The 72,089-nt window shown below is 39.3% G+C and overlaps 1 protein-coding gene across 1 annotated transcript; it reads right to left on the reverse strand.

The window, feature by feature from the left end:
- Positions 1-25,130: 25,130 nt before the first annotated feature.
- Positions 25,131-43,448, reverse strand: MXRA5 (matrix remodeling associated 5; the record flags this gene model as incomplete). Its single annotated transcript, XM_082278461.1, has 7 exons — positions 25,131-27,042; positions 28,591-29,491; positions 30,130-35,100; positions 37,693-38,083; positions 38,404-38,533; positions 40,826-41,041; positions 43,264-43,448. The coding sequence occupies 7 exons, from the start codon at positions 43,446-43,448 to the stop codon at positions 25,131-25,133; spliced, it is 8,706 nt and encodes a 2,901-aa protein (XP_082134587.1).
- Between the last annotated feature and the right edge of the window lie 28,641 nt (positions 43,449-72,089).

The raw sequence follows: 72,089 nt of genomic DNA on the forward strand, positions 1-72,089 counted from the left end.
CCTTACTCAAAGGATGTCTATAGGTATATGATGAAGTTTTAAGTTTAAACAGACCAGTAAACAGAACAATTCTTCATTAATTTTGATTACCTAATCTTTTTATAATAAAAAAATGCAGGTTATTAATTAATAAATGTTAAATTCAGAAGACGTTGTTATTTAGGGACCTTAAAGATAATCTAATTCCAACCCCCATGCCATGGGCAGGGACACCTTTCACTACACCAGGTTACCCAGAGCCTTTTCCAACCTGGCCTTCCAGGGACAGAGTGTCTACAATTTCTTTGGGCAACCTGTTCCAGTGCCTCACCACCCTCACAGTAAAGTTTATTTTTCTAATATCAAATCTAAACCTACTCTCTTTCAGTTTGAATCCATTCCCCCTGTCACTACATGCTCTTTTAAACTAGGGTCTCTGCATCTCTCTTGTAGGCTAAATACAATTTTCCTTACATGTCTGAAAAATCTGTATTTCTATGGAAAAAATCACAAATGCTTCAATATTTGCATCAGATATTTATTCTCTATAAATTCTGAGATGCCGGAAATATATCCTTGTAATTTATTTATTCACTCAATGAGATTTCTTTTGAACAGACACAGGTATCTTCCTGAATTTTATGGGAATATAAGACCAGTGTTTGAAGATAAGTGTAAGAGATTATATTAAAAAAAATAATAATAACTATAAAACTCTAATCCCGGAGTTTTATGAAACATTAATTGGGTTGTGAAATGCACTTTTTTTCCCCAGACAGCAGTGCAAGGGGCAAGGGGCAATAGAGACATGACCACGATACACATGGAATGCTGCAACATAGACAGTTTGATGATAATTATGTCAACAAAACAAAGTTTAGAGAAGGAGAGAAATGTATATATAAATCCAAATCTACATGCAGTAATATGTGTTTTAGTGTCGTATTGCTATTGTTGCAAGTGACTAACCCTAACAGAATTGAACTTCAGAATAGAAGAAAATTCTTTGTTCAGATAGCAGTGTACATAATGCATTCCGTAACAAATAAAAGGAAGTTACCGCACTACATGAGAAGAGCTCGTATTTTTTACGTCTCTACCACTGGTCGTTTTGTAAAAGTAAAGCTCACATTTTAAAATTCTGACTTGCTTCTTTAGGAAAGTAGAAACAATAAATACTTCATCCAAATAATGGAAAATAAACATGATGATAATTTAAAGTTCATGTTGCAGTGTTTACTTGTGTTGAGACTTTATTTGCTAAAACTTATCCCTTGAAGACTTTTTTTTGAGACAGATTTATTAAGCCCTGAAAGTATGGGTGGAACTGCAGAACAGCTGGAAACAGAGGGATCACAGCTTTTATAATGGCAGGGCATGCAGCAGTGGAATATCTTGTAGGTAAAACCCATTGGGAACCACACGGTGCTTTCCTGCTACACAAGTAAGACAACAATTGCACTGTGGCAACTGTCCAGCAGGTAGCTTGGTAGGTGGTGGGATGCATACTCTTCAGCTTGTCTAAGGTGCAAGAGTTGTTTTTTCATTTGAAAATAGGAATAGGACTGTGTCCTTGGGGTCTTGGGACAAGAAAATTTCCCAGGATTCTAAAGTTTGCTTTGAATGTTTATCTGTAGTATCCATGTACATTTTCTTTTCTTTCCTGATGAATCTTGCAAACAGTAAGCTATCTTTGAAAGACACTGGGATTCCTGACAGACTTGATTGCTGCTGGAACAGCCTCTCCTATAATGTTTAGTTTCCTGCCTCTTCTTTTTGTGGTTTATTCCATCTGTCCAAGCACTACCCCACCTCAGACGTTGTTGTATTGACTCTGGCTGTTGTTGATGTTATCTCTTACACATGGCAATACTTGCTATGACCCCAGATAATTTTAGAATGACAGAATGGGATTTTTACAGAATGGGATTATCTACAGAATTTCAAAAGTTTTTTTCTGATTGCACAAAAATGTGCAAAAAGCCAAAGAAAAGTTTAACAGGTAATTTACCTTAAACATAAACAAAAGTGCTCCTACATAGTACAGCTTCAAGGAGAGAGCCTAGGTTGATATGCTTAACACACATCTCAGCAGGAGAATGTTTCATACAAGATTAACTGATCTTTTTTGATTAATAAATAGGTCTTTTTGCAAAGAGAAAGCTTTTAATATATAACTATGAAAGCTTTATGGTTTGCCTAGATTAGCTGAGATTTCTGAGTTTCCTCTCTGATGGGAATAGGGAGGTACAGCTGGAGTCTTACCTTGGTTTGAATCCAACCTAATTCTCACAGGAAGCTGGGATAAAGGTTTTTGATCTACTGCCTCAGACCCTAGCTTCATTTTGGAATTCACTGTAGCACACAAAAGGCCAAGGTCAGTTGAGCTTGTGTGATTGCCATGCCACAGGCTCAAGCTTTGCACCATGTCAGTTCAATTAACTATTCAGTTCTAGATAAAACAAAAACTTCTCTCTTACATGTTTTAGAACCATATTGTTTAATTTTTTTTTCCACCCAGCTTTCAGAATTAATCAATAGGTTTTAAAATATTAGTACCTGACTTACAGAAGGAAAATGAGGTCGTATTTCTGAGTATCAGGATTGCATGTGCACAGCTGAGATCAGAATTTGACTAACACCACATCAAAATACTTTTGGGATTACCCCTGGAAGGTATCTCTGTCTCTTTTGTCTAACCCCAAACTGACAAAGCATATTTTTAAACTATTGGCTAAAGGTGGGCAAGAGGGAAGATGCCTGTTTTATATTTGGGTAAAATCACAGAATCACACAGAATCACCAGGTTAGAAGAGACCTTCAAGATCACTGAGTCCAACCCATGCCCTAACACCACCTCAACTAAACCATGGCACTGAGTGCCATATCCAATCTTTTTTTAAACACATCCAGGGATGGTGACTCCACCACCTCCCCAGGCAGATGATTCCAGAACTTTATCACTCTTCCAGTAAAAAACTTTTTCCTAATATCCAACCTAAATTTCCGTTGGTGCAGCTTAAGACTGTGTCCTCTTGTACTGTCTGTTGCTGCCTGGAAAAAGAGACCAACCCCCACCTGACAACAACCACCTTTCAGGAAGTTGTAGAGAGTGATAAGGTCACCTCTGAGTCTTCTTTTCTCCAGGCTAAGCAACCCCAGCTCTCTCAGCCGTTCCTCATAGGGCCTGTGTTCCAAGCCCTTCACCAGCCTTGTTGCCCTCCTTTGGACACGTTCAAGTGTCGCCACGTCCTTCCTGAACTGAGGGGCCCAGAACCGGACACAGTACTCGAGGTGAGGCCTCACCAGTGCCAAGTACAGGGGAAGAATGACTGCCCTGATTCTGCTGGCCACACTATTTCTGATGCAGGCCAGGCTACCATTGGCCTTCTTGGCCACCAGGGCACACTGCTGGCTCATGTTCAGCTGGCTGTCGACCAGTACCCCCAGGTCCCTTTCTGCCCGGACACGGTCCAGCCACACTGTCCCCAGCCTATAATATTGCAGGGGGCTGTTGTGGCCAAAATACAGGACTTGGCACTTGGACTTGTTAGACTTCATCTTATTGGACTCTGCCCATCTCTCCAGTCATTCCAGGTCTCTTTGCAGAGCCTTCCTACCTTCCAACAGATCGACACACGTTCCTAGCTTAGTGTCATCTGCAAATTTACTCAGAGTAGACTCAAATACCCTCATCCATGTCATCAAAAAAAATATTACACAAAACTAGCCCCAACACAGATCCCTGAGGGACACCACTGGTGACTGGCCACTGACTGGATGCAGCACCGTTCACCACCACTCTCTGGGCCCAGCCATCCAGCCAGTTCTTAATCCAGCAAGGAGTGCACCTGTCCAAGATGTGGGCTGCCAGCTTTTCCAGGAGTTTACTGTGGGAGACAATGTCAAAGTCCTCGCTGAAGTCCAAACAGACAACATCCACAGCCTTTCCCACATCCACCAGGTGGGTCACCTGGTCATAAAAGGAGATCAGGTTGGTCAAACACGACCTACCCCAACCCATGATGGCTGGGCCTGATCCCCTGGCCATCCTGCAGGTGCTGTGTGATGGCACTCATAATAAACTGTTCCATTCCCTCACGTGGTACCGAGGTTAGACTGACTGGCCTATAATTTCCAGGATCATCCTTCCTACCCTAGTTGTGAATGGGCATCATATTGGCCAGCTTCCAGTCATCTGGAACCTCACCAGTGAGCCAGGACTGTTGGTAAACGATGGAGAGTAGCTTTGCAAGCTCATCTGCCAGCTCCCTCATCACCCTGGGAGGGATCCCATCTGGTCCCAAAGATTTATGAACATCCAAGGAGCTCAGCAGTTCTCTGACTGCTTCCTCCGGGATAACAGGGGGACCATCCTGCTCCCTGACACCAACTACCAGCCCAGGAGGAACAGTTGTACTGAGGACAAACCATCTTTCTGATAAAGACCAAGGCAAAGAAGGCATTAAACACCTCTGCCTTCTCCCCGTCTGGGGTCACTAAATTCCCTCCCACATCCAGTAGAGAACCGAGGTTGTTCTTACCCTTCCTTTTGCCATTAATATATTTATAAAAGCATTTTTTATTATCCTTCACCAAAGTTGACAAATTAAGTTCTAACTGAGCTTTGGCCTCTCTAATTATTTTCCTACATGCCCTAACAACCCTCTTGCATATTTCCTGATACCTGACTATCCTTCCAAAGATGATACATCCTCTTTTTATTCCTTAGTCCTTCATAAGCTCCTTGCCTATCCAGGCTGGACATTTGCCTCGTCATCTCATCTTTCAGCACACAGGGACAGTCTGTTCCTGTGCCCTCAAGATCTCTGTTTTGAAGCACACTCACCCTTCCTGGACTCCTTTGTTTTTAAGGGCTGCTTCCCTTAAAAGGGACTCTCTCAATAAGTCTCCTGAATAGGCCAAAGTCTGCCCTCCAGAAGTCTAGTGTGAAAGTTTTATTGATGGCCCCCCTATTTCACCAAATATTGAAAACTCTGTAATTTCATGATCACTTCTGCCCCAGATATCTAACCCATCCCTTAAACATTGCCAGCTGCAATCCACCAACTGATGACCCTATAAAAGTGGTGCCAAGCACACTGGTGTTGGGGTCCCTTCCCCCCTGCCATGGAGCCTGGCAGAGGGGCCCTGAGGGCACAGGCACGGGGTTTCCCTGCCCCTGCTCAGCCTCGTTCCCATGGGTTGGTTTGTGTTCCCTGCGCGGGCAGAAGGACCCTCGGGTCCCGTGACTGGAACAGTTCCTGGGCAGAGCCCCGGCCATGCGGCTGGGGAAATAAACATCTCTGAAACAGCTATCAAGAATCGGTCTGTCCATATATATTTCCTTTCCACGGGACTCCTGGTTTGATATATGCATGTTGCAGTATCCCAACTGCAACACACTGCCTCATTATATGGCAGCCAGTCCATTGGTGAAGGCCAGAATGTTGGGTGACTTCATTAGCCCTTTTGAGGAAAGTAGGGAATTGCCCAATTTATTGTACATACCAAGCTTGTTACTCGCTTCAAAGGAAATTCTATAATCTCCACATAATTTTTAAGGTAATCTATGAAATTCAAATATGTGAGGTGTTAATTAAATTCACCTAATAGAAAAGACACACATGCCGTAAGAAATTGGTCTTGTATATGATGGACACTGAGATACGTAAAACATTTTGTCCAAAAGGTTCAAATTACAAAAACAGAGAAATTTCTTTTCCTGTTTCCCAGGGCAAAAATAGGCTTCCATGGCCAGAAAAACCTGCAAAGAAATGCTGACAGAAAAGTATTTTATTTTATCCTAATCTATTTATGTTTTCTGATAATTGTTGACTAGTCAGACCAGTCAAATACTTCTGAGATGCATAAAAAAGTGAAGTCAAGTTCACTTTTATTTATTTTATTATTATTACTATTTCAGGCAAGCAGGCCTCCATGCACAAATGAACTTTTCCTGAACAGCAGAATTAAAGCCCTGTATGAGATAACTAGAAACTCTCTATAAATTTAGAGAACTGCCAAAGCCAGGAATACAATTTTCCTAAAGCAACCATCAGATCCTGATGAAGACAGCTGTACTGAGTCTCACTCCGAATATGAAATTTGATTCTTTCCCTCTATCATTTCTTCCCCTGGGATTTGTCTTGACCCATCATCTGCAGTTAGAAACTTTAGCACTAGAGAGGCATAACCTATCCCTCCTTACAAAGCACATGGAGACAGGTATGAAATACTTGGTCCAGTTCTCCTTCAGTGCAACTCTACCCATATATGCTTTGTTCTCAGAAAAAGCATTAACTCTGAAATAGAGCAGGGTCATCAACAAAGGCACTGGGACCAAAGACAGAGTAGTTCTGAATGATATTCAGCAGAGCCAGCGGCCGGTATATTACTGAGAGACAGACACTTGTGAGAGCCATCTGTTTCCAGCTGCTGACTGCTGCTGTCTTGCTTTTTGGGAGCATTTTCTGTTTCCCACAAACACTGAGAGAGAAAAATGTTGTGTGCCAAACCACTTCAGGGAGACTGTTGAATTGAGCCAATACGCTTTAGGACTAGGGAGAATACTGTCCTTCCCTCTCACTGAAGCTGTTCCTCCTTGAATGAATAGACTGGAGATTCCCAGTCTGTGCTCCCCTCACTCTGCACAACCCATAAGCACAAATGTGATCCAGGTCAAGATGTAAGCACATGCCAACCTTTATGCACTGTCAAATTATCTACAGTGCCTTGATAAGAAGCTTAGGCTACTTGTGTGCCTTTGTCCCAGCTTGGATCTGGATGTGCATGACCAGATGGTCCCTGACACAGTTTAAAATATTTGCTTAAACAAATCCAAATCTCCTGGACACACTTGCCTTGGATCAGTGATCTGTGCCCTGTGACCATGACGTGTGACACAAATTATTCATCTAATCTCTAGGTCCCAAAGAAAGTATGCTCCTAATGATGTTAGGAATAGAAGTTAGGATGTTGACTTCAGGGGACCGGGAAGGCAAGGCAAGATGGAAGTATTGTTGTCCAGATCACGTATCAACATGTAAAATATTTTCATAAGCAATATTCATAGATATTTCTCTCCTACACACAAAGAAAATAGTAAAAGTGTGTGCAAAATCTGCTTTTGAAGGGTAAAGACAATGTTTGTTGTTATCTTGGCAATAAATTAATTGTCCACCCAAAGACATAATTGTCCACTCGAAGATATGCAAAACTGCATTTTGTTTGATGCAGTTTACAAGGGATGCAGTTTGTGAGCAGTTTATTAGTTTGTTGTCTGCTTGGGAGTTTTGTGTTTTGTAACAGAGATCTTGAAATTCAGCACTTGAATAAAGCCCTCTGGCATCACTACTGCTTTGTCATTAATTTCAAAGCTCTTCAGACAGCAGGACTACCCAATGGGAAAGGCTCAAACAAGCAAAGCACTGGCATCCTGAGAGCAGGAAACATAGTCAGTTCCCACTTTTTCAAAGGAGATAGTCATGAGTAGCAGTGAGAGATTCTGAAGAATAAAGAGACAGCAAAAGGGACTAGATTCTGGTGTCAAGCATGTCTGAAAATCTTGTGAGCAACGTTTGCATGTTTTGCTGCATTATCAGAGCATATGGAATAGAGGTCTGAAAAATGAAACAGGATTGAAAGAATTCTGATGAATGAGATGGCCAGAAGGATTTTCAGACATCTCTTGAATGAGATGAGCAGAAGGTTATGTTATCTGAACAATCACACTGACATATGTAGGCATAGGATCATCAGAGCACAAAAGTCACAGTAAGGAATTGAGTGGCAGAAAGTATTTGGTAATATTAATGGATATAGAAAGGAAATGGAAGATGTAGAAGTGAAGCAGAGGAGGGCATCTACTGCCATAAGAAAGAAGGCAGAGCTGTGATAAGAAGATAGTAGAGACAGGACCCCAAGGGGAGAGAAGCTGATGTTTAGGATATCTGGAACAAGAACAAGAGAAAGCATAATCTACATCTAGAAGGAAGAAGCAGAAGAGAGAAAGGGCGTGAAATTTATGCCAAAGCCAGGAAGTTTGCTCACTTTATGGGAGATATCACCTTTTAAAGAAAAATTGTCAAAATTGCTTTTGATTAAGGGATATTTATAAAGATATCAAAGAGTAGATAATGTCCTAGATACATTAGGATTTAAAACTAAACGACACAAAATTGACAGTCAGTGTAGGTTCAGTCTTCATGGAATGTAAGTCACAAGATATTCTTAAAAAATACAAAAAATGTAAAAAATTACATTTATATTATGAGTCTCATCTGGGGATATTAATAGATAACATGGAAAACTAAACTAATTGGCTCAAAGCTGAGTAAAAACAAAGCTTGACATGGGGATTTGCTTTACTTCCCCTGGGCTGGAAGTCAGTGAGCTTCTCAACTATTGCTGGAGAAATACTATTGAGAATTATGCAATTACAGATAACACTAATTTCTCAGAAGCAAATGATAATAGTAATGTTTATTAAGGAAATAAGAAATATCTTCATCAGTTACACATCTGGGAAGAAATGAAGCTATTTGAGATTTGTTGGAAAGTAGTGAAGACACTGTACAGAAACAGTATGTACAAAGTAATTTTGGGTGGGACCCTAGAAAGACAACTGAGTTGAAATGGAACAAAAACCCCAGAAGTAATTAAAAAACAACAACAACAAAAAAACCCCAAAACCAAAATCCCTCCCAATTACAAAAGTACCTAACTTCAATAATAAATATTTAAATATTTGACATTCAGTATTTAAAATAATTTAGTATAAATAATTTAACATTCAGTGGGGGTTTTTTGTGTGGTTTTTTTTTTGTTGCTGTTGTTTTGTTTTGTTTTGTTTTGCTAAGCCTTGGTAAACTGTCAAAATAATTAAAGAAATTGTCTAGAATATAAAAGTCGGGGAGCTGTGTAGGATACCTCACAGGTTGTGCACCAGTGACTTGAATAAAAAAGAGAAACCCACCACATTCTTCTATTTAAAGTTGTATTCAAACCACAGGAAAACTTTTCTAGGGAAGAGCTTTTGACAAAACTGGCTTAAAAGCTAATGAAGGAAGAATATAGGTATAGGAGAGAATTCTATCAAATGAGACAACAGGGTGCAAACTACTCATGAAAGAAATCTTTCTAGGGAAATAAAAATTTTAAGGAAAGGAAATTGTGAAAAATCAAATTTAATAGGGCCTTTGAAAGCCTAAAAACTTTCAGAGGAAACATTTGGAGATGAACAAATTTGCATTTATTAATAATCTCCAACATGAGTTTTATAAAGAATAATCTCGAAAAGAGAAAACTATGCATAAACTGACAAAGAACATATAATGTCATAGATATTAGCAGCCTTCTAACCATCAAAGTATTGAGATGCTGAAACATCCTCCCCCTAATACAACAGGAATAAAATCCAATCGAGAAGTGAGTAGAACACATTATGGGATATTGCACTTGAACCTGCTTTAATTGTGATTTCTAAATATCTAACTTTCTTGATAAGAATTAGAGTAGATCTAAGAGGGGAAAAAAAGACAACTAGCAGACCTGAATCAGAGAACTTCTGTAAGATATGGCTGTAACCCTATTTTGGAAGAAAGAAAAACTGAACCAAGCGTCATATTTGTGAAAGAGAGAATTGCCTCCATTAAAGTATTAGTTACAGATACTTTCACTGAAGAGTAAAATAAGGAGAGGGAGAGAAGGGTAGGCAGATGTAAGAATACCATGTGTACCTATCTCATTCTTCTCCTTAGGCTTAGTGTAGACTTCAATGAGTATTTGTCCTTAGAACAAGCATGTTGGGCTTTGATTTGGGACTAGAATTGAGGCAGACTGTAACTGCACAGCGTTCCTCATGTTGAGTTTTCTCTGGACAGAATTTCCAGCTAGGGAAAAGCTGGTTTCTCAAACATAGATCAGATACGGATCTTGATACGGATCAAATTTTCATCCTCTCAGCTGCAGGCAAGCCAGGAAGTAATGCAAAATATGAATCAGGACTATATACTAAATCCTTCAATAGATCTAGTTTGCAGTTTGAGAAAGTTTGCCTTAATAGGTAAAGATGTATAAGTTCATTAAGCATTAAGCTGGCTCAGATTTTGCTTGCAGTTAGATGTTTTTTCTCTTTAAAATAAAAAATGTCTGATTTCCTTCACCAAATCTGCTTTTTATTCTGGAGAGATAGGAAAGAAATTCAAAGGAGGACTGCAAGCTTGTTAAAATTATTGGCCCAATTGATTTGTGAAATGATAACACAACTTGACACAAACAAGTAGACAAATTCTGGGGAGTGCATTAATTTTCCAGTGAGAGATTCATGGAGGTAAGAACTGAAAGGTTGATTCTGCCAAGAAAAGCTGGAAAAAAAGGGATTTCTTCCAAGTCAGGGAAGGATAGCTCAGACTAGGAAGGCTATTGCATTGCATTGTACTAAATACAGTCCTGGCAGATGATTTGAAAAAAGCTTAGGGTCCCAATCCAGAAAAGCACTTAAACGTGTGGATACCTTTTTTGCAATGGTTGAGTAGACACCTACTTAAAGTTATGAGTTAATAACACAATTGTTTTTCCCAAGGACAATTATCTGAAATTTTTTCTCAGAACAAGGCTAAAGACAAAAGCCTGAAAACTGAAGAAAGAATCTTTCCTTATTGCTGTGACTGAACAACACACATTCTTACCTTTATTTGTGGTAGCATTTTAAACCTTAAAATGTTTTTATATAATTTATTCTTGTTCATAGCAGATGAGAGCATATCAATGACTATACTCATTATTAAAACCCTTATACTGTGAAGGAAGACAAAAAATTTTGTAAAAAAAAAATACATCAATCCCCTTGACATATAATGTCAGGGACATTTTTATGGCAGTAAACAAAACCACTGGCTACCAAATATGACACCACTTTCACCAGATACGGTAGGAGAAATGAAAACAAATTTAAATGAAAGCTCCAAGGATTGTTTCAATGGAAAATAAATGGAGGAAAAACCCACAGGAGTCCACAGTGTATAAAATAACAAATACTTTGAAAGTGCTGACAGCAGGGCTGAACTGCTAAGGTGACGAATGCTCAGGAAGCTATACAACATAAACAAATGCATGTTTTAAGTGTACAAGTGAGACCATACTTTGAGAACAACATCAAGTCATTTCAACCTCTGGCTGCCTGTGTCTAGTATTGTCTCAGTCTTGGTAAACTAGGTGATTACATTCAGTCCCAAAGACACTAAGACCTCAAAGAAAAATGTAAGTGGTCTGCATTAAAACCCTGGTCAACAATATTTCTTGAGTGTCCTTAAGCCAGTTGGTGAGAATGCAAGCCCAATTCAGTAATTACTGGCCCCACTCAGAAGTTTATTGCTGTGTGGTAAAGATACTTAACTGAGAGTCTACATTAGATACATGTCATCAGGAATCCCAAAAAAAGTGTAAGCGTAATTTGACTGACTGGGGTAACATGTAATACATCTCTTTTACAACATGATCCTATCATAGGTCAAGAAATTAAAAAAAAAAAAAATTAAAAAAAGAGCCCAGAAAGAACAACATTTTCTCCTTAGTCTGTTGAACAATGAACACATCTATTTATATTACTGATCCTAGGAAGCATTCCAAATTCCCAGTATCCTTTATTCATACTGAGGCAAGATATTGGCATGTCACCCACCTTTCTGATCCATATTCAAGTCTTTTTTATAGAAAGGGGGCCTGGACATGTGAGCTCACAGGGATCTCTGGCAGATGTCTGAACTGGAAGACTAGGAGACAGAGCCATGGTTTTCACTGCAGTGAATCCCAGCAGGTAAGTCTAGACAATAAGTTTATTTTCTTCAATTGCACATTGCTTTATAAAGCAGGAAGGATTTGCTCGCTCTAGTAGTTCTTAATTTCTGAGCCCTCAATCTCACTGGAAGCCAAACTGGGGCAGAGGAAGAAGATCTCAGTTGACATATAGTTGGTTGCATTTTCCTGAAAGGAGACATAAAATCATCAAAAAGAAACATTCTGCCAATACAATTACTTCTCAAATGTCTGAAAAAAAATGAATATGCTCTCAATGCACATCATGCTTACCCAGAATTTTATAACATGGCAATATGTGTTTACAAATAATTAGCACACTATTTGGGGACCTAAGGCCTCCATTTCATTTTCTTGTTGTCCCAGTCTGAGGTTTCCAGGACTGCTGTAAGTAAAATTATTGAATCACACATATCTTCATTCCCATGTAGATGTAGGACATTTTTTCAAAGGCTACGGTCTTCTCATACTTGCCTATACCTCTGTTTTACTTAGATATTTGTTTGATTTTTTTTAATATGATGACCTCTTAACCAGCAATGTCCTAGAAGTTGATTTCCATAAAACTACATTTGTCAAAGTCAAATAATTTTAAAACTATGTTCCTGTGCTGTCATGGATTCATCTTGATTTCCCATGTGGATGTTTGGGGTTTTTTTGTTGTTGTTGTTTTTTTTTCCTTTTCTTATAATTCAGTTCTTCATTATCAAAGTTTGCCATATACTTCACAAGAAGATCAAATCCTTATTCACTTTAACTTGAGGTTATTTCAGCACAGTAAAGAAGGCCAGCCTATTCTGAAAGATGCTAAACATCTGTACATGTGGCAACTTAATTTTAGGTTCTTATTCCCCAAGATGGAGTCTGTAATCCTTACAGGATGTGGGGGCACCACTGAGAATTTAGTTTACAGCATTTTGTTGCTGGGAGTCACATTAACCAATATGATGTTCTATCCATATACACATCATTTGGGGTTAGAAGGAGCCATCTGAGATGGAGATTTAAAACAGTACACACACACCTCCTTTGATCCTAGAATTATTTTCTTCCAAACATTTTAGTCTTCACCGAATGCTTCAATGAAATAGTTGGAAAGTGTTTGCAATATTGGCGGAAATTTTTTCCTTAGCTTCATTTTTAGAAACAACTGAGCCTTTTTCAGCAATACCCTTAAAGAATTACAAAGGGAAAAAAATACAAAAAACTGAACATAAATCCTGAATCATAAGCAAAGGACAAGCATGGAAAATTTAAATCCAGCAATTAGTTTAACCAAGTTATAAATATCTGCAAGCTGAAGCTTTTCATGTTTCCATTGAGTTAGACAGTCTTAATTTAGACATTGCTACTTGCTATGCCTATAACACAATATCCCACCCCCACCCTTCCAAAAATGAAAAGGTCGCAGTTACTGGATTACTTAGTTGATGGTTTCTATTTAAACTCTTTCAGACTCTTTATGAAGCTAATGTAGAAATAAGACTCAGTGTCTGAGTATTGTTCTAATCTGTCTCAGTATTGTTCTAATCTAATGAACACATGAAGTAAAATAATCAGACACTGGCAAGTATAGGCAGTTTAGACAGTTCACTTTTGAACTACTGTGCAAATAAATCTTTCAAAGTTTAACTTGACTTAAACAATCCAGTGGTTTCTGTTGCTATTCTTGTCCATCTTCTATGTTCAGTTCTCTACTTCTTAAAATTCTTTCCAAAATTTTCAGTACTTGTTTTTAATTTACTGTTCTTATACAAAGACCTGCCAGCTCCTGTCCTGTGATTTGAAAATTGGTGCCAAACATAATGATTGTTTCATACATTTCCTGAACTAAAAGCTGGGAGAATAGTCTTGATACCATAATAATCATAACAAAAAGTAACCCTCCACCCCCCAAAAAATATCTTGCTACCTGATATCTGAGATTCCTTAGGTTTCTGTCTCCTCTTAATTTTTCTTCAATGGAGAAATCATTGCCAAGGATTGAGCTATATTCATGTATCAGAGCTGAACACAGGCTAAAATCTTTCCTAATTTTTAACTATCTAATCTCATCAAAGTCAATAGGATTATACCAACATGAAACAAAGCAGAGTTTACTCACTTGCCTCTATCCTCTATCAGCCTGCCTATAACAGCAATAGTTCTTTTGATGACTTCTGCATGTTTTGCCTGTTGTATCTTGTAATCTTGCTTATTATCTTTCTCAGCATGTCTTGCAGATTAGTACAAAAGTAGAGGGAAAGGTTAAATAGGAAGTGTTGTATAAATATCCACCACCATCCAAGCATGCTTGAGTTCAGCAGACACTGTTTCTCCCTTGCTGTGCTGGATATAGATTTTGGCAGCCTTGAAAACTTCTAAGAGAAATGTTGCAAGACTAAGAAAATATTAAATTAAAAGCTTCATCAATACAATTTTAATATATGTATTTTTAAATATGTAGTGTAATCCTCTCTTGCTCATGTTATTAGTAAGCCAAGGAAAATAATGACGGAATTTTAAAACATCTATTTTTATTATTTTGATTATAAATCTCATTCATATTTCATTAGCATATGCTAGTTATTGCTAGCTACTGCAAGCGTCTTCTCAGGATCATGCTGGCAGAATATAAGATAAAAGACTTCCAGAGATGAGAGTTTTCCTGAGATGATCAAAGCACTGCAAAATTTGCTGTTTCACTGTAGCATCTGCAGCTGGGTCATCAATTTCCAAAGCATTTCATGCTGGCTGAGAAGAGTGAAAAAAGGCTATTCAAAGATGAGCTGGAAGATACTCCCCTGCCAGGAAAAGCAATAACTGAGCCTCTGAGTGAGGTGGAATATCTGGGTACTTCCAAAATCATAAAAAATGTTCCCTCAGCTAGCCTAAGTGTGCTATTTCAGGCTTTTGGAGCACTGGATGGTCTTCCTCAAATCTAAGATTTCATTCCACACGATAGTACAGTACTTCATGCTCAGCAGTAAAGAAAAAGCATGTGTGTTTTCTTATCAGGCCAAATAAATTTGGACACACTCAATTTGTTCCATGTACCTCTACAATTTATTTTCCTCCTTTATTTACAGAGAAAGAGCAGAGTGTACTTAAAACAAAAATTTATATATGAGCATCCAGATATACCTGTATATACAAACAGAACATATGTATGGAAACATAAAACATACACATGCACAAAGACACACACATATCTAGCTAAAGAAAGAGAGAAAGACATGCAAACACATGTACACATATCAGGATCTGCACCTTTGGAGAAAAAGGATAAATGTGCACAATGTTACACTTAATTCATAATTAACTTGATACAATGGGGTTCCTATCTGGGCGTTTGGTCTAAGTGAGGATTGAAAGTAAATTATGATACAGACAGCCACAATGAATAGCATGTCCTAGGATTACTTTGAGAGTAAGTCACTATGACCTAGGCTATTAGAAACTGGCCCTAAGTAACAGCATCTCAACTTCCATTTTTTTCCCATGGGCACTTAAACTCACAGAACAGCTGCAACAGGGGGATGGCACAAGCCTGTTGGACATTGTTGAATGGGAAGCAGACTTTAGCCATTTTGTTTCCCCATATCTGGGACCTTTTCATCCTGTAATTGTTAATACCTTGCTACATATGCAGGTTTATCAACTACAGTTATATTTTACAGACAGGTTGTAGCAAGGGTGGGAAAAGCTAGGACAGTGTCTGTATGACTCAGTATAAGAAATTACTCTCAACTACATTTTGCCCTCAGGAGTGGTCTGACATCTCTAATTACTACGAGTTTTTGTTTTCCTCCATTTGGTGGAACCTCCTACAATGTCAGAAAGCACAATTCTGGTCTTCGGTAATTGAATTTGGCTGATCAGCTACATCAGTCTGTATGAAGAAATCTCTAATGAGGAATGGCTCAGGACAGTCTGCTTGAGTAAACCTCCCACGATCAAGTAGTTTTGTTTCCCGTATTTTCAAATGTTATGTATCCATGTGTTACCATGTTTTATGTGAAGCTAATCAGAGAGAAAAAACCCACAATTTTTCTGATTCCCTTAACTTACAAATATTAAGCCTGTCACCATTTGCTCTGTGTGATTATGCAAAAACGGCCTGTTTCTTATTTATTTTACTTTTTATGAGCTGGGAATCTCCCTCAGATTCACTGACATATTGAATGAATCACCAGAACTTTTTTTTTATTTTAATAATAGGTCTTTTCTAAAAGTTGAACTGGGTAAGCTGAATACTCTTAAACACTGTCCAGCAGTTTAAGAATGGAACTGAAGGCTGTAAGAAGAAACTGTAACAGGATATATTTTGTTTTAAAGGCTTGGCACAACATATCCCAAATACATTCCAAAATGAAGTCTGAAATACCAAAAAAAGTCACGATAAAGAAAACTCTAAACTCAGTGCCTCAAACCTTTTCTTGCAGACAACTTTGATGCTGTGGGGTCATATATCCAGAGGCTCACCTCATGTCTCCTCTACTTTTAACCCTTTACATGTCTTTCTCTTGACACAGCAAGAAACAATTTATATGAGTCAAAACACGATGATTAATGGAACAGCATGACATATAGCATAAGTTCATGGGGCCAAGCAGACCTTTATTTTAAGTGTGTGTCTTACAGTGCTTCCCAGGGTACTCAAAATGTTCATTAATGAGGGGAAAAGGAATGAGACACTTGCTTTTCTCATTATTGTTGGCTTCATGGCCGTTATTAAGCATAATTGTCTGTCAGCATGCTGAGGTGACCTGGGTATAGATTAATGTTCCTTTTGTTGTGCAAGGTTATGAGAAAGTTGAGGATATGGTCTGTCTGAGGGCAAGTCTTCAAGTTGCCCAGCACATAGAGAAAATCCTGTGCAAATTCTTCTGGCCTTAGAGAGCAGCTAAAAATTCAGTTGAAAGAGTTCCTCCTCTACAGACCACAGAATGCATCATTAAGTCAGTTTGTGAAAAACAATAAAAATTTTTGTATAAGAGATTTTGTCTAAGTTTTCTCTTTCTTAACAACACTGTCTTTTATAAAGAAAACACTTCTCCCCTAGAATGATTATTAGAATACACAGCTATCATGCAACTGAGAGGAATGAATACACTGTGCATTGCACCAGGAGGTACTGGTTCATTATGACTGCAGTAAGAAAGACATTCGGTAAAGGGTATTTTAAATCAGCATTTATTAGAGATAGCATTATAAAGAGAGCGTGGTATAGATAACCTTGCTTCCCTTCAGGTGCTGGAAACCCTGAGCTGTGCAGTGCCAAACAGGCCTCTAATCAGGATGAGGAACACTGGGCAGAGCCCACCCACGGTAGAGTTGCCAGAGTTTGGTCATTTGAGCTATTTTTTAAAAGTAAACAACTCTACTCATCATTTCTACTGTCAAACAAAGAAGATATGCACATGTGAACTCACACTGTGAGATAAAGGCAAGGCCATGCAGGCAGTGTAATCGCTGGCACTGAGTGGGAGCTGCCTGCAGGCTTCTCTTTTATAATTACTATGTGAGTTTACTTTACAGTCAAGGGATGTGAGCAGCACAAGATGGGTCTGAAGGCCATGCTGTATGTGTCACACAGCACTGCAAGCTCTGCATGAGCCTGCACTGCTCAGGTTAGTTGTGATGTGGGCCACTGCCTCTCCAGCTACAGTGGTCCGCTGGTCAGCATCATTACATGCAGTTATGAAGGTACACTTACATATGCTTCAGGAAAACATTCACAAGGCTATACAAAATCATGCATATTGAAAAGTTTAGGTATAAGACAAACATCCTTTTATATTCTAAGAGGGTTTTTTTTCCCCAGTTACTCACAGGTCAAAGACAGATGAAATGTCAGGGTAAGCTTAACAGTTAACTGCGGTTGGAAAAGGTGATCCTGCTGCTCCTTGCTTCATTCCAGATTGCTGCATATTCATTTTCTTGCTCATGGACCTTTCACTAGTAACTTGGATGAACTAGTTCAGCTTACTAACCAGGGAGGAAACTATACACTCCATGTGTCTCCCACCCCTCCTGATTAGTTTTTTCAGCAAATTAATAAATTGAACTGGCTGAAGAGAGAGTACACATTAATAAAAGAGCTGGCTTAAATAGATCATGGGGAAATTTACTGCTGAAACAGGGAAAAGAGAGTGTGGGTTTGGGGCTGGGGTTTTTTTGGCAGCACGCTAGTAGATCAGCTAACCCCACCTTGACTATCTGCATTGTAAGCTATCTTCCTATCCACATACACCACCTCCCCCCATATTGGGTTACAGATGTGAGACCTAAAGATGAATACATTTTAATTATATCAGTGTTGCAGCTTACAATATAAAGAATGTAGTATAAGATGCCTATTACAGTTTTTTTTATAACTACGTATATTTGTTTATGTACACTTGCTGTAATAACAGCACAGTAATATTGTCATTAGGACTGCCTAGTAACACTTTTTATTCAGATTTTAAGCAAGATATTAGTAGAATTTTGAAAAACAACTGAACAGGATAGTAATACCTTTTCTGCACACTGTAAAAAAAACTTTGACAGAATGTTAGTTTTCTAAAAGTATACAATTAGATGTTAACCTCTGTTTTTATACAAGAAAAGCCCTTTGTATCACTTATTCAAGTCCCAATTGCCATACTTTTCCTTTGCTTTTTCAAAATACTCAGATTTTTAATTTCCTTATCAGTTCCCAGGCTCACTTTACTTAAAATGATGATTCAGTTAAGAAACTGTTAAGAATTTCTTTGTATAGACAATTCAGAATCCAATAAGTTTCCTATTGATTTCAGCAAGGTGTTTGGTCTGCTAGCTTTACAGGAGTAGCATGCATTTGTCATCCCTGATTACGACTTATTTTTTTCCCAGGTTAGTAAAAAGGGTTTTATTAAAAGGTTGCTCATTTTCCTTGTTATTGTAATATTCCAGAGAAGCTCATAAAAACCCAGAGCAGTTCTTACTAGGCGAATACAGCAGCTTAATCCATTGACCCTTTGTGGTAGAAACAAGGAAAAAAAACTAGTTTTGAGTCAGAGCCTGAATTATATTTTAACTAACACTGGGAATGAAGGTAACAGTGAAACCCATACATGGGTTGTTAATTCAGGGGTTATGGAACATACATGTGATATCAGGTGTGCTTTGAATGATACAGAGCACCACAGGAGGTACTTAGGTGTGACAGCACCACTTATTATTTTAGTTTTATAATCTGGTTATCCATCTCATGTCATTCTACCCCTCACTTGTCAAGTCACACTGCTTGGCTGCCACCTCCAATCCCTGGAAGCTGTGAGACATCATATATTTATGCCTCTCAACCACTCAGTGATCTGGCACATCAGATGTGGCCAGTCTGTGAATTCTTTGATATAATGGCCAGCTGTGCTTGATAAATGGCGTCATGGAGAAGGGAAGAAGCAGCAGTACTGCTGCCAACATGCATTTCCCTTTGTGGAGGTCCCACATTCAAAGAAGTGCTTAGTAGGTGGTACAGGTGGTACACAGCTGCAGTTCAGTGTCTTAACATCCACAGTCCAACGCAATAGCATCTTTCCTGTTGCATGACCCCAGGTGTCAGAGGCATCACTCTCACCATATATGAAGAGTAGCAGTGGGTCTTGCATGTGGGAGAGAAAGAAACATGAGAGGTCTACCTCCCAGGCAAAGAAAACATTGCTTATTCAAAAGAGTAAGCAGAGGCTCAGAACTTCCCATGAACTAAAGACTCCTGAAAAATAGGAGTGTCCTCAATTACCACTACACTGTCTCTTTATTGCTTGTACTCTCTTTCTCTCACTATTACATCACCTATGAAACTCAAATTTCCTTCCAAAGAAAAAGGTGGTATTGATCACAGAATGGGTGAACATCTTGGGTGGCTCTTGAGCCAGGCTCAACTGATTTATGGCAGGTAAGATTCTAACTCAGATAATTACAAAAGTTACTAGCATTTCTGCTAACTGTTCCATGCTGGTGTTACTGGACTGAAACAGCAAGAAAAGGTTTTCAGGAAAAAGCGGTATCATTTTAGGCCAACAGAAATAGCTGCAAAAAGTATACACACCTTTGGGGCAAACAAACCAATTTCTAACTTTATACATCAATAAATTGCAACAGATCTAACAAGCCACTATTTCTTCTGCAGGATGATAATCCTCCACAATCTACTTCATGTGCTTCCCCTCTGTGTGCAGTGGCTTCTGTCTTATCATCTTTTTCAGGACACATGATTGAGGGGTGATTAATGGAGTGTTAAATGTTCTCTGTGAGGATTTACACTGCATTTTATCATTCAAAACCTGCTGTGGTCAATTTGCAAATGATAAAAGAGAGGAAATGATTTTAAAAGCTATACATATGCTTGTACAGCTTTTAGGATATTTTTGTAGTAGATGGCTGCATTGAAAGATTGCAAACTCTTTTTTGAAAACATACAGATAAATAAAACCCAGGCTGGGTAGAAGAAATACATAAAGTCATTGCAGTTCTTTGCTTCTGCTCCGGGCAACTCTGTGAATGATGTGGTGTGAGATGCCTTTGTAAACCAAACTCCTTGAATGAGAAAAAGATTCTATGACATAGCCGCTTCTAGAAATCTCTTCATGAGATTTCCACTATAAAGATGTGGACCTGTTCATCATGTTCCCATACCTGTTATGTACTAAATGGTTGATGACTCCATAGATAATCATGAGGATTATGTAGATAAAAATCACAAGCCCAGACTAAAGTCAGCAAACAAATCTTTCTTTTACGAGTGCATCTAATTATTACGAAAATCTAGGAAAGATAGGAGTGTAATGAAACCCCAAATAAATGTAATAAAACCCCAAGTAAATGTAAAGAATCTCCAAGATTTCTCAGTTTCTTGGACAAGGATGTTGATTACCTGTTACAGTTATCAGACTAAACTTTTTTTAACTGTCTCCAAAGATGGGAATTTCAAAATGTTCTCAAGAAAAATAATACATTGTTCAACAGTTCTTGCAGTTACAGTGTTTTCTTAGTATCTAGCCTAGAGCTTGCTTGGAGTAAGTTTCTCGTACTAACCTCAGTGAGCCTGAAAAACATCACTATTTCTATAAGGACTAGACATTTTCTTAATTGTTGTATTTAGTATTTGGCCTTTTTTTCTAAGGCAGAACAAGCTCATCTTATTTCAACTAGAATTATAGGTTATCTTTCCTAACTCACTTCCTTGGATTCTTTCCAATTTGTATTTGAGCCAGACTGCAAAAAGAGTATGTTCATTATGTTCATTCACACGGCCCTCTTGAACAGACCACAAAGTGATAAGGTTTTGTTTGGAAAGTCATGTAGTTAACTTGTGCAACCCCTACACCTTCTTCACTGTTTACTGTATGTGTATTCATTGTCCTTTTGAATACAATTCTCACATTTGTATTTATTGATGTGGGGATGTTATTATTTTTTATTTCAAATCATTTTACCCATCTAGAAAGATAACTCAGAATTGCAGTTTGGTCCTATGTACTTTAATATTTTTCAGTTGCATAATATTCACATATTTTTGAAGTGTCTTCTCGATACCTGATAGCCATTAATGAATGTGGGAAGGCACCAGACCTAAGCTGGATTCAGCTGACATGTTCTCCTAACTGAGAAGCAGTTACTCATGACTTCTCTGTAACATTTATCTTCCCAATTTATAACAGATAAATCACACTTCTTTAGTTTGGTCATGAGGACATCCCATATGGCCATGTAAAAAGAAAAATCTGCAAAAGTAGGATATACTATACCAATTCTCTCTTCCCATACTCTGGACTAACTACTTGTGTGAGAAGGTTACTAGACTGTTGTTATATGATTTGTTACAGAAACATGCAGAGCAGCTGCTTCCTATCACTGTGTTATTTTACAGATGCTCTTATATTGATTGTTTAGCAATGAGTTAAACAAAGTACCTCTCTTAATACCAGTTTTGCTGATCCATGTTTTCTCAACTACAGCTTTGGTATTTTTCCCAGTCTTCTTGTACCACAATTGGACTTCATGAGCTTTTGAAGATAATCACTAAAACATGCAAGTGAACTCAATAGTGTTTAGGAATTTTATCAGATCTAGACATGAATACCCTGTTAAATCCCCTGTTTATTGCTTTTCTGGTCAATATTCCTACATCCGTTTTTGTTACAAGTTCCTAACTGTGTTCTGAATATGGTCACAGTGAACCTCTTTTTGTGAAGGCCCTTGCAAAAAATACATATACAACTGCAGTAATTTTCAATCTGCATGGACATCTTGTTATTCTGCTTCTCCAAAAAGGACATAAACTAATCTTCTCAATTTACAAAACAACAGCAAGGAATGGCATGTTTTCCTTTCCATGGAAACTACCCAGAACCTGCTTCGATTGATCAAGTAAAAATTTTGAAACCTTCTCAAACCATGAGCAAGCACTTCATTTCCTAGCATTTCCCCAAATCAGAAAAGAACAAACTCCATTGCCTTTGAATGCATGGCTCCTCTTGGTCTGAAAAATGAATGAAGACTTCTAAAGAAGAAAAATGAGTGAAGTGTTGCATCATTCAAGTAATGTGAATTTTTCATTGATTTATTTAACACAGCTTGCAGATAATTACCTGCAAATAATGGGAGAAATTATGATTTAAGTTCAGTGTCCTACAACTGTCTTCACTTGATGGATGATTCAGCACATGGAGTGACATGTAGATTCAGTCTCAAGAATGTAAGTCCTGGAACAGACTTAGTTTCCCTGTGAACTTCCTTATTTCTACAAAAGGAACTCAAGATAGATATCCTGGACAACTGCTATATCAGCAGAGAGAGAATGACAGACATGACATATGGCCAAACACTGCTTGAATGTAAAAAGCGTTCATTTGATACTTTTTAATTTGTAGTTACATTTATTTTGGAAGAAAAATATATTTTATAGGTCTCTCATTGGAAGTATATTTTCATAAAAGGGGAAAAGGCAAACATAATGGAAATTATAACACAATAAAAAAAATTTAAGTCCACTTTTAAAGAAATTTTGCAAGCATGCAAGTTTTGACTTAAGAAAATGTCTAGAGCCAAATCTTTCATTTCTTAGCCTCCTAAACTTCCATTGGCAGCTGTGAAAATTCTGGACTGAGGAATAAAACATGATCAGATGGTTTCTTTGATCCTAAAAGATCAAATGTTTGAATTTGGGTTTGGATTCTATTTTCTTCCCTTAACATAAAAGAAATCTATTTAATGGAAATATATAGAAGTAATTCATCACTCAAGAATATCTCTAAATTCACATAACTGTTAAGTGAAGGCTGGACAAATGATTAAAAGTGCTTGACTCCTACTACAATGCCAAATGCTGACTTCAGACTCTTTTACAAGATGTATTATTATTAAATTTTGTATGACTATTTTCCAAATTGGAAAACTACTATAAAATTAAAAGTAAAGGATCTAAAGACATATCTGATATGTTCAAGGAAAATAGCCAGAATAGAAAATACCTCATGGGCAAGCTAGCTAAAAATCTTAAATGCCTCTTTTCTTTCTTCATTAACTACTCTAACAAGCAGCTACATCCCTGCCAGGTATTTAGGTACATGCTTCCCCATGAGCACTGATTTGGTGGTTTAGGGCCCAAGGATTTAAACCATAAAAAAGAAACTAAGACATAATTAAGTGCTATTTAATTAGGCAACATATCCACGACTTTAATAAAGTTGTGTACAAACCACAGACTTTTAGACTGCACTGATGTTTTAAAAAATAAGTTTTATAAAATATTCTATCACATAAATTGTACCCCTTGTATGTTCAGCAATGCCCTTCTCATTTAACTTTATATTCTTGTTGTAATCAAATACCTTTTACTTTAAGTAGCTCAGTTCTGTTTACCACTAGGATAAGTATACATTTTGCAATAGCTTTCTATTTTCCAAACAGGATAAACTTGTGGGGTGAGGAAATCTTTGCTTCCAGCTTTTGCAAAATGTAAATACTAGCAAAACACTTTACTTTCTGACATGTTTTGATCAACAGAGAAAACAAAAATAAAGCTTTTATTCTAACCATATTCTAAAATATGAGTGTAAGTTTTATGAACAAGCAGAACTTTAAGAATTCAGGAATATGTAAGAATCCATATGTCTAAAGCTAAGTTAACATTTGAAAAATTCTGATTGGTAGAGTTTGTTGAAAAATGGGCATATACATATACATATACACCTTGTAGCAAATATTTCTATAGCATAAGAGATAAATCTTCATAAAATTATGCACATTGTCTGATAATCCTTGACTCCAGAAAAAGTATTGACATTGTAAATATATGCTGAAATATACATAATTTTCTATTAATAAATCACTTTTAAAAAGATAAACAATTATACTGATTTGTCTTCCCTAAAACATCTATAAATGAATCAAATAGAAATTGATTCAAATACAAGTACGTATAACACTACATTACTCTGATTTTTTTACCTAACTCCATACTTCCACTGCTTAGAATTCCTTATTTTCTAAAAAAAAAAAAAAAAAAGAAAAAAAAAAAGAAAACCAGTGAATACATTCTTTGGAAAATATTTTTTATTATAAAATGTACAGTATATTGACCTTAATATTATAAAACACTGTAATGTATCAGAGTCTTGTAAAGACCAATAATTTATAAAATGAGACCAAATTCATTGTTAATTTTTCTAGTCTCATAGTCAGAATAAAAAATATATATAAAATATAGAATGAATTAATTGATCATAGCGTCCTTAGTAGCTGGCAAATGTATGTTCATATGTTAAGGCAGCTAATCTCTGCATGTATTTTTATTAAAATAGATCACTCTTATTTGCTAATTTAGTCTTTGATTTTGAAGAGCTGATAGAAGCATGAACAGAAAAGTTAGTAATCATATTCTATAAGCCTAGATTATGTAAAGGCGCTGCAGGGTATAATGAAAATTATGTTTTACTAAAGTACTTCTATCACTGCAGCTCACTTATTAACAGTTAATACTTCTTTGGTACTTTTAAGGTGCTTGTTAGAACAAGAAATAGCTTTGAACTATTGACAAGAATAGAGTACTTTAGGTCTCAGATGCTATTGGATAGCATGAAAAACCACCTTACACTGTCTTAACAATTTGAAGACCTTTTTCAACACGTTGGTCTTCTCAGTTCCAGTATGTCTAATGCCTCCTTCTATTGCAGGGACTTACTACCATTTTGAGTACAAAAGAAATGCAGATTACTTTCTTTTTTTCCTCTCCTTAGCCATTGTTGCAAGCAGTACTTCCCTCATTGCACTCATTTGGCAGTGACTTGAACACCAGTATCCAGCCAAAGGCACTTGTTTTAATGTTAGAATATGTGTATGTAGGTTGTTTTCGAATCACTGCCTAGAATATTTTTAGCAGTGCATTTATAGAAGCCTGCATCCCTTTGAGTGGACTGCTGGATGACTAACGACCCCTGAGGATGGAGGAATTTGTTTCCATACAGACGAGATTGAGCTCCTGTTGTCAGATGTGATTTATCTGGAAGCTCCCATGTTATTTCTGCTTTAGGAATCCCAATGGCCATGCAGTTCAGTTTAACTGAATTTCCAGGTCTGGCATAAATAACAGGTGCTGGCTCACTGGTGATCCTGGGAGGATAGGCGATCACAATGACAGGCACAGTCATAACAGAAGTGCCATACTCTGTTGACACTTTGCACAGGTAAGTGCCCCTGTCAAACACAGAAGCCTCACGCACCGTCAATGAGCCATTCTCCATCAGGGAAAAGCGACCCACAGCCTGGGGGGCATCCATAACCATCCCATTGGGCAGTGTCCAGGAGATCTGTGCCCGCTGGTTTGCCTGGGTGATGCAATGAAGCTGCAGAGTTTCTCCATTGATGATGCTCACCAGGTTGTTGTACTGGTTGCTAATTTCTGGCCTGAGTCCCACCTTCAGAAAGACTACTCGTTCCACATAACCTCCCAGGTTTCTGGCTGTACAGCGGTAAGTCCCAGCATCCCCAGCAGACAGGCCGCTGATGTGTAAGATCCCATCCCTCTTATGGTAAAATCTGTGCAGGCGACTGCCACTCAGCACTTCAGAGCCGTTGGGAAGGATCCAGCTTGTGCTGGGTTTGGGGTTCCCCTGGACTGAGCAGTTCAGATTGATGCTGTGCCCAGCAATGGCAGTGATCCTTTCACTGACAGGATCTCTGAAGGAGGGTTTCTCCACATGGTCTGTGATGAGGAGCTGCACAAGCAGTCTGGCTTCCCCTCCTTCGTTCCGTCCGATACACACGAGCTGCACGGCATCTGTTTGCCTCACCCCTCTGATGTCCAGCGTACCATTGCGATGCACAGTGATCCTGTTCCCATAGTAGGGAGCTGGTAAGATTACTCCTTCTGGAAAAGCCCATAAGACACGTGGAGCAGGGATCCCCTCAGCTTTGCAGTCAATAAGTTTCCGGCTGTCTCTGATGGCTGTCTCCCTCACAGATGTTATTGCACTGAGATGACCATTGATTCTGGGAGGCTGAACATCAACATGGATCCAAACGATCTTCCGATCTTCTCCAGCACTGTTCCGTGCTACACAAGTATAGTTACCACTGTCAGACCTTTGGGCCTTTTGGATGAGGAGGGTGCCATCCCTGTATATCTGGTATTTATCAGATAGAGCAGGAATAGGCCTGTTGGTCGGGGAAAGCCAGATCACTTTGGGAGTGGGTTCTCCTTTGGCTTCACATGCTGCTGTGACAACATCGCCATAAGGTACATTAATAGTGATGTATGTTTTGTTCCTGATGGTTGCAGGCTCTGCCACCACTTTGACCCGCACTTTCATTTCATCCTTCCCAATCTGATTTTCAGCATAGCAGGTGTAGTCTCCTTCCTCTCTCAGTCCAACATCATTGAAATACAGGGTTCCATTGTCAAAGACCACATATCGCTTCGTCCGGCTACCGCTGTCATCCGACTGCATGAAGGTATTGATCATGCTGCCATCGGGGAGACCCCACGAGATCTCTGGATTTGGCAGACCTGTGGCTACACAGTCAACTTTCAGGTCCCCTCCATACTTGACCTTGTGGTTATTCTCATTCTTATGTTCTATTTTTGCTGGTTTCATCATCACATTCACTTTGAGGACCACGTAATCATCCCCTATCTTATTGCGGGCCACACACAAATAGTCTCCTGCATCTTTGTCTGTAACTGAATGAACAACCAAAGTCCCATTGCTGAATACTTTGATTCTAGTCTCCAAAGTACTGAAAGGAAAGAAAAAAGAACCTAACATGAGCTACAAAATCACATTTTGGTTATTAATGATTGAGCAAAATCTGGAGGATGGGCGGGAATAACAACTCATCAATGTTAAAAAAAAAAAAAAGGAGAGGAACACTGCTATTGTTAGATAATTAAATGGTCAGAAATGTTCAGGATATTCACCACCAAACAGCAAATGGAAAAAAATAGTTCTACTCACTTGTAACCAAGCAATTCTGTTGTGGTTAATGACTTTAATGCTGTTTTTGACACTAAACATTCACTAAATACCAAATTATGGTGGTTTTGACTCTCTTCTGATTACATGTACAATATCCTATAACATTCAAAGATGATCTCTGAATGATATAATCCATATGGCTATATGGACCATAATGGGGTCTGGTACCTGGGTCTTCAGTTAAAAACAAGTAACCATGAGGAACTTCCTCTGGCCTCGGGTATAACATATTAAGCCTTTACAAAAGTCACAAAGAAGCAAAATGTTGCTAAGCTTTGAAATAAAGAAAAAAAAATTCCAATGTGCTTAAAAACCTATTACTCCTTTCCACTTCACTATGGAATTGGTGTATTGTGGTCAAAACCAACTTCCTCAGTAGCCACAGGTTTCTCCCCAAAGGAGATCTCCAGTATTTGAAAAGCAGCCCACATAAAGATCATGAAGGAAAATTAAAAAGAAACACAGATTTTTTTTCCTACTGCTATGAGGCATAAAATGAATTCTGGATTTTGTGCTATCTACAAGGTTACCTAAATACACTTTTTGTAAATATAAAAAAAATATGACTATGTTCAGCTGTGAAGAAAATTGTTCCAAATTATGCATTTTAATTACAGTGCATTTCTCATTCTCTGTTTATAGTGCTCAAAGGTGAGCTATGAATAATTTATAGCACAGAAATTTGTTTTCAGCCAAGTCTTAGGACAGTTATTGTAGGTTTGTAGAAGTGATATTTTACTTGATATTGCAAACATTGGAGAATGCATTGTTTCAGGCATTTATATGCAACCAGGTTTGCACAGACCTTACTGTGTGGTAACATTTGTTTACACATGATGTTAAAATGATAGTGCTTATTTAAGTAATTATAACTTGATTTATATGCTCAGTATTTACTGCGTGTAATGATTTACCTAAGAGATAAAATTCAATGATCCTTTCCCTTCTGGGGAAAAGCAGGCACCTGTGCAATATTATTCAGACTAAGCACATCGGAACAAGCAGTACACAAGCTGTATATCTGAACTTTTGCCACTGGACTTTACTACATTTACGAGTGGCTGTAAAAGACAAACAGTGGCAGCTTATCCTAGAAACTTGAAGCTAACTTCCATACAGCTTTCAGTAAAATTATGCTAAGATATGACGTGACTATCTTTCTGATATAATTTCAAATTCCTTCTTAAGGATTGGGTGGCTTAGTCAAAACCTGCAGAAGTCAGGAATGAAACTTGTACATATATGAGTGGGCATTTCTCTAAGTTAATCTAAATGCAATTTAGCTGCATCACCCCAAACAGAAATTTACCTGTGTAGGGAATCAATCATCCTTTTGGAAGGCAACCTCCATAATATCCGAGGCCAAGGGTCACCAGAAGCACTACAGTCCAAATGCAGGATGCCGCCATATGTTACATCTGTTCTCTGAGGAGAGCTCCCAGTGATCTTAGCATTAGATGCATGCTTCTTCACATGGAGTTGTACTGTTCTCCTGGCAGCCCCCACCATGTTAGCAGCAATGCACTCGTAGGTCCCACTGTCCTTGGGGGAGACATTGCGAATGTAAAGAGTCCCATTGGGAAAAACAAATAAATTCCCATTGACAAACTGAGAAGGTCGGATCTGCGTGCCATCAAAGACCACCCAGCGGATGTTGGGAGAAGGTGCTGCTTTAGCAGTGCAGTGGATGTTAATACTGCTACCAAGGGGCAAGGAAATATTCTCTTGCTTGTCCTGCTGGATGATGGGGGGTAAGGCTGCAATGTGCAGCCTCACGGCAATGCTGTCAGCTCCTGCAGCGTTGCTTGCTACACATTTGTAAACTCCTCGGTCTGAAAAAGTTGCTTGCTTGATAGACAAGGTTCGATTTTCATGAAGCATTATCCTGCTTTCTGTGGTGGTGACTGTCTGCAAAATCTTCCTATCTGGGAAAATCCATGAAATTAGCGGGCTTGGAGTCCCACTAGCCTGACATTCCATTGCTATGGTCTCTCCAAAGTAGACCGTGACATCTCGATAACGGGAAAGTAAAATTTTGGGCTGGTGGGCTACAACTGTGAGCACAACAATCATTTTATCTATGCCATGCAGGTTCTGAGCTGTGCATAAATACTGTCCACGATCCTGAAGCTGAGCACTTCGGATAAGGAGAGTACCATTTTTCCAGACTTCAAACCTTTGTAACTTGCTGCTGGTTGTCATTAGAGCTCCTGTGAAGGTGAGAGGAAAGAAAGAAAGAGAAAGTCAAAGGGTTAAAAATGTACATTATTACAATAAAGAAGTCTTAAGTGAGATTTTAAGTTTAGTCAACACCAATTACAACTTCAGCGGGCCCACATGAAATCTTCTGACACTCACCATAGCTCAAATTAGTCCTTGTTTCTATTGCAGAACTAACCAATAGCTTGCAAACATAGCGTGGAAATTTTTAAAGGCCTTATGTTTTAGGATTTCTCTTAAATCTTTATGTAACTTTTCTGTTCCTTTTGCACATGGACATGATACACACACCAGTATTTAAGACTGCAATGTTAACAAATCCATAGTCACAAATATTGCCATAATAAATTCTAACTGCTGTGAATAAGCAGAGTTGGCTGCTTTTCACAGCCAAAAATTACTCTTCAAAAATGAACTCATTAAATGGTAGAGTTTTTCTTTTACTACAAGAAACACTGCAAATGTATTATTACTTCTAATGATTAGTTGCAATTAATCATTTTATCTACAATGATTGTAAGTGACAGAAAGTATTTTCCAGTATTTTGAACTACTCCTGTGATCATGTTGCATTTCTGTGCAATACCCCTACAAACCATGCGGAAGAACACGTTTTCCTTTATCTTACCTGTAGAGACTTTTGTCCAAGTAATAAAAGGCTTGGGTTCCCCAACTGCATCACAAGGGATAAAAGTATCCATTTCAGCAAGGACAGATATGCTCTGAGATGCTTTTGTGATAATTTTAGGTCTTTCTCCCTGTACCCTGAAATTAGTGGAAGACTGAATTACAGTCAAATTGTGTGGCATGCTTCCCACGTAAGGCACAGATGGAAATTTTTGATGACGATGATGGACATTTTTAAAAGGATGAACTGTAGTGGTTATTTGTGGTCTTGTGCGCTGAGAAAGAAAGGCTGGGGGGCTGATCTTTAAAAACACTGGTGGTAATGTGGTAGTTGTGGCATGTGGCATTGGAGGCACCGGAATAGCTGTAGCTTTTTGCACTGTAATCCCAGTAGGTAAGGCCTGAACAACCTTCTTCTCCTTTGTGTCTTTTGGGACTAGTTGACTAGGGACGTCTGGTTTAGGATGCATATTTAAGTGAGGGAATATCCTTGTTCTGTTGAAAAGGAAGGGTATTCTGGAACTGGGGTAATAGGGGATCACTTGACTTGGTAGTCTTCCTGCTGTGCCTCTGTTATCTGGAACATAGTTACTTGCAAAAAATCTTGAATTAATATTGTATCTGTTCTGACCCTGATTACTGAACTTGCTTTCAGTCAATGGATTTGTTTTGTGAAATGGAGAGGCTTGTGTTGGGGTAGTTGTTTCTCTCTGGGAGGCAAAAGTTTTTCTGTCCTGGATAGTATGTGCTGCATACGCTGTTATCTCTGGTTTGTTTGTGTAGTGAAGAGGCTGATGTGTTATAAAATAGCGAAGTGGACCCTGTGTTACAGGAAGCTTCACTGTGCCTCTTACTGGAACATGCCTTGGAGGCACAACAGGTAGTCTTTGGTTTATGCTTGGTATCATTCCAGCAGGTGGATGGGGAAGATTTGGATTTAGAAGTAAACTGTTGTTTGACTTGCTACTGTACAACTCATTGAATTGCTGCTCTTTTGACTGTATGCTGATCCTGTTTTGGTCAGAGGAAGGAGTAGGGTGAACATTCTGTCTTGAGCTTATCACTATTTTCTCACCATCAGCTCCAACTTGTTTTGCTTCTGGGAACCTTTCTTGATTGAAGACATTACTTTCCTCGGTGGTATAATGAAGAGAAGGATGTGAAGTGTTTGACATGGAAGTGGGAAGAGTGACAAGTTTTATAAATGGAATAAAAGCAGTGGATGTAATAGGAGGCTTTTTAGTTGTCTGCAGATGATGAAACACATGTGGCATAGATTCCTTTCTATCCAAGGAAGATGGCTCTGTCCCAGCCTGAGAAGTAACAGATTTCTTTGTCTGTCTAACTGGAAAAGCCTGAGCTTCTGCAGTGCTGGAAGAGGAGGATAAAGTAATTATTTCATGTTGCTGAGATGGCTCAGTTTTTGCTGGTGTTTCTATAGATACTGTGGGCTTCCATGGTTCCTTTGAAGTGGAGAGGTCCTTAAAAACTTCAACTGTGCCAACAGGAATACTTAAGTCAGGCACAGTGGGATATACCAGCTGGAATGTTCCAGCAGTTGTTTCATTAACCACAACTTCTAAGTCAAATAGGTTAGGCTCCTCCTGAGATTTTGGTTTTGCTGATAGTATTGAGCTGTTCCTATATGCAGGAGAAGTTGTTGTGCTGGATTGTTCCACTTTATGATCCACAGTTTTAGGGTCTGCTTTCATGTCCTTCTCTGCAGATGCACTGTCTAATGAGTGGTATGCTGGCACTTCACTTTGCTCTGGTTTCAGAGGTACACTTGACTCTTTTGTGGGAAGTGCATCTTGTACAGCATATGATGATAAAATCACGATAGGTGCAGTCACTGGAAGTGCCAAGGTTTCAGGGCTAGTAGGGTGCGTCACATGTTTAGCTTTAGGTAGAGCAGTGGTAGGCCTAAAAGAGGGAGTTGTGACCACATCTCTGATTTTCGTAATTTTCTCTACGACACCTGAATCAGGAATTAATGAAGGAGTGGATTCCATACGCTCCTCTTTCCTAGCCTGTATTTTGATGTTTTTAAGATCAGGACTTTCATGAGTTGCAGAAGTAGTTTTGGTAACAGCTTCAAATTCAGGAGTCCTTGGAATAATAGACATTGCCTCTGTGGTTAAAGCAACACGGGGAAAAGGCTTTGGTCTTTGTCGGATTCTGTTTGGCCTTCTCCTTCTGCCGTAAGGTCTTTTTCTACCATGCTGAGTAATAAGTGAAGGCATGGTCTTTCTATATGGAGATGTTGTGGTGGCCACAGTGGTCAATCTACTGATGGAAGAAGCCATTTCTAACCCCTCTGCTTTATGAAGAGCATTAGTGCCATGCAAAATGAATATGGGACCTGGTTTTGGAATAGCCAAGTTTCTATGTGCCTCTGTCTGAGAATTGTCTGCATAACTGCTGGACACACTTTCCGGAGTCACTGTTTTCCTGTGGATCTCAAGTTCTTCATTGCTCTGAACCCTGATGGGTGTGACAGCTGGAAAGCTGCTACTTAAGTCTGCTGTTTTTGCATGACTTGTGGATATTTTTTTGTGCTGGTATCTCGTATCATTGCTCTTTTCTCTAACAAATGAAGAAGTGGATGAAGAAACAGTAGTAGTGCCTACAAAATCTGTTGGGATGATCTCATCATGAGAAGGTGCTGTAGTTACGGTGTCAACACTCATTGGGCCCACTTCATTTAACTTCAAGCTTGTCTGCAAGGTGCTATGAAGATCCACAGTCTGAGATTCAGCAAGGAGAGTAGCATCAAGTGGTAGCTCAGCACAAGCAGAACTTTCTTCAGATATAGCAGATACAGTTTTATCTACATTTTCCACTGTAAATGAACTGCTCTGAACATTAGGAAACTTTGTCACAACTTCTTTGGCTAGAGGTTCTTCAGTGAAGGCAACTGAATCATCCGTCCTGACATCAAGATGCTGCTCCCCTTGGGGATGCAGAGTTACAGAGACAGGAGTCAAATATGGACCTGATAAAGCTATTTCTACAGTGTCTGTACTTGCAGGTGTTTCTAAAGCCCTGTGGTTGGAAAATGGTTCAGTTACTGACCCTATTAATACAGACTGGACTGAAAACACTTCCGTGTTCTGTGAAACAGTGACCAAGAACTGCTCATCTTCACCCACAGGTGATGCATCAGCAGAGGAGTCCAGCACATCAGCTCCTGTCTCTGAAGGCGGAGGGCTGGCTAAGGGATAAGGAGCGGGAGTAGTTTCCTGCATGACTGATGGCAGTGAAGTTGTTACAGAGGCGGTTGTAGCTGTTGTTGTTCTAGGAAGATTCTTCCCACGGACCTTTGCCAAAATGTCAGCCCAATGCTGTGGATTAATCTGTTTGTTTGCCACGTTAATTCTCCTTCGAGATTCAAATACTCTCCGGCCTTCTGCAACATTGCTGTCTTGGGTTCTATCGGTACTTTTCCAGATTTTCATTTTCCTTCTGCCCTTCTTTCCCTTTTTAATTTGAGCTTCTGGCACCCGGTCACTTTTTTGTTTAAAAGGTATTTCCCAGTCTTTTAGGTGATTCTTTCTTCGTGGGAACTCCTCCACCCCTCCTGCCCCTGATCCCTCTTCATCATCTATGACCTGCCCTCTTGTTTTTGACAAACCTTTTGAGCCTGGGCGCTTCTTTAGTTTTATTCGTTTAAATGATCTGTCAGACACCATTTTATTTACTGTGACTCTTACAGCAAACTGATCTGATCCCTGCTGATTGACAGCCACACATCTGTAATGGCCACTATCAGTGACATGGCTCCTTGGAATAAGCAAAGTACCATTGGGCAGCATATAGCCTTTTGAAGAGTTTGATAGATCATTGAGTACCTGACTGTTTGGAAGAATCCAGCTCAACTGTGCATCTGGAATGGCAACTGCATTGCACGGCAAAGCTATTGGATCTCCAACATTTTTTTCAACTCTTGCTACATCTGAATCAGCTACCTGAATAGCTGCAGGCTGCACGACGAGTCTGTAAGACATTATGTCCACATCATCTCTCACTTGGGCAACACAGTGGTACACACCTCCATCAGTGTAACTCACTGCTTTGATTATTAGTTGGCCACTACTGAGAATGGAAAACCTACTGTCTTTCTGATTAAAAGGTGCCTGCAGTTTAGTTCCATCTGGAAAAAGCCACTGAATGGAGGGGCTCTCAGAAGCTTTCACACTGCAGCTCAGCTGACACTCTGACCCTTCCACCACACTCTGTGCTGTCCTTGTGCTCTGATTTTGCTCTATCATTACCCAGTTTCTCTGCTGCCTGGTGGTTTTGGTATGAATTGTCTGAGAAAACACAGTAAAAAAAGATAGCACCACTTTTTTCCCTGTACTCTGGCGCCTGTTTAATTGGATATTTATAAGAGGTTGCATTACCCAGGAAGGCTCAGCCAATATTTGAGCTTTTACACCTGTGTAGTAAAGAGCATCATAATCTGAGCCTTGCCTGTACTGATAGATTATTTTAGGCTCTTTTTTGAGCATAAGTTCCCTCTCTAATTTGACAGGTACTTCACTGTAGTAAGCTATAAGCTTCCACAGTTTTTCGTAGTTTTCTCGATTCATTGGACATTCAAAATCCAGTGCAATTGTAGCATTTATATCTATCTCCTGAGTCTGGATTTGATTCCACTGAATTTTGGTAGAACCTGTTGGTTTTTTGATTTCACAGTTCAGGTGGACTATGTTGCCATGCTCATCAGTCATATTTAGAGCAATGTTCCATGGCGAGGACTGAAGTTCTTCCAGAGGGAGTTCATAACTGTCACCATCATCCTCCTCTTGAGTGCTGCTATTTTGCCTCAGTGAGGACTGAATGACAGGTTTCCTACAGGAAATATCTTTCAAGTTTTGAATATCTTCTTTCTGCAGTTGTTTTGGGCTGCTGCACTTAGCACACAGCTGTCCCCCTTCATAGGCTTTGTCCTTTTTGCATTTTAAAACACCTGCAAAAAAAAAACAAAAAAAAGGAAGAAAATGAAAAAAAAGGATAAGCTGAAAAACTCTGTTCTAAAGTTAGACAATTCTCAGAATTGTGAAATAAACTTCATGAGGATTGCCATTATGTCACATGACATATAAGTCAAGACTTTTAGAATGGCACCTCTTTGTTTTACAGATGAATGGACACCTGATTCTCAATCTGACCATGATTTCTTCTGACTTTAATGAGAGGATTGAATACTCCATCCTTCTGAAACTTAGATTCACTGCCTCTAAACAAAATGCCTAGAAACTGAAGTGTGCAAAGCAACATTTAAATCAGCAACAAACTATTCTGTGTCAAAAAGTCTGCATTTGTACAGTGACAGCCTAACTTGTGGATCTAATGTGAAGAGAAGTGAGACCTTTCAGCTTTCAAAAATATAGCATTTACCTGAGAACTGCTGGACTTCCTCATTAAATAATCCAGGAAGCTTTCTATTTTTCTCTATTAATTAAGAACAGTATTGGCAGTACACAAAAACTTTTACTGTAGCTACCAAAATGGGCTGACTAGTTCTTGCACTTACAAGCCATTTATCAGCAGGAAAAATTCCAAAAAAGAAAAGTGCCACTTCTTCCCTGACCTCTGAAACTGTAAACTTTGTAATGAAACAACAAAAGCTAGAAGAGGAGAGCTAGACTAGGAAACTATAGCCTTGACTCCTCTCTCCTTCAATGCCAGAAAGACTGTTGTCTGCAAAGTAATAGCCATACTTTTATTACATTTTTCTCCTCACTAGAATGTCAAATGTCACCTTAGGTATTTAGTTTGGAGACATAGAGCAAATAAATTTTTACAGTTATTCTAGCCATAAGTATCATCCCGAAGAATGAGGGATCTTTGAATGAATGAACAGTATATCGGTGGGTTATAAGGCAAAATGTCAGGAGAAAGGGAAATGAATGGCAAATTTTCATACCATTATTTTAATTGAAAATATATGCTTTGCTAGTCTGACAAATCAATTTTCTTGAAAATTTGTTACAAATGGAATATTTATATATGTCTATATCTCTATATCTATCTGTATATCTATATCTATACATGCAGTTTATTACTTGCAGATTCAAACAGGACATTTCAAAGATAAGGAAAAACTGGCCCACAATCAACTTGGCAGTGGCTACACTGATCTGAAGAAATTTAGTAACTCTTTCTGGACAGAATTCCCAAAGAAGTTAATGTTATAGTTATATACAGATACAAAATCTGCCATATTCGAAAATGGCATGGATAAATTCTTCCTCCTTCCAAAAATCACCACTGTTTTAGTGTAAAGAGGTAACGTAACTGAATAAAAACGCTAGCAAAGCCAACACTGCACAAAGGAATGTTCAGCTAATATCTCATTATTATAACTTACAGTAAAACTTAAGTACACCCATTACACATACACACACAATTTGGATCAAGAACAGAATGTAAGAATATTAAAATGTAAGCTAGTGGAATACAGTATTTGAGTTAGATGCCTCAAGTATCTGTTCAGTCAGGAAGATTTGTATTACTCACACAAGCATCGCACATTCTTAAAAAGTACTGCCCTATATTGAAGTGCAAAACTGCAATGAGTTACGTGTTCTAAGATGACAAGACCCACCATCGTTCACCATATGTGCTCGAAAATCATGATATAAACCTTGCGACACCATCACTCATTTGAAACATCTTCAGTTACAATTAAATGCCAATTTCCTCTTAATATTTTATCAATAGCTCTGGTGTGACACCAGTTCCTCTGCTGAACTGAGATGCCCAAACTGAAAACTGAAACTCAAACCCTTCTTCATTTAGTGTATTCCTGAGACAGAGGCATTATAAAACTCTATTTTTTGCTTCTGCACACGATCAGAAACATTCCAGCCTAAGCAGTGTGATACTTTTCTCACCTCTAAGCCTGAATGAAGATAGACTAGCTATTTTATGAAAAAGTTACACGTTTGAAAAGAAATACGTTGCAAGTACTGGAAAATACTTAAAACAGATTTGCTCCATCATCAAAGGAAGTTGTTGTCAATGAAGAAACGTGGCTAGACATGAAGGATGCATACTACAGCCTTAATGTTAATAGAATCAAAGTTAGAGGACTTAACCAGGAATTTGGTAACCTGATTTCCTTCCTTCCTTAGACAAACATGTTCAAATCCAATCTTACCACCTTCCATGAGAGCATATAGTCAGTAGCTTTGTTGGTTGAGGACAATTGGCAGCCCTTAGTCAAAGGTGTACTGCTGTGCAAGCAAATGTAATAAAAGGTTATAACCTATCTCCTCTTTCCAATTACAAACATCACTACCACTTCTGTCATCCCAAATGTAATGGCTAATTTCTTTGCCATTAAATACATATTTTTATCTAATGAAACAAAACTGCTTTCTTTTTACACTGCTTTTTAAATACACACATTTATTGAACAGTAACAGAACTTAATACTGCACATAGAGATCATGTTGGCAATAATACTCAGGAAATAACAATACCAACAACATGCAGAACAGGAAAAAAATTCAACATTATGAGTTCAATAAACACTGGCAGCTTATGCTCCTACCTCCAGAAGCTTCATTCCATTCAAGAAGCCACTTCAAACTACAGTCACAGGCCCATGGATTTCCATGAAGGTAAAGATTTTCCAGCAGTGGCATGCCTTGAAACATCTCTGCAGGCAAGGTCCTAAGAACATTTTCAGATAGGTAGAGATGTCTTACTGTTGACAGTTTGAAATAATCAAGGACCATAAATGTTGAAAAGGTGTAGGGGTGAAGCTGCTGGAGCAAATTTCCTTCTAAGTGGACCAGTCTTAGAGAAGTTAAACCATTAAAAGCATTTGGATGAATAAATTCAATTCTGTTGTGATCCATGTGTAGTCTCATTAAGCTTGAAAGTCCTTGGAGAGTTTGGCCAGTTATGGCTTTCAATTTATTGTAACTAATTTTGAAAACCTAAAGAAAAATTTAAAAAAAAGAACCAGAGATTAATTTTTTTATCTAAATTCAAGCAGAATAGCAATCAAGCAAATGTTTTCCTCCCACATTCAAATCTTTTGCACCACTGAAAAACCATACGTTGGTCAAAGACGTAGAATAAAACTGAGTGTTAGTTGGGATTATCAAGTTAGACAGAGGCATAGTTAATAGATATCCAATGTATTTTGGGGGAAAATGGTATCTTAATCCTAAAAAGCCACTAGAAAGAACACTTAATTTTGTTTTCCGTTATTCATGGAAGCTAGTTTTGAAATTTAGGAAAACCTAAGCTGTACCTGTAGAGACACAAGATCTTTCAAAGCACCATTAGGAATATTCTGAATGTCATTTCCATGTATCATAAGCAATTCCAATTTTGTAAGTCCCGCAAAGGAGTTTTCGTATATAGACTGTATACTGTTAAACCTGGGGAAAAAAGAAAAATCACACATGCAGTTACATTTCATACACTGACTGTCACAGACTGCAAATGTAAAAATAGTATAACCCAACTTCCAGGAAAAATTGGAGGGACCTTAATGCATTGTCAAAAGGCCAGAAGTTACTGAAAGATTTTTACAAGGCCCAAGCATACTTAGCTCATGCTTACATTAATATTTCTTTTAACTCACTTTGTGGCACTTTAGCCATAAATTAGGAGTAAAAGTAATAAATAGATGTTTAAGTTCTAATAGTTGTCAGTAGCGTATTTTTCCATCCAGCTCAGTTTATGAAATGGAAGTAAGTTAATGGCCTCTGGCCAAACCATGATGCTATGGAGCCTGGCAAACTAGAGAGGCTGCAGTGTTGCCAAAGCAGCATCTAACAATAAATAAATAGAGATTGGGAAAGTAAACATTAAAAATGGTATCTCCCAAAGAGCACAAGAAGCAGTAAGTCACATCCTGCTTCACTTACTGTTACAACATGTATTGGCTACATTAACTAAATACATAAGATCTAGGAATTGACCTTCCAATTACATAATTTGAGCCTTGAAACTCCTCTTAGATAAGGAATACAGAAAACCTACTCTTTGAAAATATTCAGTTTTGCTTTGGACAAGCGAATCAGACTTTATTTGCCAACCTGGAAGAGTTGCAGCTGGTGGCCTAGCTCTACATTTGTGTTTTTCATATGTATACAGAAAATTAAATGTATTCTCTAATCTGGGCACAAAGTCTCACAACTAAGCATAGAATTTCAAAGGTTTTTCCAATTTCTTAGTATTTTCTAGAAAGCAGGGGAAGACACAGCATGAAATTAAAATACTTTGAATACGAAGAAAATACTTTTGGATCCTCACAATGTTATCTATCTAAAGATTCTTAATTTGTGAAAAATTTAGACTATTGTATTAACATTTTTAGTTCTTCTGCAGATCCACTATGCTTATAGCAGACATCTTATTAAAATTCCTTATTTCAAAATCAGTCCTTCAAAAAAAATATGAACTTGTCTAAATAAAAATTTTTCCTAAGTTACTTCCAGTTAGAAAAATAATCTTCACCTCCCAAATGCACAGCACTTAAAATAGCAATATAAAAGAATAAAAGTGCTCTTTCAAAGTGAAAGAAGCACAACAGACAGTTAAGACTGCTTCTCCCTGGAAAAGGACCCAAGTCAGAAAATGTCATTTGTAGTGATGAAATACAAAGAGAGGAAAGGGCTTTTATGCTAACAGTATATCAAACAATGTACTTTACTAAAAAAAAAAAAACCAAACACCTTAGTAACTTAGATGTCTACATACCATTTACAAAAACAATTTAGGGATTTGAGTATATATTTCGTTAATATACCTTTACTGAGCACAAGAGCATTTTGAGACTAAATTTAGGCTTTAGGCAGATAATATGATGGTGGACAGAAATTTTAATTATGGAGAAGCAAAAAAACCCCAAAAACCAAGGGCCCTACTGCCAGTCATTGCACGATCAGTTGCAGCTTACAGGCCTTGAAGTTGTGAGGATAATTTCATCACAGGTAGTGGGGCAGCCCTGACACGAAGCAGAAGAGGACTGAGACTCTTGCACCATTCTATATCACACAATGACCCAACATGGTGCTTTTTCAATATGAAGCCTACCAACAGTCCCTGCCTTCTTGTCTCAAAATCTGACAGATGTGAGTTGGCAATTCCCTGGAGAGCAAAGTGAGTTGGAGCCTGAGCAATCCCTTCCCAAAACATGCTTATATTGCACTTAGTTGCTTGAAAAAAACTGCAACAAAACTACAACTCCACAGGCAATGGATCAAATTTCTTTCTACTGTATTCATTTAAGATATGCTACATCACATTGTTCTCTAAAATGCTACTGGATTACCTCATAGAATTTTACTCCTGCTGCATTTTTTTTTTTACATCAGGTATAGAATTCCATATTCTGTAGAAATCCCATAAAAGGTTAAATTCAATATCTTTTTTTATACACTGTAAAAGACTAAATGTTCTATTTGCCAAAAAAGAACTCACACCATGGTATAAATGTTTATTTGAAAAGAGTACTAACTTTTGTTCGAAACATAAAGGCCAACCTAATTTCTCCATGCCAGCAACTGTAGTGTTTGAAACACAGCACTGACAAGTAAGTACCCATTTCTGCAATTCTACTTAAGAACTACACCCAGAGATCCCGCTTTGCCACATGTGTGCGAAGCACTCCAGGCTTCGGCACTAAGAACATAAAACTGTTTGCTCCAAGCTGCCATACAAACCCGAAGTTGATTCTTTCCACATGCTTAGCGATCCGTGCCGGCACGGCTGCCAGGGAGCGGAAGGTGCAGTGGACCTCGGTGGGAAGGTAGCAGGCGCAGGGCTGGGGGCAGCCCAGGGCGCCCAGCGGCAGCCCCAATCCCAGCATCAGGACCACGGACAGTGCTCCAGCCGCCACCCGCTCCCCCATCTTGTCGCCTCCCCTTGCCTGGCTCCTCCTGCATTGTTCCGGGGTGGGGAGGAAGAAAAGAGAGAAGAAATGATGATTTTTAAAAACTTTTATATACCCTTTATACATTTTAAACCCTTTATATACCTAGTAATGACCTGCATTGTCCAGAAAGTCTATAGACAATCAAAACCAAGTTCAGTTGGAAAGCCATTTTCCTTATTCCATGTTATTTTCTACTTCAGTGTTAATTTTTCCCCTATTACTCACTTCTACTTAATACCTAATCTAAAAAAGTTATGCTGTCTCCCTGTGCTAATAATTTTTATAGGCTTATTCTGTACACCAAGAGTAGTACTCATCTCAATGAAAAACTAGAAAACTTTTCGGGACATATCTAGGTCAAGCAAACTGCCATGGCTCCCTCTACAGTCAACAAAAGAAAAAAAAAAAACAAGCCATAATCACTTGAAGATTAATAATATCAGTTATCTACCTCATCAGATAACTAGAAATAGTACAACTGAACTTCATTAGGTCCCTAGTTAGCAAACCTACTACCTCGCCTATTTGCCTAATTTTCAGACAGGCTACTAACTTTCATTAGGGTAAAATGTGGCTCAATGAATCTCATCCAAAATAGACATGGGAAATGATTGAGATAGAAAGTAGTAGAAAGAATTGGTTCACCATAGAGCTAGACTCTGTCATCCTTTGCCATGGGTTGTTCTGTGATGTTGGATATACTCTTACATTGCAATCTTAACCAAAAAGGTATGGCTGATCAGAACTGATAAAACTGGACAATTTGTTTAAAAGCATAAGCACAGACCTCACAGGAAAAGTTTATAATATATCTACCAATACTCAAGTTCAGATTTTTGGAACTGTGTGTCAAATTCTGCATGGCTAGAACCATGGAGAGTCATTTAAAGAAACACAGTGTGCTAAGAACAGACAAGAAAGCACAACTGTTATTGACCTTGAGCACTAGTAATTTCTGAAAATAAAATCATTTATGTAATGTCTTATTACAGATTAAGCACCCTAATTTTAGACAAATGAGTTTAAAACATTCCTATTCTTATTCTACCGTCAGAAGAATTTGAAAGCTTTTCAAATTAAAGCCATACAAGAATATGGGCTGCTATTAGTAACAGAAATTTAATATTCCTGCTTTTGTACAACACTGTGACAATGACAGAAAGTTATTCACTTCTACCAGCTATTATTACGTCCATTAGTAATTTCCTTTTAGTATAAAAGTCAGATTTTATACTGTGCAACAAGATGCACGTTTTTTCCCTAAGATTATCATGTGCAAACCATTACAGTTCAAAGGAGAGGCTCACTGGGATGAACAGTTTTCCCAAATACCCGTGGTCAAGTTAATGAGATGCTTAGCATTCTTTACGAGACATATAGCTTGTAATTTGTTTAAGAATTTTCAGGTGCTGTTTTCCTTATGTTCTCCTCAACGAAAATTCTTTCTAAAAAACAGCCTACCCATTTCAATTTGTTTTGTGAGAGGTTCCTTTCAGGACGTGCTCATTGAGGCGAGAGGAGACTGCAACGACTTGTGAGGGGCTGGGGAAGGGCCGGCCAGAGGGACTTACCGTGCTCTGCCCGGGTAGGACGGAGCGGCAGCGGAGCCGAGCCGAGCCCTTCCCGCGGCCCAGCCGCCGCCGCTCCTGCGGGAGCCGCCGGGAGGCGCCGGAGCAGCTCCCGCCGCCCCGCCCCGCCGCACGGGGGCGCTCTGGGCGGCTCCCCCGCCATTGGCTGCTCCCACCGCCCCGCGCAGCGTGCCGGCCAATGGGCTGCGGCCCCGCCCCGCGAGGCGGAGCGTGCGCGGGGCCCCGCGTGGCGGCGCTGCCCGCCCGGCGCCTGGCGGGGCCGGAGGTCGCCCCGCGGGGAGGTTGGCGGGAGGGGCGGTCGCTCCTGCGCGGCCCCGGCCCGGGCTGTGCGCCAGCCGCGGCTGTGGCGTAGGTGGCTGCGAGGGAGCCGTAGTCCCCCTCGCCTCCGTGCTTCTTTCTGCCGTACCGGAGGACAGATGCTTCCCATTAGGGAAGAATGTCCCCGCCGGGCCGGGCGACGGGAGCGCTCGGGCTGAGGGCGGGCGCCGGCCGCGGGACGCCCGACGGCCGCCAGCCAGGCAGCCGCGCAGCCCACCCACCTCCCCGCCCCCGCACAGTCCTGCGGGGGAACCCCAAAACCCGAGCCGCCCCGCACCCGACTGCGCTCTGGCAGCGGCGTTGGCGCGCTGCTCGTTACCTGCGGCCGGGCGCGGCGCTCTCAGCAGGCGCTGCCCGCCGCTCCCTTTGCTCCGCGGGGCTGCGGGCGGCCGGCGGTGCGGGGCCGGCGGTCACCTGGACCCCGGCCTCCCTTCCGGCACCGGCTCGCCGATGCTCATCGCTGCCTGCAGTGGCCCGTCTCGACGCCGACTTAGGACTCCTCATCGCCCGTCATCCTGCGGGATCCGCCGCCGCGGCTGGGTCCCCCCGAACAAGCATAAGCGATGCGCGACAGCCGGGCAGGCACCGCCGGGTGCTGGTTTGTATTGACTGCTACTGCCTCCGAGCGCTCTCCTTCTCCGGGTGCCCCACGATCCCGCCGAACGTCGGGGCGCCGCAAGCCCTCAGTCCCGGCGGCAGTCCAGCGCGTCGCTCCGGGCGCTGCGGGACCTCCGTGGGCCAGCGGGCGGGCGGGCGATGCGGGCGGCTCCGCGCCGCCGGACGGGCTGCCTGGGCGTGCAGCTCCTCCCGCGGCGGCAGCGTCCCGCCGCCCGCCGCCGCATGGGGACGAGGGATGCGGGTGCCGGGGCGCCGTGCTCCGCCCGCCTCCCCGCGCCGGGCGCTGTGCAGAGGGAGGGCGCGGCGCAGCGGCTCCTCTTGCGGGGTGGGCGGCCCCTCCGGGGAGGGGGCGGCTGCGGGCGGGCCCGCGCCAGGGGCGGGGGGTGGGTAAAATAGGCTCCGGAGCCGGCGGACAGGGGTCGCGGCAGTTGCGGTTTCGCATGGGTTCGGGACCTGAAGCTCACGGAAGGTTTGTCTCTGGGACCTAGGCACATCCAGCACTGTCGAAGCGCTCAGATGTGCGCTCACACGCACATACACACACACACACGAGTTCAGCGCACAATCCCTAAACTGGACCGACCAGTTTGGGTTCCTTTCTCTTCCCATAGTGATATGGCGCTTAGAGACATGGTTGAGTGGTGGGCTTGGCAGTGCAGGGTTAATGGTTGGACTCGATGACCTTGAGATCTTTTCCAACCTTAAAGATTCTATAGTTCTTTGAAATAGGTGTCTCGTCACAACACAAAGAACCAAAGTGACATCAATCCTTATACGTCATACTGGCACAATTCTGCTGCAGAGACCTGTATCCTGTCTGTATGTGAGAATTTGATTTCTGCAATCATACTCAAGGAGAGACACTCCAATAAATGCATGTGAACAGAAAATCTTAAAGAGCTGGAATTGAGAGGAAATTACAACAGTAAAGACAGGAGCCAGTAATTAACCAGACTGAATGTAGAGTCGATCATTAACTGCCTTTTACCTTTAAAATCTACCAGAGAAACAAGCTTTAGTTTAAAATCATTCAATCATTGACATCCCTTTTCTCAATTTCCCTCTGGTATTATCAGTTTTTTCAGTACACAAAAGTTAAGCCTATCTCCACTCCAGAGAAAAATGCATCATTTAGAAGACCATGCACTACTGCCTAGTTAGTTCCACTGTATGGTTTTTGGATATGCACAATTTTCTGTTCTCTAGATGGCCATTGTGACAGTTTCCCTCATCTGTTCTAAAAAAACCAAAGAAATCAGTCTTTTGAGACACAGAAGAATTGCAGAAATGAGCATAGATGCATCTTGAGTCATAAGAATGCCTCTGAGTTTTGGTATGGAGATTTACCATCTCCAAGGTAAGTAAACGTAGTGAATGGCATTTTGTTCAAGGCTGTAAAGATGTGGCAAGTGGATCACCAAATTAGTAGGAATAATCAGAATCCTAATTAATGAACCATGTTTGACTTTGAAACCTGTGAGAGGTGTGATTATCAAAATGGTTGGTGGGGAAATGTCTTCAGCTGTTAGCAATAAGATGTCAGAATCTGGACAAGTCATATGTTCCAAATGCATTAACAAAGTTTCACTTTCAAAAGAAAAGCTAATTATCCAGGCTTTTAGCTGCAGAACCTTTTTTGTGTTGTGGTGGGCAGCTTAGCTCCACACAGCCTCTCCCTCGCTTACCCAGTTTGATATGGGGGGAGGGAATCGGAAGGGGAAAATTTGAAAAATTGTGGGTTGAGATAAAGACAGTTTGATAGGTGAAGTGCAAGCAAAGCAAAACAAGGAATTCATTCACTACTTCCCATGGGCAGGCAGGTGTTCTGCCACCTTCAGGAAAGCTTAAAAGTGACTTTTAAGTCACTTAAAATGCTTAAAAGTGACTTGTGAAGGCAAGTGCTGTAACTCCAAACATCCCCCCGTTCCACCCTCCTACCACAGCTTTATATGCTATGCATGACACCATATGGTGGATATCCCTTGGATCAGCTGGGGACTGATCCAAGGAGCAGTCCCAGCTGTGTCGCCTACCAGCTCCTTGTGCATTCCCAGCCTGTTCTCTTGATGGGACAGTGTGAGAAGCAGAAAACACCCAAACACCACACGAACCTTGATCAGCAGTAACATAAAACATCCTTGTATTTTCCACACTTCTTTGGTCACAAAGCTAAAACACAGCACCATGTAAGCTACACTTAAATAAATGCAAGTATAAGATATTGCAGACATTTAGAAATAACACCACTAACATGATGTTCACTATCTTCGGCATATTTTTTTTTTCAGCCAAGTAAATGCCAGTACTGACCCATATTGTTGTATCAACTCTGTATTAACAGTAAATACATCAACAGTTCACAAGTTAAAACCATACTACTTTGACAACAAAGCACACCCAGATCTAATATATATTTTTACTTTATTGCAAAGTTTTACAATTTCTTTAATTGAAATTATGGGAAAGAAAAGTATTAAGGACAGGATTTTTTAAACTGATGTGTAGTACTTACAGTTAGGGAGTTAGCAATAAAAGATTGTGATATGAAACTTGTAGATGGTACATGTGCTTGGACAGCCCCATGGTCCCATTATTTTTTCAGTTTTTTACTTTGAGGTTTCAGCTATATTTCAAGAAGAGGCACTTACTAGTGTCTAGATAAGACAGCTGCTGCGTCAGCATAATTTCTCTGATGCTAGGTTGTCTGGCATCTGGTGCGGTAAATGGTTGGAAAACATCTTTACAAACTGTTTGAAGTTTTTACACAGTGGATAGGGACAGGCAGAGCAAAAAAAATGGTGAAGGAAATCATCCGTGTCACTGATATTTGCCATTTCAGCTGTGGTACCTGCTGTTTACACAGAATTTACAAAGTGGTAGGAAAATATTTCAAAGGAACAAGGGAAACCAAGTAGAAATACTTGAACTGTAGGGAGCAGCAAGTGAGTTTCTGATACAGCCATTTCTGAAAGTTAGTCTGAAGATAAAAGGCTATTCACATGAACAAGAACCTGTTGTAGGTGGCAGCAAATGACAGGCTTTTTGACAGGACTGGGAGGCAGCTAAGGGTAGTCAAGCATGACAGTTTCAGAAATTGTAATATTAGAAAGAACTGTCTTTCTTATTTTCACTGTATTTCACTAATTGTGAAATGCCTTCACTTTGTTCAGATTGGCAGTGTTTGAGGGAAAATTCCATCATTACCAGTGTCCTTGTGGTTGGTTAGCTCACAGGCTGAGAAGTTACCTTCTACCTTCAGTAAGAGCCAACATCAAAGCAGGGTTTTGGCAAACTCTCGCAGCATGACTGCTCTCTCAGAAATGCAGGTTTGGGTTTTCTAGGAGCCAGTTACCTGTTTCTCTCTTTGCAGCTGCAGTGCCAGTATGTTGCTGTCCATTGCAAGGGCTCTTCTCTATACCCTTCTTCAGACAACTTATCTCCTCCTAGCCTTCAGATTTTCCTGTTTGGGGTTGTTTTTCCGTGGTTTAGCTGCTCTTAATGGCTTTAAGCTGAAAGAGAGTAGATTTAGATTGGGTATTAGGAAGAAATTCTTCACTGTGAGTGTGATGAGGCCCTGGAACAGGTTGCACAGAGAAGTTGTTGACACTCCATCCCTGGAAGTGTTCAAGGCACAACAACCCCATGCATCACTACAGGCTGGGAGCAGAGTGGCTGGAAAGCTGCCCAATGAAAAAGGACCTGGGAGGGCTGGTCACCAGCCAGCTGAACATGAGCCAGCAAGTGCCCAGGCTGATGGCACCCCGGTCTGTATCAAAAATAATATGGCCAGCAGGAGTAGGGCAGTGATTGCCCCTCTGTACTCAGCGCTGGTGAGGTCGCACTGCAGGTGCTGTGTCCAGTTCTGGCCCCTCACCTCAAGAAAGACATTGAGATGCTGGTTGTTTAGAGAAGGGCAATAAAGCTGGTGAAGGGGCTGGAGGGTAAGTCATGTGATGGATGGAGTGTTTAGCCTGTAGAAAAGGAGGCTCAAGGGAAACTTTATTACTCTCTACAGTTACCTGGAAGGAGGTTACAGCAAGGTGACAGTTGCCCTCTTCTCCAAGGCAACCAGTGACAGGACAAGAGGAAACGGCCTCAAGCTGTGCTATGGTAGTGTCTTGGGGTGACTTTATGATGTGTATCCGGTATCGCTGCCCTATGCCCAGAAATTAATTTGTGTACCTTTCTATGCCTTTAAACTGAGCCTGAGAGAGGGAAGGAAAAACTGAGCAAAACTTTTTCAAAGCAGTTTGCAGCTTGTTCAAGGTCACACAGAGATAGAGACTTTTTTTTCAGCTGTGGCAGGAGAGGGAGGGAAGGGAAGCACCTGGCTTGCTTTTCTTTCCAGCCAGCTTTCGGCAGTTTTTTCCTCAGCTCTTTTTTCCTTCAGAGAGTTGAACTTTCGTTTTCCTAGGACTTTGTTTTTTTTCCCTTTTCTCTCTGCTGGACGGTTTCAACATCAGAATACATTGGAAGAACTTTCCACCTAGGCCTTGGCCCTGGAGGTGGGCCCACCACCTCGTCCCAGCTCCAAGGAGGGGGAGAGAGAGATCGACGGAAGGACTCTGAAATTTTCCCAGGTTTCTCTCAGCAGGGCGAGGGGTTTTGTTATTTAGCATTATTATCCTTTTCCCGTGCCTTTGTTAAATAAATAGTTTTTGTCTCTTTCACTTTCCTTCGAGGAAATTTTATTTTTCCCGAACCTAGTTGGGGAGGGGTGGTTGTGCTTTCTCTCAGAGGATATATTTTTAAATTTGACCAAACCGGCACAGGTAGGTTCAGATTGGACATCCTGAAGAGTTGATGAGGATGGTTAAGTGTTGGAACAGGCTGCCCAGGGAGGTTATAGAGTCACAATCCCTGGAAGTCTTCAAGAAATGACTGGACATGGCACTAGTGCTATGGTTAATTGTCATGGTGCTGTTTGGTCAAAGGTTGGACTTGATGATCTTTGAGGTCTTTCTCAGCTTTGATGATTCTATTGTATGATTTAAAGGCCAGGTCTTATGGGGCTCTGAGGAAAGTGGTCTGGTAGAAGGATGATCTTTAAGGTCCATTCCAACTCAACCTGTTCTGTTATTCTATGATTATTCTTCTTGCCCCAGCTTCTGCTTCCTGGCATATCAAAGTGTACTGCTTTATCCCATGGTTCTTGCTGAAAGAATAGCTATATGTGGAATTAAGCTTCCTGGCTTCTTTCCTCCCCTATTATCTCTGTCCAGTGTCATCCTTCTCATAGTGATGAGTTGGGATTCTCCCTCAGTTTCTCTTGTCAAGCAGCCTCATACAGGAAGGAGGGAGAACCATGAGGTTCTGTTTGCGAAACAGGACAAACTTTTTTAAAGTTGAAACTGAATTATTTTATTTGCTATGGGTCAACAAAGAGAGGAATAGACTGTCACAGTCCTACTGATGAATAAACCTGATGGACAGGTTGACTTCCCTGACAGCTGTCTCCGAAAGAGCAGAAAGAGGGAGCCCAGAAGACTGAAAAATCCCATGAGTGACACACATGTGAAAAAGCAGCAGTTTTTAAATGCCTTCTGTTGGAGCTGGTAATAAATTAACTATTTACTTTTACCACTTGGCAGCAAATGTGGAATAAATTTTTGCAGATGATTTAGGACCTTGTTTAACTTCCAGCAGAAAAATGAAGAGTTCTAGAAAAGTTGATGGACTGCATTCAACTTTATGATGCAGAAAAACAAACTGTTAACTTACAGAAATAACAACCATGTGCTGTCATGACTTGCTCACTACTTGTCTTCAGGCACTGAGTATTTGTATTGGGAGAGCATGCTGGGTCTACTGCCAGTGTCAGTATTTCCTTTATTTACTTTTGATCTTTCATGTGTTTGAACTATAATGCCTGACCAGTTATATCACAAAGTAATTGGAGTAAATGCTGATTAACAAGAAATGAAGAAAAAATGAGGGTCAGCAGTGTGGGAAGGAAAGCAGTGATAGGCCAAGACTCACTGAGGTATGCAGAAAATACAGGCAACAGGGAAGGCAGAGAGTTAGTAGTAGATGGTGTTAGGGATCTGCTACAGCCTTGGTGGGCCCTCAGCTGCCATCAGCAAAACAGAACTGTTTCTTGTGCCAGTGCAAACAAAAATGTCACACGGCTGTCCTTGCTTCCAGTGCCTTTGGGCATGTCTGGTGGGTGGCTGGAGCCCACTGTCTGTGTCTGCAGGGAAGCTCCAGACGGGGATTGTATAGCTGTGTTAGCTTGATCCCATGTCTGCCTTTCTGCAGAGTTTGTTTGCTTGAGCACAGCGCTAGGCTAACACTTCTGCCCATCACATATCTCTGGGCTGACTTGCATCCGGAGACGTTTGAGCACAGGACAGACAAATGTTGTATACACTGCCACAGCTACACAGGGCTCTTCAGTTTCCCCCAAACCAGTGTAGCCCATTTGTACCTGGCTTATCTGACCCTTATCTGAGGGGTGACTTGGATGAAGACCCATGGGTCTTGTTACCTCAAGAGATGCAGTGCTGCTTTACCTTTGTGTTCTAAATGACAAAGGAAAAGGGCAGGAAATGGTGTAGCCTCTTAAAGTGTTAACAAATGAAGGAATAAAGAGGTACTGTGAATAAAAGAATGAATGAAGGAATCTACTGCGGTCTGTAGTGAGAGATACCACTAAAAGAAATAGGTTTCGTTTCCTGTGACTGTATGCCAGTATCTCATAATTCCTCTCATTTTATTTCTGTTTTCCCAGTGAAATGTTGTGAAGAGGAGCTGCATAGGATACTTCTATCAGACTGTTAATAACCTGGGGAGTAATAACATGGAAACTGTTGTTCGGCATTTTCTATGCCACTTTCACATCTTTGAAATGAAGTGTAACAGTGCCAAATTTTCTTCTTTATGTTGTCAGCTAAAGAATTGCCACGGAAAGAAAAATACTTCCCTCTTTTCAAAAAAAAAAAAAAAAAAAAAAAAAAAAAAAAAAAAAAAAAAGAGCTGAAATAAAAGAGGTGATGAGAACTTTATTTCATTTGCTTTCTTTCCTCAACGAAGAATTCAACTTTAATAGAAGTATTAAAAAAAAGAAAAAGAATAATCTGTAGCAGTGGGCAGTAAACATTCTCCACATGAGTCTCCTTCACTTTACTGTGGTTTGCACTATATTATTTGGCATTGAAAATTATGAAAAGTTCCTCCACTTCCTCAGTTTTAACCTTCTCAGCCAGTGTTGTTCATTTTATACTGAAGAACAACATTTCAAGTTGAAGAACAAATTCTGTCCTTCTAAGAATGCTGCCAAACTGCTGCTCAGCTGTTCAAGTCCCTTCTGCCAATGAAACTTAAACCCAAATACTTGGCTCTTCCTTTTAAGCTCCAAGACTTGCTGACACTTTTCTTGGTGCACACTTGAAACACTGCAATGTGTAGTCATTTCTCGTTGCCTCACTAGGAACCCTATGACTATTAGGCCAATGAACTTAGTCTCCTAATAACACAGGCTATCCTGATGTACACCTATTCCCAGAAGCTTAACAAGGTCCTCAGCAGCACTAATCAGGGATGATGTTTTCCCTCTTTCACCAGACAGCTATTCCAGCTCCACTTTTTATCCATCTCTGCTTTTGGAAACACTCTCTTGCCTGAAACAAGTGCTTCTCCTACCCTTTTTGGTATTCTCACACTGTATATCTGTATCAAAAACTGACAGAGAAACACTTCAGAGTCGTTGGATTTTACACAGCTGAAGGCAAACCTTGAATCCTGAAGTGGATGCCCAGGTGACTTGACACTGGAGTAGCCATAGTGAAACAGGCTTTGTACAGTTAGTACCAGGCAACTAACAGCACTCTAGGAGTGTTAGCATGCCACAAACCCTGGAGAAATCACGAGATAAGTTCTGCTCCATCTTTTAAATATTCCTATAGGCCACAGAAACCTTAATGCCCTCTATAAGAACTGAACTGTAGGCAGCAAAAATAATACATCATTTTAGAGGTTAGATGATTTTAGCAATGAACAACTTTTTTTATTTACTTATGTGTAGATTTGCAGAATGAACAGTTGTAATTGTTTTGTGTCTGAGTTGTGTAAAAAGCATAACAGCATGTGATCAAAGAGAAAATATGTTTCCCTAATGCTCAGCATGTCTGGACAGATAAGTGCAGATTTAGCATATGTTTTGCTGTATGGTATTCAATTTCATGATGTTTGTAGTAGTGCAGCATTAGACAGATCTGCCTGATATGAATGGTTAAATTATATCCAGTGACCAGAGTATTAGAAACCAGTATTTTTCGTGTGGCTGCTCTGATAAGTAGACATAGAAAAAATCTAGGCTTTCTGCTACAGTATAGGCCAAATGACACTTAGAGGCCATATCTAGGAGAGGAGTTAACACATTTGGAGAGTTGAGTTGAAAGTACTAGGCTAGTCTTTTCAGAAATATGTTCTGAAAAATGAAATATAAGTATGTTTTTTTCCTACTGAAAAGGTAGATACATTTAAAAATATTTCTTGCTTATTATTACCACTTTCTTTTTATTTCCTTAAAAAAAAAATTATGCCTCCACTGTATCTACAGTACAGAAGTTTTTAACATTTATTTATACAGAATTACGTTTGGAACTTCCAAGACCGATGGTGCTACCATTGAATCCAGATGCAGGGACTTGGCCTTGCTTTTGTAATTGTTTCTGTTATAAATCTAAACCCCTATTTCAAAGTTCGGAATCTTGTTATAAAAAATGCTTCCAGAATACAATTTGGCATCTAAGATATCAGTCAAGAAACACTTATTGCTAGTTTGGTTTCAGTGTGGCTTTTGGAACTTACAGATGTGTCTTGAGAGTTTTATCCATGCTTTCAGATATTGTAAAGATTTTAAACACCTTTGACTAGCAAATGGAAATCATCACAGTGTTTTGGAATGATAGAATCATTTTTAGCTAAAAATGCCATTAAAACTCTAAGTGATCATGAGTTTTTTTCTAAATAGTAGTGTAGTTACTTCATAGCAGGCTTGAACTAAGGGTAAATTGCAGCCTCACAATGCTCCAGTGAACATGTTTTCACCTAAAGAAAGGGAGAATTATCCAGCTTCCTCAAGCATAGCAGCTACACTGTGAACAGTTAATGAGATAAGCTGCTGATTCCAGTTATAGAGTGGAAATTGGCTTCTGTCTTTTTCGGCTCATTTCAGATAAACTGAGCCAACCAAAGCAGGCTTCTCTTGTGTCAGCTTGTTTGAAGACTGCATGAAGAATAACTTCTCTGCACTTGGGCAATGTGAAAATTTTGTCAAAAAATTGCCCAAGATCTTTTATGGATTGTAGAACCTAAACGACCCAGAGGCATGGAACTGGCTCTTTGCCAAGGGTACGGAATTAGCCCTACAGGCAGTGAGGCCTGTTTTAATCAGAATCCTGCCTCTTTACAGTGGTAGTTAAGTAAGGTGGTGAAGCCCACTTGGCCTGCTGAATTGCTTCCTCTTGGCACACACTAAGTTGCACCTGGAGCTAAGAAGGAGCTTTCTGGTATCACTGCATTTTATAACCTCTAGCTACTGAAACAATAAATAAAAATGCTTTTAAGTCACCTTGAGAGTGTGGCTGACCAATAAACCCTTAAAATGAGAGAAGGCTCAGAGAAGATGGGCAAGGACAATGGGACTGTGAAGTTCAGTGAAGAATGCAAGGTAAGACTGACCTCAAATGTTGCGAAGAAGCTGACTTTATCTCGGCACAAAAGAGGACTGAAGAGTGACCTTTGGTTTAGATAACCAACTATCAGCAGTTGACTGTATCGAGCTCTGAGTTCCTTAAAAGAACGTGAATGACTTCCTGAGTTAGGCAGGCCAGCATGGGGGAGTGAATACATAGCTCAGCCCAACAGAGAGTATAAAAACTAGACAACTAATATAAGAATTTTGAAGAGATGAATGGGCTTGACCTGTGGGCCCAATGAGTTTTAACTGTGAAGTAAAACTAGTCCACATCTTGTGACTATCAAGTATAGAAGTCAGTTATGAAGAGCCCTCACTGCCAAACAGGCTGGTTGTATTTTAAGATTTTCAAAAGAACTGCTTCTTTCTAATGAGTTTCTTCTTTAAGGAAGAACTAATAAAGAATTGATGGATTTTGACCTGATACCAGAGTTTCTTTCTTGGAGCAGGGGTGCCTAGCAGTAGTGCTCCCCAATTTGTGTTACTGAAAGAAGTTCCATGCTGCCTCCAGGGATCAAATAGCTTCTGGCGTATTAAAATATATGAAGAGAAGTTAGATGTGTTATGGTGTCTCCATAGTGGAAAATAATTTGGCCAAGGCTTTAAAGTCATATTTAGATATTCAGATAAAAGTTAAACCCATTTTTTTAAGGTTAATTTCTACTTTGAACTAAGGAAATCATTGGACCAGCCTTTTTTGAAAACCAGATACACAACATTCAGATTGGAAGCTTCACACCATCAATGTTTGGATTTTCTTTCATAAGTGGTATTTTAGGTGTTTGGTTGTCTTTGTTTCTAACGGAAATGCAATTTCTATGATGTAGATATTAAACAATCTGCTCCAAGTTGGAAAAAAGCCTGAAGCTGGTTGGTTTGTGAATTAATGAACACATTATTGTACTTTTTTCTGTTCAGAGTTTTTCACAGAATTACAGGACATTCTGAGTTGGAAGGGACCTGCAAGGATGATCAAATCTAACTCTCAAGTGAATGCCCCATGTGGGGATTGAACCCACAACCTCAGTGTGGCTAGCACCATGCTCTAAACAACTGAGTCAATTAACATTTTCCTATTCTGAAATCGTGACAATTTTCTCACGGAGGTTCTGAAAGCTGGGGAAGAATTCTGGACAACCAGCAATAGATTTATTGTTCACAAATAGCCTTCACAGAAGTAATTTAGATACCTCTGTAGTTTAATGAAGCACAGGATGAAAACTAATAATGTAATTGTTACGAACAATTGAAAAAACTTTTAAAAACTGTTGTCAAACATCTTTATAAAGCTTCTGGCATTTCCGTTTCACAGATGTCCAATGCCCAAGGTACATGCCAGTGGCAGTACAAAGAATTGGACATGGCCTCTTGCATGCTTAGTTGAACCTCCATTAGGCTATCTTGCAAGTCACCTTAATACTGCAGGTATTTTTAAAAAGTACAGTGAGGACAAGGAAATACTGTAAGAAGGTAGTGTAGTACAGGGTTCCTGAAACTAAGAATCTTACTAAAACATGACCAAAATTCCAAGTCTGTAGAATTTTTTCTGGCAAAACACTGGATTAAGTAGTTTCGTGACAGAGACAGCAAAAAGTTAAAGAGAATAATATTTAAGGATAAACAGAGTATAAAACCTGAGTACATTCTATTAGGATTTTAAACTCATCAATTGGGAAGAGAGCAGAGAAATGGAGGAGAAAGGTGTGTACAAGGGCAGGACACCAATTGTCCATATGATTTTGCATTGTAGCATGAAAACATCATTCCAACCGACTGGAAATTTTTTAAGGGAATATTGCTTCCATGGAACATTTTGACTTGCTGAAACTGCAGGAATGAAGATATATTTGATGGATTAAAATTGCCCTTCCTGGCTCCTTAGCAGAGTCTCTCCTTCAAGCTACAGGGTCATCATCAGACCACCTGGAGGGATATTTATGAGCCAAGAAGATGGAAGCCTTGAGAGGCTTTATCTGCCCAACCTTGTCTTTTTGCAGCTTACTTGATAATATGTCAGGGTTTTTGTTTCTGAGTCTTCTGAGTGCAATTAAGGCTCCAAAACTCGCCAGGCCTGTGGCAGTCCTATGGCATATATATGCAATATAAAGCCTTTAGCTACTATAAATTGATACTGGTAAAGTTATGAAAAATCCGTACTTTTTCTTGGACTTGTAAATCCATTTCCTTGCCATGTCAAGTACCATTTTTTTCATTCAAGAGATATGGTTCAGAACTGAAAAGTCAGACTGTAATGTTTAGAACACTTAAAATATTGTTGTGATATAGAAAAGATCAATCATTCCCTACTTCCAGGTCCTCATCCTATGAGGAAACTATCTGCACCCACTACTGCAGCTGACAGTCCTGAGAACAAAAGCTGAAATCAAAACCAAACCCAAAGTAATTAAGAGCACCATAAAATATTTTAGTTTGAATAGTCCTCATTGTGGATTCTTTAATCTTAAAACTTCTTTCCACCAACACTGCATTTTAGAAGTCAAACCTGATTAGCATCATGGTTTGCTCTTATTTTTTACTCAGAGTATAAGAAGCTTGAGTGTTTTCACAACTTTTTTTTTTTTTTAACTCTTACAGATCTCTGAATGTTTGCTGGTGAAATCTTGTCCCCATTAATGTCAACAAAAATTCAATTATGGCTTCAATACATCCAGGGTCACCTCACTTTAATAGGGATTTGTGTTGCTACGGCAGAATAGACCCCAATTTCTGGTTTTGTCATGTTTTTCATCTTTAAAAAAAAAAAGGAGTATGGTTCAGGTATAATTGGCATGATTAAGCTTGTCAGAAAACCCATGTTTGTGGACTATCTGTTCAAGGATCTTCTTCTTATGGATCTCTTCTATTGCTTAATGCTGCAGTGTTCTCGTATGTGTAATGTACTCGGTGATTAAATTCAGCATTTAATACAGGTATGTATAATGTGAGTGATCAGATGGATCCAGTCCAGCGTGCCCCTTTTCTCTTTTTCTCTCTAGTTAGGTACAGATTCCTGTTATCTGAGAGGAAACTGGGCAATGGGGAAGTGTAGGGGATGGAAGGAAGCTGCATTCAAACACATGCAGATTAAAAAGACTGATGATGGGTGCAGCTGTGATTTTTTAACACTTAATGATCTTTTTCAAGGGGATGGCAGCATAGGAAAGGTGAACAGTCCATGCATTTAATGGAAACCAAATATAAACCGAGTATCATGAATTGTGAACTTTAAAGATGTCGCTGGGTATTTATTGAACATTGCTGAAACATGAGGAATAACTGAATCAAATTTTGACATACATCAGGTAGTTACTTTCTCACGGTTTTCTGTTGGATGATATCACACTGGTATTTTGCATTCTCTCTTCCATGGTACCCACTTCTGACAGCACTTGGAGTATGATGCAGAACCTGTACATTTCTTTTCCAATCTAGACTCACCTTCCCTGTGATATATACATGCAAGCACCCAGCTTTGACTGCTCTGCAGTGTACTGCTGACAACAGTACAAGAGGTGACAACAACCACTTCTGTTTCCTCTGCATACTCGGCACCATAAGGTGGTCAATCAAAGTCTTGTTCCTGCATTGCAAGTACATTGGATCTGGGAACAGTGGGCCATGCAACAGTGTGTTATACTGATAGATCACCCTTCCTGTGCTCTGAGCCCTCGCTCCATTGAAGCATCACCTGGGCATGTGTTTTGAAGTGGATGGGTCCCAAGTCTTGGCATAGTTACCCTTAATCTTAAAACTTCTTTGTGTCTAACCCTATAGACAAAGTTCTGGGATTCCATTGCAATTGGATACTAGTTATGGCAAGAAGATATATTATAAGCATTAGATACTCCATTTTGAGTTAAAAAAACGAGGCACCTCTCTGCCATGTTTTAGATCATAGCTGGCCTTAAAAATTACACAGAACTGCAAGGAAAATAAAGCAAAACCCAATTATCTCAGGATAAGGGAAAGGAAGAAAGGAATGTAATGGAATAGTTGGGGGAACAGCTTAAAATCCAATTTCAGTAAGAAATATTTTTCATCCAAGTATCTAGAGGGAATACACCAGAAATAAACTACTTTATAAAGCAACCAGCCATCTTAGTGATTTATCGTGTCATTCCTTGATCATCAGACAGAGAATTAAATTATCTAGATGGGATGCAGAGGGTTGTGGAATTACACATTGCTTTCTTCCAAGGTATATGAACTCCATGTGTTATGACTTTCTTGAGAACTGGGTTGTGGTTAGTCCACTTTCTGGACTTTTTTCGTTTTCTTATGAGGAAAAACTAATCTTACAAAGAGAAAGCAGTTCCCTAGTATATGGTCTGGATTTTATTAGGTACACATTACACTGTTTCCTGATATTGCTCTTCTGTCTAACTTTTGCACCAATTTATAAGCAATAGTGTGACACAGCATCACAAAATGCCCTCAGAACAACTTTATAGATGGCACTTACAGACACTTATAATTTAAATGCAGTGAGTACATAAGAAAGCACATGTTAATAAGGATCTGGTCCTGTATCCACTCAAATTAGTGGCATAATTATCAGACGCTTAGGTAAGTCAGATTCATAACTATGAACCTGCCAATTTTTTTTTCAATAGAAATGCATTTCATATGAAGGAAATTAACTAAGCAATTTAGTTTTTACTGCAAATGGAAGGTAGAACATATATCACAATAATGTTGGAAATAGACATCTAATATAAGTAACATTAAAGGACGGAGTAAGACTTGCCTTGCCTTCACTACCTTATCCTGTTCTGTCCTGTCCTGTCCTACAGGAACCTTTCCTTCTTCATGTACAGACTTTGAAGCGTACTCTGCTTTTCAGTTTGACCAATGCTGCCAGTTACATGTCTTTTCTATTTGATAGAGAACACCACAGGGATTATCTGCATAACTAGATGTCAAAAGCAAAATGTGAAAATAAAAGGAAAATAAGAAAGAATCAGGTTTTTTTTATTTGCTGTCTTTTTGAGCACACAGTCATGACTTTTCTGCCAAATGTCCTCCTTCTATGAGAATTAGACTGAAAGTCCAGAATGGGTGCACCTGTATCAAACACTAAACCTTGTTTATTCCAGGATATAGTTTTTCAGAAGACTGGAAAATGGGAATGTTTGAAATATATTAATCTGTTTGCCTAAGAATGTTAGAAACAGGCAGCATACAATGCTGTGTGGTTTTTAATGAGAAGCAGATGCTGGTGGCATCACCTCTCTGGGACCTGGGTCTGTGGCAACGGGGGCTCCCCTGAGGCTTGTGGTCTTAGCCTGGTGTGCAAATTTTTATTGCCCAAACACAAACCTGGCTAGGTAGCTATTTTGAATAGGGGATCTGACAATCAAAGCAAGTTGGTTACGGCCAAGTTTTGCTGTGAAGGGTGTGTTCTCCTTTTTCCCCCTCCTTCATTGAAATGCACATACAGGATATGTTCATGAGCAGCTGGAGGCAGTTATGCATCGGTTTCGCCCATGGCCTGGGACAGCCAGATAGAGCAACCTGGAATTAAAAGCCTGTGCACGTTAGCTCATGCCCAGCACTATGCTAACACAGTTGTTTTCCAAATTTATACAACCACGTGAAAGACTGCGCCATCTGGGCACACGTCTCCCAGGGAGGCAGGCTTGTGTCTTCATGACATAAATCATCTTGATGCTGTGAGGGTCTCCTCCAGCAAGATTACTTTGCTAGACCGAGACACTCAACTTTGCTCTGTTTTATGGGCATTAGAGGCAGATTTATAAGTGCTGGTTTCCCCATTGCTTTTTCAATTTTTACTTATGGTTCTTTCTAAGCTGTGACAACAATTGCTTTGGGACAGTTTTTATCAAACAAAAGGATATGTTTCAAAGATAGTCTATAGCTTTTCAACCCAGCTAGAATGAAAGGGGCCATGGGCCCCACACAATAGAGCAGTTTGAGATACTTTGGCATGCTGATTGTACAAATATTATCATTTAATTAAATGAAGTTAATGTTCATGTCCTGTGGAAGATATTGTACCATTTAAAATGATTCAAATATATACAAACTTGGAATTTTTCCACTCTTTATTTGCAGTATCTTAGAGTAATCCTGTCACTTGCCCTGAAGATTATTATATTTATAAAAAAAAATGACTGCAGTGTAATTTGCAAACAGAATGATAACTTTATTATAATTTTGTTATAAACTTCTGAAATTAATAGATTTTCTATAATAGAAACTATGACACAAAATTTTCCATCTTTTCAAAACTCAATAAATCTCTTTTTGGACTAGCCAGGACCAGCTAGAACAAATAAGCCTACTAAAAATGCTGTTAGGTTTATTTGCATCATATACTGTTCACTTACAAATTTATTAATTCTGTGATTCTATTACAAATACTGAACTGAAGGGTTCTTTTTTTTCTTATACAGCTGCTGAAATGGATGACTCAATATAAAATTTGTAAAGTGTCATCTCCAGATAGTGATTGAAAAGGGACAGGATAAAGGCTAAATATCAGTATAAATAAATTTTCTGTCTGAGACATCACAGCAATATTGTGTGTCACTCACTGTTCTGTCCCATTTTTTATATGTGGACTGTTTCTGGAGTTTCTGAAACTGTTTCAGCACCTGAAACCTGAAATGGCTCTCATGGAAGACAGGGCAAAGGGACAGGCAGTAAATAAAATATAAACATTTGATAAGAAACAAAATCATTACCAAATGGATGCTGTAAGAATTATGATACAGCAGTCAAGTTGAATCTTCCACCCATGTATAATCTCAACTATTTTTACACATGAAAGTTTATAATAGCTGTTAAATTTTTTATGGTTCTGCCTGGTTTACACATTCATTCTGAATTTGTAGAAAACAGTTAGCTGAGACATTAATAACTGGGGGAAGATTTTTTTCAGACCTCAGGATAAAATTGTTTCTGCTGTTTCCATTCCATAAGCCAGGGAAGCTGATTATCTTTGCTTTCATAACACACATTCTCTTTTTTTCTTCTTTATCCCTCTGTGTAAAAATATCTACATATATATGTATATGTTTTTGAGCAAAAGTGTATCTATTCTACATATTTTGTAAAATACATGATTTTCAACAAAACACACTAAAAATATATCACGTGAACCAAGACTGAAAAACATGGAATATAAATATTTTCACAAAGGGTAGACCGAGTAGGAGTATGAAGACAATATCACTCATATATTTTTTCCCTAGGGCAACTGTAACTACCAACTCTGCATTTTCTTTAAAATTACTTTCGCAACCCAGCAATATTTACTTAAATTAGATAACTTGTCAAATGAATCATCCCAGCATGATCTCTATCTCAAGTTGTTTCCCAGCATTCATAGTTGGAACTTGATTTTCATTTTGCACTCTTGATCTAATTAAGATTATAATTTTCTTATGTGTTTGTGAAACACACAGGCAGTTGTAGACACACAATTTAGGCAAAAAAAATGCCCACAATGGCAGCACTGCTTAGAATTTAAAGGACTTGACAGCTATATTCCCAAAAGTTATTTCCAGCAGATGGTAGTTTAATTTATGTCCTTGTCCTCTTTTCTTTTATCTGTTGTTTTGTACTTTTATCTGAATTAGAACATTTGCCATTTATCTGTCTGTTTATCTCTCTGTCTTCTGTTTTTATTTTGTTGTTGTAGAAGGATAGAAGGTGTTAGATATCCCACATTAGAGTTGGCATGAACCCAAAATTCAGAAGTTTTTATTTCTAAACCATCTGAAGGCATTGAAGAAGGGTCAGTTCTTTTCTCCTGAATAAAGTAATATATATAGTAGGAAAGATTGTTCCAGAATGTGGAATGGGATATCTGTCATCCAAAGCTTTTGAGACTAAATCAACAAAGCTATTTTTCTAAATAATGGTTTAAGTGTATTTGGCTCATATTTGTACTGTGGATTGGATGAAATTCTCTTCCAAGTACTTCTCTAGCTTTATTTTCTCCATTCTTTACTTCTGGAAGAGTGTCCCTTCTATTCTGTCTGAGAAAGTTTGAAGAGGATCAGAGGCCCTGGAGCACCTCTCCTATCAAGACAGGATGAGAGATTTGGGTTGTTCAGCCTGGAGAAGAGAAGGCTCCAGGGTGACCTTATAGCAACCTTCCAGGACATAAAGGAGGCTCATAAGAAAGCTGGAGAGGGACTTTTCACAAGGCTTTAAAACAAAAGAGTAGAATTGGCTTAGATATTAGAGAGAAATTCTTTTCTGTGAGGATAGTGAGATCCTGGAACAGGTTGCCTAGAACAGCTGTAGATTTCCTGTCTCTGGAAATGCTCAAGGGCAGGTTGGATGGGGCTCTGAGCAACCTGATGTAGTGGAAGGTGCCCTTTCCTATAGCAGGGGGAGTTGAAAATATGATCTTTAAGGCCACTTCCAACCAAAGCCACTCTATGCTTCTATGATTCCTGTATCTGGTTATCTCTATTCAGAAAGAAGATGGAAAATGGTGTTTCTTCCTCTTATATGAATTAGTTGTTCCTTATAACATATCTTACCCACTAGTCTAAGGCACAATCCAAACAGGCAAATCTGGAAATAAAACAGAAAATGAAATATTCCTAATCATTAATTCATTCTTGAAAATAAGTGTGATCCAATCAGGCTAATTAAAACAAAATAAAACAGCAAACAACTGAAATTATTCTCCAATGACTCACTAAGAAGCAGAACTAAGCAAACCAGCCTCCTCTTACCAGCCACTCTCCCTACCTCTCCTGTTGCTTAAAACACAATGCTTCACTTCCTCATGTGAATCCAGCAGCCACCCCCACAATACTTTCAACTTAGTACCATAACCCCTAAGCACATTTTATTGCTCTCTAGCTGAGCAAGAGGTAGTGTGCCAAGTCAGTAGTTTAGGGATGTATGTTCCTGACTGGCCTACCAGCCACTACCTCTTTACTGTTCCTTCCCTTTTCTCTGAAGGGGAACACAGATGGGGAACACAGACAGGGAACACTAATCTTACTGTCTTATTTTCATAGCAAATATAAGAACATACTATAGCTTGGATGATTCACCTCCCTCTAACGTATTCTTTAATAGCCTAGAATTCAATAGGTTACTGGATAAGGGGACAGGGGAAATAAAGGGAAAGACAGGGCACATTCAAATGGACATGCAGATAGGAATTATTTAGATCTTAATTTCTCAGAGAACCAGCTGGAAATCAGTTAAGGTCATTTCCATTTAGCTGGATAATAAAAGCTGCTAAAAATCATTTAGCATTTTTCAAGAGAAAAAGAAAGTATTTTCTTTTTAAATTTTTTCATTTGGAAAGATCATTCTTCTCATTTTACGATTGAAAAAGCAAACATTCAGAATAAGTCCAGTCTCTTAATTTATTGTTACTGTTCAAAGGTTTCCTTGGTGTACATAAAATTTGTGATCCTTTGTAACATGGCCAAGTATGAAAACAAAGGGAGAGAAAGTCCATGGGTAACCAAGCTTAAGCATAGTAGGAAAAATCTCTTTAAGGGCTTTAGTATTATATAGAACATTTGCTCAGTAAAAATAACCCAAACCAGAAATGTTTCTGGATGTATTTCTTTCATGCAAAGTAACAGTCTATAAACACCAAACAAATAAGATTTGAAAAAAAAAACAAACAACCCCAAATGAAACAACATCCAGTGTAGCTCTCCCTCCAGCTACAGTTTTTTCAGTGCTCAAGCTTTACTAGGTTCAGTTGAACCTGATGGCAACAGTATCTGGTGATGCAGCTCTAGTTATGGTCTCTAAGAACCCTCTAGCATTAGCATTGAAAAGCCATGTCAACCTCTTGGTTCAAAAATTTATCAGTGTGTGCCATTGCTAAAGCAGAACTTATTATTTTTAGAGGATCTCAGCCATGGGGAACTGTAGAATCTGTGCACAACATCATCCTATATTAAATATTACTGAAGTCCAGCATCCTATTCAGTGGCTAAACTGGAAATATGGGGAATATTCGAAGTCTCAGGGTAAGAATTATCTCTCCTTTTTCCATTCTCTGGAAACTGTAGTTTTAAATAGCTTTATTTATTGGTTAATGTTAGGAAATCATTACAACTAAGTTCATGCCCACTTACTTTTACTAGCAACCTTTTGGGAATATTTGTGTGTAGGAGCATTTAAGATCAAAATTGTCATTTCATGTATTGAAAAATGTGGGGCTTTTTGGTAGAATCCAGTGATTGCATAATTTGCTCTAACTTTGCCAAACAGTACAAAGTAGCACATGAGAGTCCTCATACAGACAATTATGTGTCTGTCTTATGAGAAATTCAGTGCTTTCTTGTCTATGGTGCTCCTTTTAGCCATATTTTCTTTTTGGACCATTTTTGTTACTGCTGCTTTTTTCTTCAGCTGGAATTAAAGTCAAATTGAATTTACATATTTCCAGGGCATTTCATAGGTTGCTATAGAATTTTAAAAACCATAGACATTAAATATAGCTTTGCTCCCCTCAAGGAAAGATGTTGCCAATCAATTCACATCTGACATTCTTGAAAACAGCACAACAGATGACAGCAAGAATGTAGAGAACAAAGAGCCATATTTTCTCTATGATTAGCTGTGCAGTATTTTATGTCTTCTCCAGCAGTGCTGGTTTATTGTTGATTCCACTAGCCATGCTTTTATGCACAATTTTAATGAACTGTAGGACAGATAGAAACCACCTCACATTACTGAGTAATGTCATGCCTTTAACTGGAACAGAGATCATGACCTCCTGATCAAAACAGAAGAAAGAAAAGTATTCATCATTCAGATGTCTATTAGGGGTTTGCCTCTGCCTCCTCAGACTAGCTGAACACCACAGTAATTTTAAGACCAGTAGAGGGTACTAGTGTATGTATACAGAACTCAGTAAGTAACAGCAAAGATGGCTGCATGAGAAATTTGGACTAAACCTGTAGAGAGTGCACTAATGTTAAAGCAATAAGACTTAGTAAGATATCTTTAGCCAGGCTGCTTTATTTTCTTAGCTACTGAAAAGTCCTTTCAGCATCCACAGAATATATTCTGATTTAAAGTTAGGTTGTCGTAACCATTTCTTTAGAACACCAACACTGATATCAGATAAAAGGTCTTAATTCCACTGCATCTGTGTTTTTGAAGTGGATTTTCAGAAAAAAAGTAAGCTTTGGAAACACATATATCTTTAATATCGGTACAGTACTTTGCGGTTTCTTTCCTTTCTAAAATGAAGTGTGTATCTACAAAAGCAGTGTCATGCAATCAGAAATACTGTCTTCAGGAACCAATAACCTAGGTAAGAAGTCAGATGAACATAGTTATATTACTTTTGTCAGCTACATAGTATAGTTTATATCTGGACTGTGCATAGTCTCTCATATTCATATCAGACACCTAAATAAAGCTTTGCTGATTTTTAGAATTGCTGAGCCATCATCCCTTACTGACAACAATTGGAGCTGTTATATAAATATTTATTTATATATCCCCTTTGACCTTGTCCCCGGATCCTTGCCCAATAATCCCAGGCACTGGAGCTTATTCAGCAGTCTACCTTCTGAGCACATTTGAACAGCTGCTATTCATTAGAAATACAAGAAAACCTAAAAAAATCAGAACCTCAAACTTCAATCTGAGACGGATATCATTCCTTCTTTTCTCTCCAAATGAATGGTTTCCTTAAAATATACGTCTGGACCAGACCCAGGACTTGTAATAAGTTTCCTATGCACAGAGATATTATGGCCTTAAGATCCAATATCCTTTGCCCTAAAGGGTGAGAAAAGGGAGCTTTATCCTGTTTGTACAAGGGTATATGCAGAATTCAATCCATTTGCTGTAAGGGCTGGAATGAACTTAAAGTGTTTCCACGGAATAATGTACTTATTAAAAAGTTCCTGTACATAATTTTGTGAAGTCTTTTGCATATAGTAACTTTGCTTTTCATCTTTGGAGCTCTGCATTGTTGGACGCTAGGTGATTGGCCCAGACACCATTTATGCATAGGTTTAACCAATTTATTTCTCTTTAAAACAAGAGAATGTATTCTTTAAGAGTTCAGAAAACTATCAGTTGATAGAAGAATAAAGAAGGGGGAAAGGATGCATATTAGAATTTTAAAACAATCTCAAACATCCAACTAATAATTGTAATATTAATATGAATTAAAACCATTTCTGTGGAAGACATGATTTTATTCTTACTGTTTATAGTCATGGTAGCTTTGCAACTGGAAGGTGAAAATCACTGATTCCTGATCAGCTTAGAAAATCTCAATGGACCTATGATCAGGGCACAGTTCATTCATCAAACCATAAATGTCTTGTGCCACTTCAGGTTCCTTAGGGTACCTCAGATATTCAGAAGGGCCCAGCATATATGACATAGGAGACATGAGAAACCTGTATCCTTTTGGAAATGCGCCTGGAGCCAGGGTGAAGGATACTTTATGGATAGTTTAAGGATACTTGGATGCCTCTAGACCTCCCTGTTTAGGCACCTTAATAGGTTAAGTAAATTATAAATTAGTTAATATTTTTAATGCTTTCATTAATTAGTTAATAATTAGTTAGTAGTAGTTAATATTTTAAGTAATTTATAAATTAGTTAATATTCATCAAGGCCCTCCATGTTTGCTATGTCTAAACTTTGAATGACAAAACCAAATATAATTTGAAGACTAATACCAGAGAACCGGTTTCCAATAATCTAAGTCATAGTATCTTTAAAGTGACACTTTAAAGTCACTTTAAAGTGACTGACAATTCAGAGCAGTAAGACAAATAAATCAAACTCAGTCCTGTTTTTGTCAGCATGTGTTGCAAAGCTGTGAGAGACCCCTACACTATGTCAAATATTATAATATTCCAACAACATACTAAAACCTGGAAAATCTTTCTGCAATAACAGTTCCTCAGAAGAAGTAGAGATTTTTTATGGAAGATAAGAAGGAAAGAGGGATAGGAAAAGTGTATGAAAAAAGGTAATGAGAAGACATATTTGAAATGGGTTATGACAAATGGCAAGCAGCCATCTATTGGCTTCTTTTTACATCTTGGAAAAAGTATAGCAAAAGCAAGCCAGTTCCTATAATTTTTTAGCTCTGCCAGAGAGCATTTTTTCCATGCTTTGCAAGCTTTCCCTTTTCTATTTGCAACTGCTTACCATCTGGGAATTTGTGGTTGTGAACAGTTAATATTTAAAAACACACATGTATTTCACTTGAAATTAAGATTTTCGGTAAAGTGACTGGATTCCACTTCTGGGTGGAATGTGGTGAGATAAATATGTGCAATGCTTGGGGATGGAATGCTGGCTCTGCACTTGGAGAGAAAGTTGGGAGTTTTGTCCAACTCCAGAGTTTTGATTTTATAGCCAGTGATTAAGTTATAAATAATATAATTTTAAAAAATCTTTTAACACCGCTGTAACTTCTTTCTTTTTTAATTAATTTTAATTTCATGCTTTTACAGTGTGTCTTATGGGATTAGTGACAGGATACTGACTATATTTCCTCTAAAGCTGTTGATTAGCACATTGCTATGATACTTGTAAAGTAGAGGCACTGTTGAGTTGCTCTAAAGAGTTGACATGGGTAGAGGCAGCACAGGCAAATTTCTATGATACTTAGCCTTATACTGAGGTTTTATGGTAACACAGAGTTCTGGGGTCAGAACTAGACTTGCAGTTCCAAAGCTAGATAATTGATATATATCTTGGGGACATTTACTGAATGCTCTAGTTGCAGCAGTGTCTTATCTTTATACATGTTGTAAGTCACTATTTCAAATCCTAGACCTCTTTAATCACTTTAGATCAGAGAAACAGGTAGTTTTAGAGGACTATCTACTGTCTTTGTACCACTTCATTTTCATCCCAGTACCTCAATTAGAATAAAGTGGATCTCTGTTCTGGCAGATTTAGCAAAACAGTTAAAGACTGACAGAGCAGGGGAATGAACCCACCTTCAGGTCATTGGTCTGGAATAATATTCAGGCAGTGTCTGAGAACTCTCCAGGATTTAAATGCCTCTGTTTGTCTTCTGCTCCTTGTTCTTTCTCCTATTGATCTTGTTGTCAAGACGGTTTTGGGCCTTTTTTTATCTGTACTTTTGGCATGTCTTCAGGTCTGCCTGCCCATCTCTTCTTTTCCACTGTCTGTTTCACTAATCTCCATTGCTGGCTCATCTTCAAACATTTTGTGTTTGCTTCTGTTTTTGTGTTGCTGTACACCTTTGTAAAAAAATCTCATTCATATGTAGAATTACAGAACTCTAATTTACTCTGCCATTCTTCAGTCAAGCATTTCTTCTTGGCAGGACGATATCTGAGGTCCTTCATGCCTCATTGCCTTTAGACTCCATTATAGAAAGTATCTTGTCCTCTCCTCTGTTTCTACAAAGAACACTATTTTATCATTTAAAGAATCTGTCCAGATCTGGGGAGATCTCCCCAGTTTTTTTTTATTTTCTTACCATCACTCTGTGTTACATTTCCTGCTAATGACACTGAAGCTTTAGTCTTCTTTTAATCTCACTTTTTCTTCTGTTTTAGCAACAACTTTTTGCCTCTTTCTCTCCAGCTTTCTCTCTTCGTGAATGATCTTGACAGATCTTTGCTGGACCCTGCTCTGTTTCTTTACACCCCTCCTGAACTGGGGAGAGCCCAAACTTTGGCAGATTGTGCCAAACATAGCCCCATTGGCACTGTATAAAGGACAATTATAAGTTCCCATGATATTCTGGCCTTGACTTCCTGATGTTTCAGTATTCCTTATTTGTGGTGAGAGTTCACTGTTGTCCCATTTTCAACCTTGCGTTCATTAAAACCCCCCCGTATTTTCCAGCTGGATCTGGACTCACACGTGATCTTTCTGCCCCAGGTACAAAACTTGCTGCTTCCCATGTTGAACTTCATGGGGTTTCAATTGGCCCAGGCCTCAAGTTTGTCAATATCCTTGGACTGAAGCTCTGTGTTTGGCACGTCAGCTACTCCTCTTTGTTAAGCACCACACACAGGTTTCCTGAAGGTGCACGGAGCCAGTGTACCAACAGTCTTCCTTTCCAGCCCCCTTCCTTGGCCCTCATGCTGTCAGACACCTCACCTCAAAAGACAAATTCACTATCTGAAGTCACAGCAGCTGGGGGTCCATCTGATCCTTACTTCAACTGTTTTTTCCTGTTGAGTAGCTCTAGATGTATCCCCATGGATCATTGAGCTTGTGCTTTGAAGAAGAGGTATATTAGAGCCTCAGTCACATTTTGAAGTAAAATTTAAATTTCACCTAGATTTAGACATTTCAAATTGTATGCCTGGACTGGTGTCTGTAGGAAATCCTTATAGCCCAGAGTGACAGGCTTCTATAAGGCAAAATAATCCTAGATGGTATCACTTATCTGCTGTTTTGTGTCTTGTTTCTATGCTTTTTATCTTGTACTTGTGGGATGCATTTAGCTTATGTACTAATAATGGAGATTGAGGTAGAATTACAGCAAGAATTTTCAGTAAGAACTCTACCACACAGCAGATAACTATATACAGATCTTTTTCCCCTCCCTTTTAATTTCTCATCTTATTTTTAGATTTTCCTAATTGGTCTGCTGGCAAGTCAGCTGTTAGACTGGGGAGGCACAGGGCTAGTAAAACTGAGCTAGACATAGTTGTTACTGCATCATAGTACTTTGAACTAATATGCAAAATAGAAAATGGGAAACCAAATAAGAATCCATTGACCATAAGAAAATATTCAGCTGCTAGCTATTGCCCTTGTCATTGAACATATGAACTTAAACCAAAAATAAAAGTATTGAAAAATTGCATGGATATTCTTTACAAACCTAACAATCAACATGATGAAGAAAGGACATAAAACCTTGAGACAGAAGAGAAAAACAAGATAAGGTCATCATATGTTCCATGCAGTGTTTGCTACAGAAACCACCACTTTGTAATTCCCATCTTTTATTGGTGTTTTCAGTTCAGTTATGTCCACAAAAGCCTGGAACAGTGCCTAAAAATGAACCATGACCTGAAAGTGGTTGAGGCAATAGCGAATTTTGTAGCAGCCCTGAGACTCAGATTAATAGTGGAGAAATATCTGGCTTCCTAAGTTTTCTGGGAGACAGATGCCTGTCAGCAGTGATTGCACACAGAGAAGGAAAACTTGTCTGACCTAATTTTCCACCCCACACACCTGTTGCGATAGAAATCTTATTTTGCATGTCAGGATTTCTAAAGGAGTTGTCTGCCAGCATCCTGCTTTCTCTATCCCACAACAAATTATCCCCTGGCTGAATTTTCACTTTATTCATTTTGCCAAAATATACCAAAAGCTAGTTTTGTAATGTTTCAGTAAAGTCCCTTTGGAATCATATGAAATTGTTGAGGGTTTCTGAATACAAGGTTATGATTTAGCCAATTAAAAGGATGGAAGCTATTTAGGAAGTTTGGATCAAGGTCTGGGTTTAAATCCTGGACACCCTTAAAACTGAAATTGCACTGGCAGGACGGAGACTTCCTTTCAGTCGGCTCTGAATTAACTTCAGAGTAGGGAGCAGGGCTGCAAAGAAAGGAAATGTCCTCTTTGGATCTTTAGCCAGTCTTTAGCCAGCAGCTGAAAGCACCCAGGCTCAACCCACAGGCAGATGTAAATTAGTGTAAGTACTTATGGAAATATAAATTAAGAAAGAAACATAACATTCAGTCTGTATTTCTTGGGTGAGGAAATCCTACATCTCAGTAACTTTTGCCAGGAAGAAACCAAATTTATGAATGTGGCTTCTTCAAAATTCACCGAAGATCCATGTGTGTTACTGTGACATTGGAAAGAGGCATGCGAGTAACTTTGTGTGGGTGCAGAAAGCTCTTCCAAAAGGAGGAGATGCTCAAATGGCAGAGCTGTCCTTGCCTTCCATCCTGCATGGGGAGTGTGTTGAGGCTGATAAAGGCAAGACACATGTTAATGAGAGACAGAAGAATGGGAGTGGGGTGTGTGGGATGTGTTTTCTTGCCCCTAAGCCAGAACACATTCCCCAGGCTGCCTCTGCCTTGTGAGTAGGTTGGTTTTGCTGCTATAAAGGTTACGTGAAGAAAAGAGGTTGTCTTCTGCACTGTGCCAGCTACCAGATCAGCCCTGGTCAGGAGCCAGCTCCATACATCCCAGCACACCCAGAGGAAGATATTGCAGCTTTCCACTCTTTTCTCACTTCTTTTGCCCACTTCACCTTTGAAATGGGGAACTTTCAAGCTTACTTACCCTCATCAAGAAATTTCTTACCCAGAAGATTGTTAGCTCTAATGACTGTTTTCTTTGTATTTGCAGTCAGCAGATGTGAAACATGTTTTGATCTGTTTTCTCATTATGAAAATGCTTTCATTTATGATGCCCAGCAGGGCGACAGCTGATTAACTTCAAGTTTGTAGGTGGAATTAGTTTTTTTTCTTTTTGAAAATGATTACCAAGACCAGCAAAACAGGAAAGAGATTCTTTCGAGTCTGTTCCCAAATATTGCAGGTCACATTTAAAAAATGCCTAGAACCTTTTCCTGCCTTTTCATTTACTTGACACTTGAAAAACTATTTTTCCAGAATTATTACAAGTTACAATGTTGAAGCCTTTTATCCCCTTTGTTATTTACCATTAGATTGTTCCTTAAAAAAATGCATTACTCTTTCTCAAGTTCATATTTAAGGATCAGAATGCACAGCTGTGTTTGTCATTAATTCTAACCAGACAAGAATTTATTGAAACTCTATCAGAATAAATTATCAAAAAATCATTTCATTGGGTTAGGTAGCACAAAAAAGACATTTTTCTTGTCTTATGATCGAGTGCAATGGGTGGGGAACTGGCTGATGGACAGCACATAGAGGGTGGCGGTAAATTGTTCCATTTCAAACTGTCAATGTGTCACAAGTGATCAATATTGGGTCCAATGCCTTCCTAAGTGATCTGAAAGATTGGATCAAATGTACCCTGAGAAAGTTTGCCAATGATACCAAACTGAATGGGGAAGTTGACTTTTTGGAAGGGAGAGCCTCCCTGCAGAAAGACCTGGATAGGCTGGAGGAATGGGCTAACAAGAACCTTATGAAGTTCAGCAAGGACAAGTTCAATGTTTTGCACCTGGGAAAACATAATCCATAAGTACAGCACAGGATGGGATCTACCAAGCTGGGAAGAAGATCTGTGGAAAGGCTCTTAGTGGAAAAGAAGCTCGATATGAGTGAAGAACATGCTGCTGTGGCAAAGCAAGCCAACAGGATGCTGGGTTGCATCAAGGGCTTCACCAGCAGAGATACAGGAGCCATTATCCCACTGTACTCAGCACTTGTTGGGCCACACTTGGAATACTGGGTTCAGTTTTGGCCCCTGCTATACAAAAGCGATGTATGGACAGCTTGGAGAGCGTCCAGAGAAGGGCCACAAAGATGATCAAAGGATTGAAAAGCCTGCCATGTGAGCAAAGGCTGAGATAACTAGGTTTGTTCGGCCCTGAGAAAAGAAGGCTTAGGGGAGACCTTATCACCATTAGTATTTAACATGTAGCTGTGAAGATAGAGGCTTTCTTTTATATGGAAAAGATCAAAGGTAATGGTAAGTTACTCCTGGGGAGATTCTGATTAGACTGAAAAAGAACATTTTTCACAAAGACAGCAATCAGCCACTGGAATAATCTCCCCAAGGAAGCAGTACACTCCCCAGCACTGTGCATTTTTAAGATTCAGGTGGACAGGGTGCTGAGCCTTCCTGTCAGGATTGTACTTTTGCCAACAAAGTTTGCATCAGATGATCCTTGAGGGCCCCTCCAACCTGGTATTCTATGATTCACGGTTCTATGATTC

The sequence above is a fragment of the Coloeus monedula genome (genome assembly GCF_965178545.1).
Source record: "Coloeus monedula genome assembly, chromosome: 3".
In the NCBI taxonomy this organism is placed as follows: domain Eukaryota; kingdom Metazoa; phylum Chordata; class Aves; order Passeriformes; family Corvidae; genus Coloeus; species Coloeus monedula.